The following is a 72,089-nucleotide window of genomic DNA, read 5'->3' as shown; positions in this document are numbered from 1 at the left end:
TTTTTTTTATATGTTGAAAAGAGATACACTTATATAAATAATATATATGTGTACTACATATTTAGATAAGTTATAACTAGTGTATTTCAATTTATTTCGAATTCAGAATTAGAATTTGACCCATTTTTTCAAAAAATACTCGAAATTTGACTAAATGACATTCCCGTAAATACTAGGGTTGAGTATAAATTAGCCTAACCGATCGAAACTGCCCAATCCAAACCGACCAAACCGAATTTTACGGTTTACTAAGACTACGATATATAAATAATTGTAATTTATTTATTAGATAATTATAAATTTTGAATAATCATAAATACATGTTATTTGAGTAATTTACTAAATAACAATTAGATATATATATATATATATTAACAAGATATCTAGCATATAAATAAACAAGACCAACATAATTTACTCAAAAATATAATAATTAATAATTTACATACATACACACGCATGTGACTTTATCTTTACCAATATTAAAAGATTCAACTTTGATGGTGTATTTCAGAGTTATTGATATATATACCACAAGAAAATAACAAAAGTCTTTTATGTTCTGAAAATAAAAATGATCAATTAAATTTAAGTTTTTTTCCAATGTGTTAAAAATTAAATAGATTATGTCAATTTTAATTTATGAATTGCTAATAATTTGACATCTTAAAAAATTAACTTTGTATAATAGAGAGGATTAAAAGCTAAATACACGGCTGAGATCAACTTTGGTTAATGAATTAAGACATTAGCAATGATATTAAATCAACATAATGGTTGAATTAAAGAAATAACATTTTTCTTAAAAAATAACCTTATGTTAATTGAAGTGTAAATTCTACTTTGTTGAATATTACGATTGCAGGTCTTGACCACTTTAATTATGCATTACTAATACTTTTAAATTAAGCAAGATAATTGTAAATTAGTAATGACTTTAGTAATAAAATATCTCATTACTCCGGGTTTATTTGACCAAAACTCAAAAAATTTACTCGACTCTGTTATATATATATATATATTTATTTATTTATTTATATATTTATATATATATATATATTAATTTTTAGTTTCTTTTTATAAACATATTGACAAAATTTAATGGATTAACTGCAATCTTTTTTTTTACACGTATAGTAACTACCCTGCTTGTATTTATTTAGTAAATAAAAATTACACGACACAAATAAGAAAATATGTATTATGATTAATGAGATATATTAAAAACGTTATGAACGTTATTAATGTTTTACATGAAAATCATACACATTGATAGATACTCAACTTGTATTTGATATGTTTTAGACGTTATACAATATTTTTCAATAAGAAAACGATCAAGAATTTTACTAATATAATTGTATGATGTATAAAAAAAATCTAGAAAATGACCCGTGCCTCGCACGGGTTATTATGCTAGTTTTGTTATAAAACGACAACACATAATCACCTTGAATAAGTGTGTCATGTCGTTTAACGTGATATAAAACTTAATTTATGATACTCCTTTTTCTATTCATCTTCTTACTTTATATGATTATATGATAAAAGATAATTTTCGACTAATTTATACTTTTACAAGTTTTGTTATGACATAGAATTGAAGAAAGTCCTTGATCCTTCGAAAAATATCATTCATTTGTACTTGACTTTAATATATAAATAATTCTCGACAAACGATTTTAAACTATTGTGCAGTGTTCTAAAAATCTTCGATTAATCCCCGATTAATCCCCTACAAAATATTCGACCGATTCGATCTTTAAAATCCGATTTATTTTTTACAAATTTTTCTTTATTGCAGTATATATAATTATTTATTAAAAATAAAATACTATATTAATTTAAAAATAAATAATTATATAAATTATGATATAATAAATATATATTTGTTAATAAATAACTAATATAATCATAATAATATATTAAATATAATTTAATATTATAATACATCCGATTTTTACTCCGATTAATCCCCGATTTTCGATTAATCCGAAATCGGTAGCTCGGCCGATCTTCCCCGATTCCCGATTTTTACAACATTGCTATTGTGATATATGTATCAAGTTTCATGAAATCTAACCAGAATTCATGTCTAAAAGAGTTGTAAGATATTCTATAAACCATATTGTCACAAATATTTACATGATTTTTTATAATATAACAAGTGTATGACAGGATTAATAATGTGCTCAAATTATATTGATATCACAATATCACCAATATTAAATTTGCTAGTGCGCTGAAATTTCATTTTGAATTTATTTCAAGTAGAAACATTTAATTTAACCTTTATTATTGTGTATCACATATATTACTTTTAAATTTCTTGGTAAAAATATGGAAACTCGTTTGTGAACATATGCATACAATAATCAATATTTTCCTTGAACCATACTGGAAGACTCACCTGCATTTTCCTTGAGCCCATACTGGGTAGCATGTCTGACTCCTCCTGGATCCATTTTGGAGCCCGTCTAAGATTATTACGAACCGTTATAACCTGGATCTGATACCACTTGTTGGGTTTGCAGAGCAGACATAACTCCACATTAGTATGATATTGTCCGCTCCACCAGATATTAGTATGATATTCATGTGGAAGCAGGTATAGTGGAATTGGTATTTTTTTCCCAACAGATCATCAAGTAGCAGATATATTCACCAAGCCTCTCTGTGAAGCTACTTTCACAAGATTGGTGAATGAATTGGGAATGATATTAGGACAATTCTCAAACTCTGATAATTAAGACTCCTGATATTTTGAAGCATGGTATCTTATTATGTGTCAGTACTTGTTAGATATTGATTATTGTGCTAAATATTGATGTCATGATAACATGCAATTATCTTCCATGAATCCTATATGAAAACTGCATGTTGAACTACTGATTATGCGTATATGTTATGTTATTAGCTAAACTTGCTTTGACTAATAGATCTTATCAGTAGTTGATAAATCATGATAGTTGTGATTAAAATACCGATAATGGTCAAACTTTGATTGACTGTTATATTTCATTGATTATTTTGAATTTATTAGAAATAAATGGTTACACGGTATTTTTATTTAAACTGTGAGTTAGTGGAATATATTTTATTTGCTTAAATGGGTTAGCTACTGATGTACGTATCTAATAACACTTAAGTGCTTACATTGGAAATATGAATCTGAAGAGAGAGATTACTTTTTGTTTACCTAGATACGCGTAATCGTGTATGCGTATTATGATTAATTATTACATGATTAATCAAAGAGTCTTTTTTGTTTCCATCTCTTATGCTATAAATTCACACCCTCCACTTCCAAAACTTCTCACTGTATTTTCATACACAACTCCTTATCTTCTCAAATCTTTTGCCCAAAACTTCACAAACACTTAGTCACTTCATCTTTTTAGAATGGACGCCCACTTTGAAGAGATGAGAAGAGCTGAGGAGGCTGAGCAACGACACCTCGAGGAAGAATAATGTCGCATCGAATGGTTGACATTGTGAGAGAATATAATTTCTCTTGCAGGTTCTATGTCACGCATCTTCCATCGTAATTCGATGAAGAAGCTGAAAAATGAGAAGAAGAAGAAGTCCGAGTAGTTGGATTGTTTTAGGGTTTTATGCTTAAAATTCTATAAAATCTTGTACTCTGCTTCTTAATTATTAATAGAAATATTTTTGCCTTCTTTGACTCTTTAAGTGAATAAATGATTATTGTCTTATTTGTGCTTGAATGCTTTTGATTGTTCATATCCAAACCAGTACTGCATACTTAATTTTAGATATTTTTCATAGTGCATGTGATAAACTAATCTCTGTTTTAAGTTCATATGTTCACTACAGTACAGATTGAGCACAATACAGGAAGTAACTGTTGTTAAAGAAGAAATTTATGAAAGATTTATTTCCTAGCCAATGAGAATTATAATTTTTGAGTGTTCCATTCTATCCAAATTCTTTGAAATTTTCTTTTTCTCACCAAGAAAGTTGTCCACACTCAATCTCAAAATCATAAATCTTATATCTTAAATTTCTTCTTACAACTGAAACACTTGAATTTATTTCTCAAATATTGTCAAAAATCAAGAGACATAATTCTTGAATTATGCTCACCACTCAGAAACAACATTTAGTTGGTTAGAGACTACTTGTTGAGGTAGATCTTAATGATACTTACAGAAATACAGAGGTTTCATCAGTTTCTACTGAAGACTCTGTGAGAGCTTTCAATAAACACGTTCAAGTGTTAGTTCTTTGCAAGAAGAACAAGGTTTGAGATCATGGTACATGATAGTAACCTGATCAAATCCTCTCCAATTCAAATGAAGGTTCTCATTATTGGTGAACAACAACTGTCATAACCACAATGTTAACTATGAGTTTAATTGTGACTTTAGATTCCCAAGGTATAAATACTGTTATTACTTTATCAACATTTATTCTAAATACTGATTTGGTCTTTTCAGCATTTATTTTTCACGATATAAATCCTGTTGAAATGATTATTTCTAGACCTTATTTAAGGACTAAATACTGATAATGTCTTGTCAACATTTACTGTTTAATTAAATCCTTATGGTATGATCATGTCTAGTCCTCTAAAAGAGGGTGCCTCTAGTCATGTGACCACAAACATCTCTTCTCATCCACCTCTTATTTCTACAGGTCAAAATTTTATGAGCCTTTCATGTGAGACTTAGGGAAAGATTTAGAGAAAACCAGAAATAAAGAGAGGCATGATCCTTACCTGACAAAAGAAGAGGTAGTTGAGAGACATGATTTAGCATATCATTGAAGAAACTCTGACTATTAAAAGTCATGAGATAGGTGGTGTGAGAAGTAGTGGGACTACTTTAAAAGAAAATATATATTTAAGTGGTTTTTTGTTTCATCTTGCATGTGCTTAGAGTCCTAAAGAAACAGTTGATGATCCTCATCCTGTAGTCCCTCAATTATACTCTGATACACCAAGTGCGGATATTTTCATTGCAGGTCTAAGTATTGATACTTTCTTGCAGTCCATTCGAATTTCCCATTCACATACTATTGTAATCCATGTTGCTGTTATTGATCCAAAAGGTAGTACAGTCCACTCATGATGCAGCTATAGTTCCTGAGTCTCCACACCATTCAACTGGAACTAAAATTTTAGTAATAGATATTGATGCTCACACACATCTGTCAAAAATTCTGAGGGCATGTAATTAAATACTGAAGTTATGGAAGTTTCTGAAGCAGCTGGATCACATACTGCTCCAAATCCTGACTCTATCTTAAACTCCGATGCTGATTATGAAGTGGCACAGAAGGTCAAGAAACCAGTTGTTGATGACGATTCTAGTCATGGTAGTGATTTTGATGATGAAGATGATGTTAATTTCTCTAAGATTAATGTTGATTTAGATTCTGATGAAGATTTAGACGAAATCATATTTCCTGAAGATATGCCTGAAAATGAGAGGCCAAAGCTGATAAATGCAATGATAACTGAAGTGTCTAAATCTTATGAAGTTGAGGAATATAACTCCAAATGGAAAGATCACACTTATCCTATGACTTTTCATAATGCTTCCAAGCACTTGGAGACAACTGAGAAACAGATCAAGAATTCATCTTTGCTTGTTCATCTTAAAGCTTCAACCATAATCATTAAATTTGTCCATTCCACACAGGCTATAGCTCAAACTCAATTGGATGCTTTCAAAGATGCTTTCCATGAGGTTAAATTCAAACCAGATCATGATCTTCGGAAGCAATTGAAGCCCATCATTTTCATATAGGACAAAATTGAAGCCACTCAAGCTAAGTTGGAAGCAACACAGGAAAAGATGTTTGGGAAAATTGATGAGGTACAATAATTCATGGAGCTAATTTTCTCTCTCATGCTTGGTGATGATGTCAAAAAGGGGGAGATAATTTCAAAGTCTAAATACAAACATCTACAATTAAAAACTAATGATAAGGATGATGCTCATGATGGTGGGAATAAATGTGGAAAATCACTTGGGAGGTACAAGGGTGGAGAAATTGTTGGCTCTAGTGGTACTTCTAAATCCACTATCCAAAGAAGAAGTGAAGGAGTTGGAAGGAAGAAATCTACATTTTTTACCAAAGAATTGACTATTGTGACAACAACTGAAATACAAACTCTGACAGTCACAAATGCTGATGATGACAGGCTAAAAGGGTTGTGGAAGCTGGTATTGAAACTAGTCAATTCATGCAAATACTGAAGGTGAAGGGAAGAAAAACGATTTTATTCTAAATGATCCTAAAATTATAACTTTGATTATGAGGTGAGTAGAAGGATTTTTGAAAAAGAAAATCCTAGAGTTGATCTTGAGCAGCTGAAGTTGATGGAGGAAGAAGTCAAATCTTTGAAACCAGTAAATACTGATGTTGTCTCACCATATGTTGATATTTCTGGACAAAGACCAACCAAAGGAGTAGTGATCAAAGAAATCAGCCAAACTGAAGATGAAAGACTTGTTATAAGGTCTCAAGCTATTTTAAATAATGATAGGAGGTATAAGGGAAATAAGAAGGTTGGTGAATCATCAAAGTTTGCACTAGAGACGCAAAATCTGATTCTGACAATTTCAACCCCTGACAAATCTCATGTTGAAGAAACTACAGTAAAAGCTGGTGAAGTTGCAAGATTAACCTCTAACACTGCTCAAGTTAAGGAAATGGAAATTTAACCAGTCACAACTTCTGATATTACTCATGTTGTTGAGAGCACTACTCAAGGAACAATAGCTAATCATGCTATTCTTGAAGGAGACTCAAACTCTGATTGAGAAAGCTTAAACTCTGATAAACCAGAATTGACCTTAAAAGAAAAAGCTGTTATGGGGAAGCAGGACACTAGCACCAAAGAGAGATTCTTCTGAGACCATTAACAAAACCTACAGTGGTAATTCACAGGCTAGAATGGCTGGCAGAAGAGCTGGCTTGGGATTTCCAAATGCTAAAAACTTCGTAGGAAATGCTTTACTTCTGAGGGAGCCTGGGAATTTGACAGGGATAGGAGAAAATGTGAAGCTTGAAGATCTATAGAAGATTCTTTCAGTTTAGATAATGCTTGATTTGTTTGATACAAATAAGCCTAAATAAAAGATGTTGTATTTTTTTTGAGTCTGGGAAAAGGTTGAAGATTTCACAAGAACGAATAAGAGACAAACCATGGTAGGAGTTGGAATATGTCATAAATTTACTAAAGGTAATCAACTCTGCAACTGCTAGGTGATCTGTTTATTTGAAAGACTTGGTATTCAGGAAGCAGGGAGCAATGACTTACAAATCAAAATACTTTCCAAAGTACATTGATGAAAATGAAAATAATGTTGATATGCTTAAAGGAGGAGTCATAGTGACTTCATCTATTGGTATAAAAGTTCTTACTTTTAATCCAAGTGGCAAGAAAGTTGGCTTTTAGAGCTGGATGATTTGTCACTTGCAAGATCAAATATTCATGACCTCGGAGCTGCTATCTATCAGAATGATGAATTTACAGAATAATTCAAGGATATCAAACAGATAATGGAGATGTATTTCAATGTTCTTGAAGAAATTTACTCAATAAATTCTTGGATGATGCTACTGGATTTGCCAAGATTGAAGACTGAAGATAAAACTCGATACAGTGATAGTAAGATTGTACATATGTTTTTATTTCTGTATTTAGATAATTTTGACATCATCAATTAGAAACTTGTACATATTTATATAATGCACAACTTATTGGGGGTTGTTAGATGAAATTGATGATATCAGTATTTAGGTATCAGAGTTTGCCATCAGCACTTGATATCAGAGTTTGAAAAAGATGATATCATTAACATTTAGCGTCAATATTTGTTCATCAGTATTTGTTCATATCGGTATTTGTCAAGCTGGAAATCATGACATATCACATGAAGATATATTTGTAGAGATATGTCGGTGCATGACTTTAATTATTGTAGCAATCAATAGATGAATATGTATTAGGATTCTTTAATCAATTGTAACATATCTTCTAGATTAATTGTGAAACTGTGCAGTATATAAGCGGAGGTTAGGTTAACACTATAAGTGTTCGAGCTTTGATATATTATCCATATAACCTAGCAGCACTCAAGGATATCTGTTCATTCTTTGAGAGAGTATTGTAATCAATTTTTATTCATCAATATAAAAATTGTCCATTCAGTTGAGTTCTTTAATTCAATTTGATTGTTTAACTGTATTCATCCCCACTCTACAATTGATTTAAGGCCTAACAGTAAATAGCCTCTTCATTTTTTTGAATGAGGGTAAGGTTACGTAAATCTTAACCTTATCAGAACCTGCGAGGTTTGGTATGACTAAAAGAGTATTGGTTTTGTGTGTATATATATATATAGATGGACTTCGATGACTCCAATTAAAAGTTTGACTACATAGAACTTTACTATATATATATATATATCAATCAGTAATTATATGTACACGCACGTTAGCTTCATTTAAACCTAGTTCAATTTTCTAGTTAAACATTAATTATATTGTCAACCTGAATAAGAGTGAAATTAAGGTTTTTTTTATCAATTATATCCTAAATAAATTCTTAAATTGTTAAACTAAATAGAAATTAAAATTATTGTTAAATTGTACATTTCAATATAAAAATTGTCGGTAAGGTTTGAAGATACAGTATAATAAAGTTAGAATAAAGTTAGAGTGAAAAAATGTAAATATGTATTAATTTTAAAATTAGAAAACATGAAATTTTATGCAAAAAATGTAAAAATAAATAAATAAATAGTATTAATAGAAATGAAATTAGTACCATCTCCAGCAGCCAAGATAAAAAAATAAGTATTATCACTGAATTAGTTGGAAAAACAATTAAAAAAAAATTATAATAATATATATAAAACATCCTGTACATCACACGGATTTAATAACCTAATAATTAAATCGGATTAAATCATCAATTTATAATTTAATCTATTATATAAGGAAATTATTACCATTCACATCTGAAAAAAAAACCAAGCACCCAGACAAGGGACATGTTGGGTTTGAGGCTTTGAGCATTCATAAACAAGGTACAGACAAAAAAGCCTATGTAGTGACTGAGAAGCCCAATTACTCTGAACATTATGTACCCAACATAGGGACTGTGCTCTGTGTTGCTCAAATCCGGATACTCATTTTTAGTTTTTCGAATAAATTTTCGACTGAACTCGGTTGCTCGTTATCCAAATCTCGAATACTTTTCCTGTCAGTACTTGTGTTTTAAACATCGCGAAAATAATGTATAGATAATTATTTAAGTATAAGACGCACTTTGATATGACACTTTCGTGTTACAACATTCCTCTAACATTAGGGCTGTAATTTGAGTCGGGTGGCTCGCGAGCTCGTCCGGTCAAACTCGTTTAAGTGGGCGCGACTCGGCTCAATTCGTGAAATTAAACGAGCTGAGTTCGGGTAGAGATTTAGGCTCGATTAAGTATAAAACTAAACGAGCCGGCTCGCCAGACTTGTTAAAACCGGCTCGTTTAACTAAATGAGTCGAGTTCGGATAAAGGTTTAAACTCGTTTATCTAAACGAGTCGGCTCGGCTCCGGCTTGACTCGATTAATTTCGACTCGAATTATGTCCGGCTCGTAACTCGACTCGCTCGACCCGAATTGCAACCGTATCTAATATATAAAGATTTTTGATAAACTGATTTCTTAACATGATAGTCGTTATTAGATCGCCGCTCTTTAGTCGATATGTTATGCAATCGCAAGCGGCCAAGTGCAGTAGCTAAGGTGGTTGAAATTTTCAAAGTGATTAGCAACCACTAATCCACTATGCACTACTGTTAATCCTAAACAAAACAAATGCTAACAACGCGACTGACAATTATAACCACTCCATTTGCTTAATGAAAAAGTGCTTCACTTAATTAACACTTTTCATTTTGTCACGTCTTGAAAACAGGGACGTAGCCGGAAATTAAAATTACCGAGATCAAAATTTAAAAGATTTCGATAATTTTTAAAAATTTAGAATATTAATTTCATTTTAAAATTACGTGTAAATTATCAAATTTACACGTAATTTTAATGTAAATTTCATTTTAAAAATTTAATTTTGAACGACTCAATTTTACGCATATTCTGCACTTTAATTTTGCAGTCCTAGAGAGGACAATTGTTTAAAAATAAGAGATTCGAGTTCTTTTGCTCAAGTTGTTGAAATGTTACATAAAACGAGATACTTTACACTTTTTATAAAGTCCAAAAGCAAACAAAAAAAAGAATATGTTACGAGTTTATAGTGACAAAACGAAATTTTGATAATAATAGGAATACCAGGGTTCAAAAAATGATTTATAATATTGTTGCTAAATGTCAAGTGTCATTTTTTCTCCATTTAAAAACACTTATAAATATACAGTAAATATCCCCTATATCTAATATGCGGTGGTCTAAAAATCGGTATATGCGACCGTGAAGGTGGTTACGTTAGTAAAACGCCTCAAATTGGGAAAGCGGTTAAATACGCGTTTTCATAAAATTGATCAGAATTAGCAAAAAAATGGTATATGCGGACAAAATTGGGATTAATCAGTCAGTAATTAGGCGAAATTATTTGATAACATTTTCTGATAATGATAAATATATGCACCTTCATATTAAAATGTGACAAATATCACTCATTTCAATATATTTCTTAAAACGGATTCGGAGACCTAACAATTACCTTTAAACAGTAGTGCTACGTATCCTAAATTCATTCCCAAAATTTGTCACGAATGACATGACATGATAGTTGTTATATTTTAATTTTTGAACGCTATAAATGCATGCATGATCCATCTTATTATCAAAAAACTTATCAAATACATTCCTTACACATCAATATTTGAGAACAATTTTGAAAACCGTTTAGAAAAACCCTTGCATTTTTCATCATTCGGTTTGTCAGTGTGTGCTCATAGACTTGCTAAGAAAATGTGATTAATTAGTTGTAAAAATTTTATTGATGAACATTTTTTGTGCATGCAGGGGGTCTATCATTATTAATTAGTTTCCATCAATATTTTGTGGACAACTCATCCAGCACTAACTCTTAGCAGATACCCGTAGACTTTTCATTAAATCCATCAACTTTTTTCTTTAAATAAAAAAAGAGGGGGTAATGAATGCAGGGCTTGATGCATGTGTTAAAACTTAAAGTATTGCCGACTAATGAATATTGTAGGATGAAATCACGTGTTATTGTTTTATGGGTTCGATGAATGAACAATACTCCATCCGTCCCTAAAAACGTTTCCTCTTTGTGTTAAACACGTTTGCCAATGCACACTTTTGATCGTTAATATCTTTAAATTCGTATTAGTATTAAATATAAAAATTTCACTGTATTAAAATACTGATAAATACGAATTCAACGAGATCACTCGTGACTATGTTTGATATTATAAATTAGACGTAAATTAGTAGTCAATCGGTTACCGTGAACAGTACCGAAAGTCAATATAGAAACATCATTTTGGGACGGAGGGAGTAACAGACAATGCATCAACTTTACGAAATTACGAGAGTATACAGTTTGTCACTCCTGGCCTCCGGGGGCATCAAGGGATGGATAGATAAATCAATTATTATTCACATTATCCGATTCCGATCTATTTTATAACCACAAAACTAATTACTCCCTTTATTATAATTTATTTATTAGTAGAGTGAATTATAAAGTGCCCGAACTTGATCCTATTCATTTTAGCATTTTGGCGATAGAATACTTAATATACAACGGACTTAAAGATTCTAAAGTTAACTTTAAATAATCAGTTAAAGTTAAATTAACATTTAATAATTAATTAAAGTTAAGTAAGTTTTTAATACAAAATTAAAGTTAATACCTTTATAAATACATGTGTTAATTTTGTTATTACAAAAAAGTCATTCAACTTTTATATGAAAAATTCTAGTAACTTTATACTCCCTCCGTCCCAATTTATCTGTCTTATTTGACTTTTAATGATCAAATTGACTCAATTTTGATCGTAAATAAAAACTCATTATTTCATTATTTTGAAAAATTAAAATATACATATAAAAGTAGATTAAACATACTTTCTAATGATATAAATTTTATAAGTATTTTCGACATTATACGATATGGAATTTTCGGTCAAAGTTGGGTCAATTTGACCGTAAAAAGTCAAACAAGATAGATAAATTGAGACAGAGGGAGTATAATTTTTATAAAATTAGCTTTAGAAATCTTTTTCTCATGTACGAATTTGGTCAAATATTTTCGTTAAAGAGATTTTTTCAAAAATACGTTTTTTGATTTTTTTTTGGTAAAATACGACTTTTGAAAGTTTTAAATGTGCAAAAATACTATATTTCAATTTTTTTTACAAAATTACAATTTTTCAATCCGCCGCAACCAAAACCGAATGTAACTCGATGCAATCTCAAATGTAATCATAAATAATTTCAGTATTTTTTCAGAAAACGTAAAACCAGTTGCAAATATGGTTTATTTTGGCCGTAAATAGTAATTTTGCAAAAAAAATCAAAATAGAGAAAAATCGCAAACAAACTTAAAAAATATAGTATTTTTGATGATTTTTCTAAAAATAATGTCCGAACAATATATTAAATTTTTTAAATTTCGAGCTCCAAAATATAAAAATAGAATAAATTTTATCATAATCCTATAATTAACTATTTTAAATATATCCTTTTGACTTTTGCACACGATCAAAACATAAAGATCTAAAATTTGATAAATGAAAAATTCACAATCGCATCAGGCGAAGCGGACAAAAAATTCTAGTTGAAATATTGTCGTCACTTTTCTCGAGCACCACCCATACTCAGTTTAATGAATTGTGGTATTAAAAAAAATAAAATCTCGAATGGAATACATGTGAACGGATTTAAGGAAAGGAATAAAGATATAAATACAAGAAAAAAAAGAATCTCAAAGAAATGCGTACTAAAAAGGCTATCGTTATGCACCACTCTTTGTTTTATTATAATAAATAATTTTTTATTAATTTTATTGTACTATATTATTATTATAAAGGTCTCAACTGACACACACAAACAACAGCTTTTCTTATTTATTGTCATCCTCTTGTATGCTTCTTCTCCTCACCACACATTCAATACCCCTTCACTACACTCCAACCATACCTTTTCTACCCTAATAAATATCTATGCACTCCAATTTACATTTATGCCCTTCTCTTAGATTCCAATTCATTTCATTGCATAATTTATAGTTATTTACTTAACATAGTGGCATAAAATTTTATATGCAATTCATTGCATAATTTACATTTAGCTATTTACTTATTCATGATATAGAATAGATGTTTTGACTTGCGGATTAAATTTAGATTTTTCGAATAAAACTGTTTGATAAATAAAAGTTTCAAATAACTTTTTTATTGTAAACTTAAAAAAGCTTCACATATACATTACAAAAAAGGGTAAAATTGTTATAATCATTCTTAACCATATTATATATGTAATCTGTGATCAAAATTCAGTCAATTTGATCGCCAAAAATATGTGACGAAGACTTTTGCTCAAATAAGAGATTTTTAAAATGAGAAATAATTTTGATAGTTAAAATTGGTGATTTTATAAAATTTAAAATTTTAGTTTGCACAAAATCACAAATTTACTGAATTCAAAATTTTAACTTTTGAAAAAAAATACCATTTTTTAATTATAGAGATCACCAATTCTCACGATTCTCATTTTAAAAAATTCTCGATACGACCCAGAAACTATAAATAAGCTGAAAAGTTCCCGCATGCCCTCGAGTCGTCTCGACCTCATCATGAATATCCAAATCTTACAGTTAAAGCAAAGAAACGTAGGAAGAAGCTAAATCAATTATGAAGAAGCCACATATAAGCAAACCATTTACTTTTCCCTAGGGGTGAGTATCGGGTGAAATGGGCGGGTTTAGAGCTCATAACCATCCAAACCAAATTTAGCGGTTTTACATTTTACTTAACTATTACCGTAACCATAACCGTTACTGATATAACCAAACCACCCAAACTATAACGGTTCGGGTTTGGCGGTTTTCGTTTAAACCGTTAAGAAAAATATGTGCATATATTTACTAGGTAAAAAATTTAATAAGTTAATAAATTATCAACTAAACAAATTCATTATGTAATAATTTGGATCTTTTAACTTCAATATGTAACATTCAAGTGCATTTAACATAGCATGGATTCAACTACTTATAAATATTAATAATTTATCTAATATATGTATCCTTAAAATATATAAATAAAATATTTTAATAGATTCGGGTGGTTTGGATATAACGAGCGGTATAAAAGACAAATCCAAACCAAACCGTTATTTTTCGGGTTTTGGAAAAATGAAACCATAACCGATTCAAACCGTTACAAAACCATTAAATTTCGGTTTGGACGGTTTGAAACGGTTGGTTTGGACGGTTATGAAATTTTTTGCTCACCCTACTTTTCCCTATCAAAGAAAACTGGTATAAAGTGGTCTTTGTATTTAAGAAAAACTTGTTTATAAAGCTTGTTTTATAAAGAAAACATGGATAACTTGTTTCTACTTTTGTGACAAGAATGACCAAATATTTGAATTAAAAACAAGGGGTAGTGGCAGGTAAAATAAATAAGTACCGAAAGTGGGGGCAGTTAAATAATTCATTATCTCTATTCCCTCTGTCCAACTTTTGCCTTTTATACACCATGATCTGGCACATATCTAATCACTAGTCAATTCCCTCCACCAAATATGACTTCTTCCATCTCAAGTTCTCAACTCCTACGCACACAACAAACACTTTAAAATTACTCCCAAGTACCTATGTTCTTTTAAAAATTAAAGACTCCAGTGTTGCGACGGTTTGTCCGGTGTGTGCTCATATATACATGTTAAGTATCGAAATTTATAATTTTGATATATTTAAATTGACGTCATTGTTGTGAATGCAGGGGAATATATCATTATTAAGAAGTCTAATCTAATCAAAATAATTTAAATTTATAGAATTTTATGCTTAACATGTGGACATTGGCATTTCACAAAAAAAAATCGTTATTATAAACACATGTTATAACATATTATCGCATGTATTCATGGTTATAAATTTTGGAAATCAAAATTATTCAATTTAGTTATCAGTTTGTAATTTATCAGGCAATTTCTGAAAAATTAGATAATTTATCGATGTTTATTGAAAATTCAATGAATCGGTCTTTTAACAAATTCATCAGTGATCTTTTAACAAATTTATTAGTAATTTATCTGAAATTCTTAAAAAAATACTTTTATAACAAAATATATAGTCAAAAATTATCTTCATTATAATTAAAAATTAAAATAATCATAAACTTGAATAATAATTAATGTTAAAATATAAAAAATAAATATCATTTATCCAAATATAATCCAAATATAACAATCACTTGTCGGGAACCCGAAACCCGAAAATATTAAACAAATACCTTTACAGTGACATTTTTGCATAACCGTCCCGAAAAGATAATCCAACTCCAACCACTCTCCTTTCCTCCATATTAATGTATCTCTATTTTTTTCAACTCTCACATTTTCAAATTCAATGGCAAATACAATCACTCCCGCCGGAAAGAAACCAAAGCTCCATCACCGCCGCCGCCGATTGCCGCCGCTAATACCAGGACTACCGGACCACATCGCCGAGAAATGTCTCTCCAAAGTTCGACCGGAGATTCTATACTCCGTTTGTAAATTATGGAGAAATTTAATTTATTCGCCGTCTTTTTCGCCGTTTTTATCGATTTACGTGCTGTTTGTTTCGAATCAAAGTGTAGATCTGAGTGATTCGCTTGTTTTAAAGGCGTTTGATCCGTTGTCGGAGAAGTGGAGGTCGGCGCCGGCGCCGCCGGACGATCCGCCGGTGAGATTACTTGTACAACATCCATTTTTTATATCGAGGAAGCTTCCGGTGCAATCGGTGAGTGTTTCCGGTAAGTTAGTGATTTTAGCGGCGACGACGGAGAATTTCGCGCCGGCGCTTTCGTCGCCGATTGTTTTTAATCCGGTGACGAGGAGTTGGAGTTGTGCGCCGCCGTTAGAGGCGGCGCGGCGGTGGTGCGTGGCCGGCGCGTGTGGGAGCTCGGTGTTTGTAGCGAGCGGCGTTGGATCGCAATATAATACCGAAGTTGCGAGATCGGTAGAGAAATTGGAGGTGTTCGAGCCGAAATGCGAGAGTTTCGAGAAAAATTGTGAGAAATATTGGAAGTGGAGGAAGTTAGGGTTACTGAAAGATGGAAAGTTTAGTAGAGAAGCAATTGAAGCGGTTAGTTATAGAGGGAAATTGTGTATGGTGAATGTGAAAGGCGATTATCGAAAAGAAGGACTAGTTTACGATGTCGAAAACGACACGTGGCACGACATGCCTGAGGGAATGCTGACAGGATGGAGAGGTCCTGCAGCGTCAATGCAAGAGGAGACTTTATATGTCGTCGATGAATCGAAAGGCGTGTTGAAGAAGTACAATTCGGATGATGATTCTTGGGCGGATGTTATAGAATGCGAGAAATTACAAGGAGCGGAGTACATTGCTGCAGAAGGAGGGAGAGTGTGTGTTGTTTGCAGTGGCGGTGTTGATATTGTCGTGGTGGATGTTGTTGCAAATCCGTTGAAATTGTTTGTGGTGGAGACTCCGGAGGGGTTGCAGGCGATGTCGATCCATGTTTTGCCGCGGATGAGTTGCTCGGACTATTCTAGTTCGAGTTTGTCACAGGTCCTGGATTCGATGGATGAATTTTCAATGAACGTAAAAATGGATTAGAATTCGAGTTTTTTTGTTTGCACATCATAATTTTACTTGTTCTGAATCTGCAAATATACAGGATACACTATACACAGACAAATATGTACATTAAATTCATTTGATCACTTTATGAAATTGAGTTATTGAGTTTGATTATGGGATTACATCAATTTATATGCAAACTATTCTTAATACATGCAGCAGAAGTACTGCACAAATGCGTTCTACTAAGACTCGAACCTTCAATCTTCCGTCGGGAGATAGCGTTTTACCGAGACTCGAACTCCCGTCGGAAGATGGCGTTCTACCAAAACCCGAACCTTCAATCTCTCGTCGGAAGACAACGTTCTACTACCATCGAAGAATCGACACAATTCCAACAGTTTCCGCAACTAATCTGAGTAATTTTTTTTTACTACGAGCTTTATCAAATGACATAGGGACCGAAATATTTTACATAAGAGATAATGAAACATTATCTAACGTGTCCGTTTTCATACGTTATAGAAAGACATCTGAATCGAACCCAAAACTGTCACCAATCATTAAGTCAATAAGAGCTGTTGCAACTGTGCAAGAGTTGCATGTAGAAGCGACAAGTACAAAGAGAAAGTACAAATTGTCTGAACAAAAAACTTGCGGCTTGCCGCAGATTATAGAATGCAAAGGACTAAAAAGGTAGCTGTAGTGGTTTTGAGTTTTTTGACTTGTAAATTTGTACAACAAACCGACCAAAATGATTTTCAACCATTGAAACTAGAGGTTCTCAATATACCCTGGCCTATCAACTCTATCAACTCTTGGAGACTTCTTACTACTTATTCCCTCCGTCCCTAAAAATGTTTCCTATTTGTTTTTGACACGTTTGTCAATGTACACTTTTAATTGTTAATATCTTTAAATTCGTATTAGTATTAAACATAAAAATTTCGCTATATTAAAGTAATGATAAATACGAATCCAACGAGATCACTCATGACTATATGTAATATTATAGATTAGAAATTAGTAGTCAATCGCTTACCGTAAACAGTACCGAAAGTCAAAAGAGAAAACGTATATCGGGACGGAGGGAGTACTACTTACGGTACTATCGACACACATTTCGAGGCTTGTATAAAGTATACTTTCATAATATTTTTTTAATTTTTTTTGAATAAAAGTTTAAACATAAAACTTTTATCCAAATTTTTTTTAAAAAAAATATTATGAAACTATAATTTAAACGAGCATTGAAAACCGTACCGAAAAGTAACGTAAATAATCCAGTGGAACGGAGGGAGTACTTGTTTGTACTTGTTATCACTTGGAGATTCTGAAAAATCTAAGTACCAGTCAACCACCTACACTTATGACTTAACCTACGTTCTGGAGACAAAAAAATTGTGTTTGCATGCATAATACATGGTCCCATGTTGCACCGCGGCGTATCAAATGAGTACGAGTCAACTCATCTTACCCCGGCAATGGACATGTGCGTTGAGTCAACTCATTTTACATCTTATCCCGTCGATGAACGAGGAGCGTTGAGTCGACTCATCTTATTCCGTAGATTTGTGATATCAATCGTTCAAAGTTCTAATGTTTTCCAAAAGACTTGAAATTGTTGTCTGGTGATTGATTTCTATAAATGTGGTACCATATAAACTCTATGGAACTCATAACTTGGGTTCTGGTTACAAAAAATCTGCCTTCTCAAGCAGACAAATTTTCAATAGTATTATAAAATACAAAGGTTAAGTGCGTACAGATATATCTTCTGCAATAAGCTATTTTCATGACATCAAAGACCACAGAGGAACTTCATAAAAGTGAGTTGTAATGAATCGAATCGAACCTTTGGCAGACCTGTGCTTCCACTCGTATACATTATGACTGCAATGTCTGTCTTTATTGGTAGCTGAGATGATACAGCACTGTTCTTACAGTTTAGAATCAACTGCAGCCTCACCATCATCAAAATATATTACATTCTTTACAGTTTGTAGCTTTAAACGAACAGCGGACAACTTTTTCAATAGCTTGTAATCACATATCAATGTTGATACTTCAGTCTGTTGCCAAATTAAAAGCAATCAGTGATGTGCAAGATCCAGATAGAAAATTAATAGAATAAAACAAAGAGATATTTTTCATAAGATTGTATGCAAACCTCATTAAGTGAGTGAATTAGCGCCTCTTCACCCAAAGAAGCATAGATGGTGACGCTGTCTTCCTACCGACCAAGGTCATAAACACCAACATAAAACAAATGGCTACCTGCAGTGATATGAGACACTCCGGACGACTATCAGAGAAGATAGCAGCACGAGTTTTAACATCATGATTAAGTTTAACAAGTCCAGAAATAAAGTTACACACGGGATCATATATTTGCCCATAGGTTTCCCATTGATACTCCCCTAGATGAAGCTTCTCAAACTTTCTTCCCCTACCATCTTCAATAAATTCCTTACTGATTACCTTTCTTGTTCCAAGACACGGCAATTCTGAATGTTTATCAAGACTGCTCAAATAGAGCTGCCATAGTTGTTGCTCCTTCTGAAGGAGCTTCTATTCATTCGGCTGATCGAGCATTGCGCAGAGCATAACCTGGCTCACCACCAACTTGAGCTTCAACCCCTCTTCTATTTGTGTTTATTTTCATCACATATATAGTTGACATTAGGGTTAGAAGTACAACGCAACAAGCATCAATAATTCCATAATATGTGTTGACGGAGGAATTTGGGAGCAACAAAGTTTGAGGTTTGTAGCCGGAAACAAGATCTGTGATGACGATTCTCCGTCAGAAACGTGAACAGTAATCGGTGGATTCGATGAACAGTTTGGTGGTGGTGATTATTGGGGGCTGAGATTGCTTAGGGTTAGTGGTGGCTCCTTTGGGCTCTCGCTTCTGACCCCCACAATTTGCCTACGTATCCCTATTTATAGGGAATCAAGCCCATGTAGTTCTTGGGGAACAAGAAACCTAATGGGCTTAGATTTTTTATCCCGAGGCCCAGTAGGAAACCCACTGGAAACCGTCTTCTACTAGCTTTAGGAATGTCCGCCGATGAGGCCCAACCACAAAGGCCCAAGGCTCGTCCGCGGCTTCGAGACTTCACAGATAAGGCATCTCCCTGGCCAAGGATAACCCTCCGCTACCAGCTGTTTCTCTAGTCCGCGGACGCAGGCATAGCCGTGGTTCACCCCAAATGTTAGACGCATCTTTGTCCCCCGATAAGGAGCCCCTACCAGATTGCAGGACAAGTGATCCCAAGCTTTCCTTTCCTTAGTAACTGGGCGCGCCTTCTCCCTATGCTGAGGACGCTCCCCTTTATGTATGGGGTCAAGCAACAGCAAATCCATCAACCATCAAAACAGAGGGCGCGCCTTTCACCAAACAGGGCGCGCCTACTTTCCTTCCGCAAGGCAAGTTACCTTATCTGTTCCGTAATTTTAGGAATTTCTTCCACAATTTTAACTGTTTTATTAATCTTATTCTGAATATTGTTTATACTAATTTTTGGGCATAACAACTACCCCCCAAATTCCATATGCCATTGAAAATGGGATTGGAATTTTTCTTCATCTTTACCAAAATATGTATAAACAAAACTTCCAACACATTTACAGGGCGCGCCCTGAACAGGGCGTTCCTCCCAATTTTTCCTTAAAGTTTCAATGATGCCATAATAACCAAATAAGGCGCGCCTTCAGGATGTCGTGTCCTAGAAGTTCAAACGGTTTAGAAGCAGTTCCCCTTATTATTAGGGATTCGCGATCGATGTGACTGATTTGACAGCTGTCATCTTCAACTATAAATACCAGTCACACCCTTTCTTTTTACTTTTCACTTTTACTCTCTCTCCTACTTTACCCTTCTTCAAACTTATCTTACCGGCGAAAAGAAGCTTTGCCCGGAATCAGTTTTCTCCGCTGCCATTTCTCAAATTTGTTCCAGGCAACTTCTTCTCCATTCGAAAAGGTACAAAAAACTTTTTGCATCTCTGAATTCCGTTAAGTAAATCACATTGCATGTCATATTACCCTTTCATCTCCCATTTCTGTTCTTGATGATGTGCATAAAATGACGTATGTATCTGTGTATGTTTATATGTAATTCCGACTTTTTGCTATTTTAGATCAAAAATCATTGAGTCTAACTCTTAATTTTATGTTTTTAGGAAACCCAACCGTTTATCCTTAAAACTAAAAACATATATCTTATAATAAGGCGCGCCAACTCATTCATACAAGGCGCGTCCTTTTTTATTTTCAGCAACACCATTGTTATTTAACTTTCATATTTTATAGCAGCCTTAATAGAGTCTATAATTGATAGGACGCGCCTTCTTAGTGTATGTCCCGTCTTGGAATTTGGCTAACATAGATCATAGGAAATATCATTCCCTTAACCCTACCCTACTTTTTCTGTTTCCTTCCTACTTTCGTATCTCATTCTTTCGAGTTGGGCGCACCCTCAACATTTTTTTTGGTTTTCTTGACAGCTGGAAGACGAGGGCGCGTCCTCTCCTTTTCACCCTTTCAAGGATTTCCTTATAAATTTGGGAATCTATTCGCCTCCAAAAACCTACTTCGATCCTCACCCTCCAAACGCTCATCATACCCCTGAATTTCTGAATCGGATGGCGCGCCTTGTTCAAGACTCCAAAAAGGGTATCTTGATGGCAAACTCTCCGGACAGTTCTTCCACGGACTACATCCCTTTATCTCGTAGACATGGAAAGCAGAAACTGGTCCAAAAGGATAGATCCCCAGCCCCAATTAATACAGAACTGGACGATGATGGCTGGTTCGAGAGTTTGAATGCCGACAGGTATAGGGGTGTTGAGAGGGGTGTCAATGTAGGTGCCGGACCTTCCAAAGTTTCCTACAGGGCTGTTTCTCCAAGCCTATCTCCTCAACAAACATATGGCGCGCCTACTTCTCCTATTTCTGAGGGCGCGCCTGAAGGAAATGTATCGCCGCTTCGTGATGAAGCAAATTTCTTTGATGAGGATTCCTTCCAGTTCTCTACCTCTCCTGAACCTTCTCCAATTCCCTTCCGACACTAGGAAGTTTCTGACTGTGAATTAGACTTTGATTGGGATGAATTCGAGCCATGCAATGAAGGTGTGAAGAAACGTTTCAGGAAGGAGCATGGGAAGCTTTTCTGCGTGGGCCTGTCCTCAGCTTATTCAGATGAACAATTAGGATGGCTTATGGAGTTCTATGATATGGAGGGCATATGGGCGCGCCCTTTAAACATGATGCGGCCCCATATCTTCAATGATGGGAGGAACTTCAAAATCCCTAGGATGGTAACCAGCCCCAAGCTGGTATCTTTGGGTATAGGCGCGCCCTTACATCCCTATCTTAGGGAAGTGATAGAACTCTATGACGTGGCTCCACTCCAACTCTCTCCCAATAGTTAAAAATTTATTCTGGCCCTGTTCATTCTCTACACAGACCTGGGTTTTTCTCAACCTTCAATGGCTGAAGTTACTAATTTCTTTAACCTGAGAAAATCTGACCACGGGTACTACTACTTGGTTGTAGACAAGTAACATAATAAGAAAGGTTTCTCCTCTGGAAAGCTTAGCCATGAAAAAGGCTGGAGGGAAAACTTCTTTTACTTGTATGATGTTCCCAGATTAAGGATAAGATTCAACAAGTCACCAAGTAAGGGCGCGCCCTTTCTTTCTTTTCCTTACATTATTTATATGTTCTTTCTTCCTTTTCACATCTTTATACTTTTTCAGACAGACCAGTGGCAAAACCACTTAAGGGCGAGCCCAAGAAACGAGCTGAAGCCCTTCTTAGAGTGGCTGCTGACAGGTGGAACTTAAAAACCTTAGTTACCTGGACCAATTTGATGCGGGTAGGAATCCTTTCTGACCAAGTACGAGCAAAGTGTAAATATGTAAAATTTAGGAAAAGTGCTTCTGTTTCCCGCGTCATTGACCTAGATAGTGAAGAAGAGGCTGAAGAAGAAGAAGAAGAAGAAGAAGCATAAGACAGCTTTTTTCAAGGCCAAGATCCTTCAGGTTCAACAATTGCAGAGTCTAAAGGCGCGCCCTTCTATAATTGGCGTGTCCTAGCTTTTTTTTTTCTTTTTTTCATTAGCTTTTGTGTTAGCATACTAGATATAAATTCCTGTCCATGTGGTTAATCTTTCCGCCCCTTAGGGCGCGCCCTTTCACTTTAGGCATAGTACTTTATACATGTTTATCAATGTTATCTTTATCAATTTCCTTTATTTATTGCTCTGTTCAACACACCTAACTGTCACGTTCAATTAATATTTTCTATGTTTTATGCAGAAATGGCTCCTCCAAGAATCCCCAAATCCTTTGGGGCGCGCCCTGGTGACAAACCCAAGCCTAAGCCGAAGAAAGATGCTCCTGCAGCACAGACATCCGTCCCCACTCCAACTCCTATTCCTCAAACAACTCCTGTCTTGAAAAGGCCCGTGATCGACCTTATAGATAAACAGGGCGCGCCTAAGAGGCATAGAGCAGAGGGTGCGCCTTCTGGCTCATCTGCTGCTTTGAACGCTCTTGGCCCCATGGGTTCCCTTCATATTTCAGATGAAGAAGTGGAACAGTGGCTAGCCATGGACTTGGGAGATGCCGCTCGTGCCTCTATAAAGGCATCTTGCCAATTGTTCATCCACTCCACCCGAGTGGTGGACAAGCTTCTTGAAGAGGGGGCGCGCCTAGAGAGGCTGCAGGGTGACAATAACATTCGGAGGAACACCCTCAAAGACAAGGACTTTTTGCATGCTAAGGATATCAAGGCTAAGGACTCTGAAATCTCCTTTCTCAAGGATGATGTGGGCAATCTTACTTCTCAGCTAGAGATTGCTAACAAAAAGGCTACCTCTCTCCACACTGAGCTTGGTGCAGCCAACTTGAGGATTGAGTATCTAGAGGAGCAGCAGAAAATGGGCTGGCCTGATGAGAAGAGGGAAATGACTGATGAAGCATTTGCCAATGGTTTCCACTTCTACATGATTGGTTTCATGGCCAATGATCCTGAATACACTTTTGAGAAGTTTGGAGAGGAAACGGTTGCTGAGATGGTAGAATTGAAGAGGGAGCATGCTGATGAGATCAAGGTGAGGAGGGTAGAGCTTGGATTAAAGGAAGGAGATGAGGGCGCGCCAAGTGAGGAACCCTCTAAGGACGCGCCAGAAGTTGATCCCACTGTTCATCTTCAAGCCATTCCTCTAACAGACCAGTCTCAGGGCGCGCCCTGATTTATTTTAATTCTGCATCCGTACTAAAGTCTCAAATACTTTTGAGGAGCCATCCCTCTTTTGATGCTGTGCAAAATTGTATGACTTATTTCTTGCTACTTTTTTACCTTTGCATCATGACATTTCGTATGGCTTAATATGATTTTATCTTTTTCAGTATGCACAAAATTTGTTAAGGCACTTCAATTTTTTCTTGGCCACTTCATGTTTCCAATATCATGACTCATACTTCCATGACGGCGCACCTTTATATCACGTTTCCATGAATTTGCAGTTAGTTCGTCATGACTTATGTTACTATAGGGCGCGCCCTTTGATATTTAGGGAATATTTATTAGCACATTCGCCATTGTTTTTCTTTTTATGTGATCTCAAAGTTGTCCCCATATCATTAAGATTTATAGACTCCTTTCTCGTAACATTTTAGCAATGAGGGCGCACCTTATTTCTTTTACAAATAACACGTACTTTTTCTTACCAGTAATACCTTTGCGATACTTCACTTAAGTGTCAGTCCAAGGGCACACCTTAATGCTGCAGGACTTTTACCTTAGCTTATTTGGCTAGCCATATGCTTTTGCTCCTTCGTCATCAATTTTTTAGGCGCGTCTTTTCATGTATGCATACTGTGTTATCTTGATTATGAAGCAACAACTATTAGATAGGGCGCGCCTCAACATAGGGCGCGCCTCTGGCGTTTTTCAAATGAATTTTTCATGTCAAGTAGATAAAGCAATTTGAAGTAACTTTTCCCTTTTATTGATAATGCGCTCTAGTGCATAAATTACACCAGTCCCACGGCTACTATGCTCTATGGGGAAATTATTTTGAAAATTTTCTTCCTTCTGCTAGTTCAAGGTTCGCAGTCACATGTACTACCCTAGGCTAGGAGGAATTTATTTGCTACTATTCTATTAAATAGGAATAAAATAAGAAAATAAGGGGGACACAGCCACACCCTACTGATAATACTTCCGTAAATGTTCCGCATTCCACGCTCGAGGAATAAGTTTACTATCCAGATCTTCCAAGCGATAGAATCCCTTCCAGAGTATAGCTTTAACCTTGTACGGTCCTTCCCAATTGGCTCCAAGCACCCCGTGCTTAGCTATCTTAGTGTTAGGCATAACCTTTCGCAACACAAGATCTTCAACCTTGAATGGCACGGATTTTACCTTTTTATTGAAATATCTTGTGATTCTCTGCTGATATGCAGCAAGCTTTAATTGAGAGTTTGTTCGGGCTTCGTCTAACAAATCCAATTGAAACCTCTGGTTAACTTCTGCATCTTCCTCAACAAACACGTCTCTCCGGAGGGATCCGACTCCTACCTCCACGGGAACCATGGCCTCATACCCATAAGTCAGCAGAAAGGGGGTTTCTCCTGTGGTCGATCTAGGGGTCGTATTGTAGGACCAAAGGACCATGTGCATCTCCTCTGTTCAATCTCCTTTTTTCTCTTCTAACTTTGCCTTCAAGGTATGTTTTATAATTTTGTTTATAGCCTCCGTCTGACCATTACTCTGCGGATGATAAACTGCGGCAAAGTCCTTTTTGATTTGCAAGCCCTCACAAAGCTTCCTTAACTCTTTACTGTCAAACTGCTTCCCATTGTCCGAGATGAGTTTGTAGGGGATACCGAACCTGCATACTATGGAATTGAAAACAAAATCCCTTATCTTCTTTGCCGTGATCGTGGCTAGTGGCATAGCCTCTGCCCATTTGGTAAAGTAGTTTACAGCTACCACAACATATTTCACACCCCCTTTTGCTTTGGGCAACTCTCCATTGAGATCAATTCCCCACATGGAAAAAGGCCAAGGACTTGCCAATGAGGTAATGGTAGATGCCGGGGCGTTGAAATAGTTGGTGAATCGCTGGCAACGATCGCAAACCCGGACAAAATTGAAGGCATCTTCTCTCATAGTTGGCCAGTAATATCCTTGTCTGAGTACTTTTAATGCCAAGGAACCACCCCCTAGTGATTGCCACAAATCCCTTCGTGCACCTCTCTGAGAATATAATTTCCTTCTTCTATATCCACACAACGTAATAGTGGTTGGTTAAATCCTTTCTTGTATAATATCCCGTCATATTCAACATACTTTGCAGCCTAGTACCGAAGGCGTCGAGCCTGTAGTTTGTCTTCTGGTACATCTCCTGTTTGAATATAGTTATGAATGAGGGTCATCCAGCTTTCTCGCGGGACTTCTTGTGTCTGAAACACCTCTACCTCCGGAATACTTGGGATTTCCTGGATTCCCAAAGGGATTTGTCCAAGTTGGACGCTGTCCATCTGTGACCCCATCTTGGCCAAAGCATCCGCATTACTATTTTCTTCTCGCGGAACACTTTCTAGCCTGACATTTATTTTTTTTTCAATAGGCGTTGTGCACATCTCATATATAACTCCGTCTGCGGTCCCCGGGCCTGGAAACCTCTGTTGACATGGTTCACAACTAATTCGGAATCGCTCCGGACTATCAGATTCATGGCCCCCACCTCCAGAGCTAATTTCAGACCGTTGATCAAAGCTTCATACTCAGCATAATTGTTAGTAGCATAAAACTTGAAATGGATAGCACTCATCAAACGATGCCCTTCTGGAGTGACGAAGACTATCCTGACGCCTGATCCATTGTTGTTCACGGCCCCATCGACATGTAATATCCACCAAGGGTGCGGTAGTTCCTGCCTCTTTTCATCATGAGAACTTTCTTGCGAGGTAGGTTCCGCCAACACTGTGGCCTTGTCATCAACTTCTGCATAGAACTCCAGTATGAAATCAGCCAGCGCTTGTCCCTTAATTGCCGTGCGAGGACAATACTCCAAGTCAAATTGTCCTAGCTCTACTGCCCATTTTAACATTTTCCCTGACGATTCGGGTTTATGTAGAATGTGCCGAAGCAGATAAGCGGTGCGAACTTCTATTCGGTGAGCCTGAAAGTATGGTCTTAACTTTCGTGCCGCAAGAATAAGAGTGTACACCAGTTTTTCCATGTTGGTATACCTGGTTTCCGCATCCAACAACCTTTTGCTCACATAGTATACGGGCCACTGGTGGCTTGCTTCTTCCTTTACCAACACCGCGCTGATGGAGTATTCAGATACCGCCAAGTAAAGAATCAATGTTTCTCCGTCTTCTGGCTTGGCCAACATCGAAGGATTTCCCAACTGCTCTTTGATTTTCAGAAAAGCCTCTTCACAATCAGGGGTCCACAGAAAATCCTTCCCCCTTCCTTTGATTGCCTTGAAGAATTCTTTGCATCTATCTGTTGAATTTGAGACAAATCGATTTAGGGCCGCGATCCTTCCTGTCAGGCTCTGTATAAGTCAGCGATGTGGTCTTCCGCCCTTTTAGACTTTACGAGCATATCATCCACATATACTTCCATCGTCTTCCCAATCTGCTTTTTGAACATTTTGTTTACCAATCTTTGATAAGTGGCACCGGCGTTGATCAGACCAAATGACATTCCGATATAGCAATAGAGCCCTCTATTAGTAATAAAAGAGGTGTGTTCCTGGTCGGGCTCATACATAAGAATTTGGTTATACTCGGAGTATGCATCCATGAAGCTGAGCAAGGCATGTCCTGCCGTGGCGTCGACCAACTGATCGATTCTTGGTAGGGGAAAACTATCTTTCGGACACGCCTTATTCAGATCAGTGAAATCCACGCATGTTCTCCATTTACCGTTGGGCTTTTTTTACCAACACCGGGTTTGCTAGCCACTCTGGGTCAAAGGATTTTTGGATTAATCCGACGTCCAGGAGTCTCTCTACTTCCTCTGCTAGGGCTATAGCTCTCTCTCCCCTTACGACCCTGCATTTTTGTCGAACCCCTTTATGCTTGGGGTCGATATTCAATCGGTGGCACATTACCTCTTGATCAATTCCCACCATATCAGAATGGCTCCATGCAAATACATCAAGGTTCGCCAAGAGAAATATTGAAAGACCCTCCTTCAACCTTGGTGCCAACTAGGATCCTATTCTCAAAACTTTGCTTGGATCTTTTTCATCGACATGGATTTCAATTGTATCTTCTGCTGGCCCCATCTTCTCCATTGGCATCGGTATCTGGGGATCTAGGTCAGGCGAATCATGGATTTCATTGTCTTGTAGAGAAGGCGCATCCCCTTTAGGAGGAGCGTCGACTTCTTTAGAAGGCGCGCCCTGCATAGCAGGGGCATCAACTTCCTTGGTATGTTTTGAGGGTAAGGGCGCTCCTTCAGGAAGAAAGGCATCTACCACACACTCATCCTGTTCGAGGCTTTGCAAGACGTCGAATCTTTCTTCTAATCGTTCCCCATTAAAATCTACTTGGACTATGGTGTTCGATGCCTCTTCTTCTTCCAGCATCTCAATTCTGATTGCATCTTCCAAGAACAACGTTGTTGGGGGCAACTCAGAAGGACATTCATGCTCTTGGTCGACATAATAATGGACTAGGATTTCCGTAATTGGTTGCTCAATGCTCTTATCTTGAACGTCGTCCGATGTATCTTCGGCGTGGGAGTCCTTTCTAAAGCCTCTCATAGCTTTCCTGTAGCACTCCCGAGAGTCATACTGAGAACCCTTTATACTCCCCACCCCATTTGGCGTTGGAAATTTGATGGTTAAGTGATGGATTGAAGAAATAACCCTCATCTCTCGCAGAAAGGGTCGTCCCAGCAACACGTTGTGGGATGATTCCTGATTCAGGACCTTAAACTCGAGCATCTTTGTTACCGACAACGGACTTTCCTCCAAAGTACATGGCAGCCGAATCGATCCCATGACTCTAACTCCTGCACCAGAAAAGCCATAGACGCATGAATCTTCCCCCGACATATCCCGATCAGGTAGCCCCATCTTCTTGAAGGTGCTGTAGTAGAGGATATTTGCCGAGCTTCCATTATCCACGAAGGCCCTATGGACATTTTTGGTTCCAATCTGGATGGAAATAACCAGTGCATCATTATGGGGGTGATGTACCCATCGAGCATCTGCTTCTCTGAAGGTAATATCAACGGACTCGCCCTAAAACACTTTGGGCGGTCGAGTTTCCACCCTATGAATGTCCGTGAGAGGCCTGAATCGAGCTTCCCTAGCGTATCTTGCCAAGGCTCGATTACTACATTTCATCCCGGGATCTCCCCAGTAGATTGTTCGGATGCTGCCATCCCTGACGAATTTATTTTCCTTTAGAGTATCATTATTTGACCCGCGCGGGGCTCGCCTTTCTTCTTCCTTTGCTCTGTCATCCTTATGCTTCCTTACTTCCTTGACTACCCATTCTCCGAGGTATCCTTCCTTGATAAGCGCTTCGATTTCATCTTTTAAATATCGACACTCATGCGTGTTATGTCCAGAGGACTCATGGTATTCACAATACTTTTTATTGTCTTTGCTTTGCCATGATGATAAAGCTTCAGGTATTCTAAATAGCCTTCTATTTTTGTTTAATTCGAAGATATGCTCGATAGATGCGACCAAAGGCGTGTACCGGCTTGCTCTGTAGTCATAGTTTGAGGGAGGACTCCATCCCCTCCTCGTGCTTGCGGTATTCACCCGGTCTGGGCTTCGACTACTCCTTGTGTACCTTGGGCTTGGAGACCTATCTCTCTTCCTTGCTTTGTTTCTCTGACTCACCTGTAAAGTCGGTTGCACATCTACCAGAGATTGTTCTATAGCTTTGAATGATTCTGCCAAAGCAAAGACATCTGCTAAAGTAGCCGGGTCTTTCCCTTGTAAGTGCTTCCAAAAATCCGAGCCAACCCTTAATCCTGCGATCAAGAAGCTTTTCAGGGCTTCGTCCGATGCTCTCCTCACGCTGGTAGATTCAGCGTTGAACCTTTTGAAGTACGATGTCAAGCTTTCATTTTCCCTTTGGCTAACATTGGCAAGAGTTGTGACAGAGGGCGCGTATCTTACCGCGGCTTGGAACTTGGTTAAGAACAGAGTTTTCATCTGATCCCAGGAAGTGATCACTCCTAGCCCGAGCTTTTGAAACCACTGCTGGGTACTTTCTCTAAAGATTGCCACCAAGAGACGGCATCGAGCCAAGTCCGGGACTTGGTACACATCCATCTCTATATTAAAACGACCCAGGAATTCCACCGGATCTAAGTTTCCGTGGAAACGGAGATCGCTAGTAGTGTTGCGATACACGGCCGACAACTGTGCCTCTCTTACCGCCACCGAGAATGGGGAAGGGATTTCAGCTGTGGCCGTCACTCTGCCTTCCAGGTGGTTAATTAGCCTTTTTAGATCTCCCACATTGAAAGTTCACACGCCTGGAATGGTCTGCATTTGAGGCTACAGACCTTGGGGTTGTAATGGAGGTACCTCCACTTGATTCCCCCTGGAGGGGCCTGCTGCTGATTCGTGTTCTGGGCGTCTTCAGGTATCACAATTACTTCAGGATTCCGACCTTGATTTCTTCCTTGATTTTATTCTTGACCCTGGCCGCGGCCTCGAGCCGTACCGCGATCATAGTTTTCCACATATCTATGATCATCATGTTCTGCATAGTCATAGCTGTCTGCTCGGTTATTCCAGCGGGAATCAAGGTGACCATGGTAATTGTCGCGACGGTATCCCTCTAAGTATCTACCTCGGCCTCCACCTCTTCCCCTCCATTGAGGCCTTCTCCAACGATCGTTTTCATACCCACGACCATATCGATCCAGCGATCCGTGTGGAGGAGCTCTCTAATGATCGTGGTACCGCTCCGGATTTTCCTGGGAATTCAGGGGCACACGCGTTGGATCGCGATGCCGCTCCCGATTTTCCTGGGAATTCAGGGGCACACGCGTTGTATCATGGGGCGTCACATCTCCACGATCAGCTTCTTTCTGCCATTCAAGTAACAACATTCTTAAATCATCATCGCCCAAGCGGGTCCCCAAGCGATTTTTCAAAGCTGCGAAACCCCGTTGCTGATTCTCTGGCATCGACTCCGCCTGTCGGCGTTCCTCGAGACTACGTCCAGACCGGTGCAGATGGGTGGCTCCCTGGTTATCCGCCCGCAGAATTTCCCGGCCATCAACATCTTCTTCCACTAGCTCGATGATTGGGGACGTGTCATTGGAATAGTCCAGGCGCCTCGGGGTTATCGGCACACGCCCTCCTCCGGTGCGGTCGTGGCCGGATGAGGCATCCATATCAGTCATGGGTGCTTTTCCAGGTGCATGAGTTGCACGGCCACGACGAAGACCCCTCCTAGCCTTGCGTCACTCCACAATGCTCAACCTTGAATCGAAACCATTCAAGGCATCGCCCATGCGATACAATTGTTCCAAAAAGTCGGTGTTGCTGATGAGCACAGGCGACTGTCCCCCAACGTCCGGCGTAGGACGATTAGTCATTGGCGGAACGTAGGGTTCATGTTCATAGCCATGATCAGAATCTTCTTCAGAACTTTCATTATAAAAACTTCCATCACGATACTGAGACATCCTTCCTCCTAGATGCAGATCTTGATTAGCCCCTCCTTCTAGCGCCAATTTGTTGACGGAGGAATTTGGGAGCAACAAAGTTTGAGGTTTGTAGCCGGAAACAAGATCTGTGATGGCGGTTCTCCGTCGGAAACGTGAACAGTAATCAGTGGATTCGATGAACAGTTTGGTGGTGGTGATTATTGGGGGCTGAGATTGCTTAGGGTTAGTGGTGGCTCATTTGGGCTCTCGCTTCTGACCCCCACAATTTGCCTACGTATCCCTATTTATAGGAAATCAAGCCCATGTAGTTCTTGGGGAACAAGAAACCTAATGGGCTTAGATTTCTTATCCCGAGGCCCAGTAGGAAACCCACTGGAAACCGTCTTCTACTAGCTTTAGGAATGTCCGCCGATGAGGCCCAACCACAAAGGCCCAAGGCTCGTCCGCGGCTTCGAGACTTCACAGATAAGGCATCTCCCTGACCAAGGATAACCCTCCGCTACCAGCTGTTTTTCTAGTCCGCGGACGCAGGTATAGCCGTGGTTCACCCCAAATGTTGGACGCATCCTTGTCCCCCGATAAGGAGCCCCTACCAGATTGCAGGACAAGTGATCCCAAACTTTTGGGTGCAAAGTGCAGGATGCTCCGAAGTCTCCCAACGAGGACACCCGTTGACTACAGAGACAGAGCTCCCAAAGCACACACCAGATTTCACCCCACATCCCCAATGAGGACACCCATTGACTATAGGAGGAGGCCTTCAGTCCAGGCATACCCCTGGAGGTCTCTGACCACGGACACCGCCTTTCCTGTAGATGTGCTACAGGAAGGAGTTCTTCAATAGAGTACCTGCATCAAATAGGTTAGTGATAATAATCTCCATCTTCCTTGAATCTTCCAAAGAGCCCGTCCAAGTAATCATGTTGAAGTCTTCACAAGGCCTTTTGATCCTTTAGGGCGCGCCCTAAAGCTCATCATGGGAGGAGATTCGATTAGGAAATTCCCCACCTTTCCTTAGTAACTGGGCGCGCTTTCTCCCTATGCTGAGGGCGCTCCCCTTTATGTATGGGGTCAAGCAACAGCAAATCCATCAACCATCAAAACAGAGGGCGCGCCTTTCACCACACAGGGCGCGCCTACTTTCCTTCTGCAAGGCAAGTTACCTTATCTGTTCCGTAATTTTAGGCATTTCTTCCTCAATTTTAACTGTTTTATCAATCTTAATCTGAATATTATTTATACTACTTTTTGGGCATAACAATATGTATTCCCTTCGAAAGCTGATAACAACTCCATCAAAAGGCGAGTTTAAACAACTTTGTAAAAAGTAGGCGTTTGGATGCACCATGAGAATGAGAATCGAGAATGAGAATGAAGGGTATGGGAATGAGAATGAAATGGAAACCCAAGGGGTATGGTGGGTTTGATTTACCTACCAAGAGTTAATGGAGTCTCATTCCCCACCATTAAATTGATAATCCAAACACTATCACTTGGGTTTAAGTTTCTGATTCCCGTTAATCGGGCACATTAACCATACACCAAATACCCCCAAAGTCTCTCGCTATGTACTCTTCTTATATGTTCACAAGTAGTATTCCTGCGTGACATGACAAATCAGACACCTAGCACGCATCATTATGTGATTTCGAGCAGCTGATGATAACTTATCACCAATTAACTAAATAATTATTAGTAGTACTAACTGAAAAAACAAAATCCTCCTTGTTCAATTTACACATACCCAGCCGCCAAGCATAGAAAAGATATTTTATGAAGTTGGTAAACTTGTTAAAACGCTAAAACTGAACTGTACTATAAATGGTTTGAGAAAAGTCTTCAATAACATAGGAACAGAACCATAATATCATATATTGTAATTAACAAAACATATTTACATTTCCATATTAAACATATGCAATCTATCTTCCTCGTACATAGGGTGTGGAAGAGTATCTATATATAGACCAATCCCTTCTCCTAAAGATCCTGATGCTGTGAACAGGGTGTGGAAGGATCTGCCTTCTACTAATCGAGGTTTAAGGCTAACATGTTCTACATCAATTGTCCACCCTATGTTCTCCACCCTCCTCAAACACATTCAACATGACTACATAGTATGCATATTTAATCCCTTACCTAATTTTATTACCAATAAAGAAAAGCAAATTGAAACACCAACGTGAAAAATTTGTAAGCGGTTTTTTTTGCGCCTAAAGGCCTGTCAATTTTGTCTGATGCTAACCCACCCCGTAAATTATTAATCCATTGAATATTGACACTAACCCGACTCATTTGTTTAATGAATTACTCAATCCGATCCGATCTGATCCAGTAACTCTTTTATTTATAAAATATTTTATCTACTAATTACATTATTATTTATATAATTTAGTAAATTTACTTGTATATTATTATTATTAAATTATTATACTCAATCATTTTTTAATTTACGCAGTATGTTGTACAGAAAAATATTTAAGTTTCAAATCCTAGATTTGTGAAAATATTTAGTTACTCCTCAGACTGTAAGAGATGCTTTATAGTTGCTTACTCATAACTCCTACACTACCTTTGTGGGAGATGCTGAAATGAGGAGATTCTTTACTGAGATAGGGTATGACAAGGATTTGAAGAACCTTGGTCAGTTGAAAAGAAATGGGCTTAGAAATATCCGTGTCCAGTAAATCAGACCTCAGAGTCTCCATTTCAAAATGACCAATACCTCCTCTAGTACGAGTTTTGATAAGCTTTAGCTTTTCATTATGTTCCACCCAAGAAAGTTTCTTGATGAACTTATCAATATCCTCCTGTCCTGTAATAGAATCCCTAAGTCCTGCTGACACAAATTCAATATACTTGAATTCTTTGGGATAACTAAATGTATAAACATCTTTCCATGTTTTATCCTTCTTGCTGAGAGGAGCATACCCTCTAGATAAATCATGAATCTTCCCTTTTGATTTCTGCCATAGCTCTTTCCTTGAATTTAGAATTCTTTGCACATAGTCACTGCATGCTTGATCAGCTCTCCTTCTGTCAGTTCTTTCTTGTTTATCAACCTCTGAATTATGAGAAACAACTGTTGTATTAAGAACTGATTCATCCAATGCTTTGATCACCTTCTCATCAGTATCAAAGTCAGCTTTCAGATTCAGAGCATCAGGATCTGCCTTCTACTAATCGAGGTTTAAGGATAACATGTTCTACATCAATTGTCCCTGCTATGTTCTCCACCCTCCTCAAACACATTCAACATGACTACATAATATGCATATTTAATCCCTTACCTAATTTTATTACCAATAAAGAAAAGCAAATTGAAACACCGACGTGAAGAAATTTGTAAGCAGTTTTTTTGCGCCTAAAGGCCTGTCAATTTCGTCTTACGCTAACCCACCCCGTAAATTATTAATCCATTGAATATTGACACTAACCTGACTCATTTGTTTAATGAATTACTCGATCTGATCCGATCCGATCCGATCCGATCCATTAACTGTTTTTTATAAAATATTTTATCTACTAATTACATTATTATTTATATAATTTAGTAAATTTACTTGTATAATATTATTATTAAATTATTATACTCAATCATTTTTTAATTTATACAGCATGTTCTACAAAAAAATATTTAAGTTTCAAATCCTAAATTTGTGAACACTATTTACTAACTAATACAAATATATTTATATATAAATTCATGTGAAGTATAAATAACTAACCAAAAAGGAAATTCAACCATTTTATGTTAAGAATTAAATAGTCAATTATATTATTATACTATATATGTCAAAATACTTTTTTTTTCAAAATGCTATTATAAAGGTTATATATGTCCGGTACGGATTAAGCGGGTTGACCCGTAATCCACCTTTTTATTCAGATCAATTTCAAGTCCGACCCATTTTCGACTCGACCCATTTAGTGATAATCCTAACCTGTACGTTGAGTTTTTTTTTGTCGGAGAGATATACAATCTCGAAACAAAGAATGTACCGAGATACAACATAAGAAAAGAAGTTTCCTTCATACAATAAAGTTTATCATCTAATCAAAGGTCATGCATGATTGCCCCAGAAGTTTAGACAATAACAACTTAAGGTCTGAAGAGATAACACTTATATAAATAACATAAAGCAAGAACTTATCTGAATGTTCCACTAAAATACTTGTTGAAAAGATCCATTCTTTGATTTTTGTAAACGGTCCATTCACCCTATTCAAATACCACACCTGAATAAGATAACAAAAGATTCAGTCATTTAACTGTTATCGGTAAGAAATTAAATTCAATTAATAAAATTTCAATTTAATAACATAATTATAAGTTAGAAAGTAAGATTAACATTATGTAAAATCTAACTAAAGGGAATTCCTTGGGTTAGATACATGAACTTTTGAATTTATTTAAAGTGAGCGAAAAATTATACATAGAGATTTTAATTGCAATTTAAGATTGAATATTTATTACTGCATAGTCACTGTTATCATCAAGTAGGTCATAAAAATGAAATATTATTTTGGGAACTTAGACACTCCTAATTTATACTGATGTATATTTGTAATTCTAATATTTCTAGACATATTTTTCTTCCCGTAAGCTTATTAACATTAGCCCTCTAGTAAAATATATATTACATTGAGAACGGAGCAAAATATGAGACTAATCGTTCCCGCCAAGGAAATTTAGTCTAAACTTTGAATTTTTTATTTCTAATTTTTCAATAATTCATCTTTAAACAAAACAAAACATGGTAAAAATATTATTTATAAATATCAATTCCCGTACGTTGAGTTGATTACATTCTCTTAAGTCCAAAGTATAGAGGGGAAATTAAAAATTACATTATAACATTGAAAAGTAAGAAAGAAGTTCTACGGAGACCGCATTAAATTGGAGACGGGGAGACCATTCATCTTTACCGTTTATTCAATATTTGATCGTATGGTTACTTTCACTTGTATACATTTTTTTGTTTTCTTTTCTTAAAAGACTGGACCGATAAACACCCCTTTCTACTATCTTAATATAGCATGACTTCTTCATGGTATCAGTTTTTTAGTTTCATTTTTGTCATCTTTTGTGTAGTTAAATTGAAATTGTTTGTAATATTCAATGGAGAATAACAATTATATCACGATGTAATATGCACCGTTATAATAGAAATCAAATAGCTAAACTTTTATACAAGATAAATAAGTAGGGTTATTTATATATTATAATTTATTTGAAAGTTTTTATTTTTTAAAATATTTTTTAATGTTATTGTTAAAAAATTTATTGTTATATGTGAAAGGGTTGAATACTATTTTTTTTACGTTTTTACTATATTATTTAGCATCCGGGCAATTAATAATCAAATTATTTAAAATTATTTTTATTTTTTTAATAGTAACTTGATTTTAGTGTAATAAAATTATGAATCACTTTTTCCTCTTTTATGTTCAATTTTGATAAATATATCAAAAATAATTTATGTGATTTATGCATAAAACTTTTTTTATCATATACCCTACATCAAACATATTGATAAATTGCAAAATAATTTGTTATTAATTCATGTTATGCGGTACATGTACATACATATACAAGATACCGCATTATATTTACAAGATAATTTATGCAGGTTTTTGTGATAAAAAAATTGTATTTGTGAATTTATTAAATATTTTTTTTGCCACACTCTATTCTACGACATACTTAATAATATATAATTTAAGGATGCTATACTATATGTTCTGCACTGTTCTTATAAATATAAATTTAATGTTTTACATGTAAAGTTATATTTAAAATTAATTTAAAAGTATTGCACTTGAAAAAAAAAATTATTGTCCCTCACCCCTTGTGTAGGTGTCCCTTATTTTCGATCAATTTGGACAATACTGGTCTCCAGAGAACCTGAAAAGTTTGTTTAACGGTTATGGTCAAACACGGTAATAAATGAGATAACAAAGGTAACAGAATCCCTTTACTGGTATGTATTAATGGTCCAAATCACAATTATAATCTGATAACGTAAACTTGAAATCAATCCTATAAAAGCTAGACATATCTCAAGAATTAGTTTAGGACAGTGCACAATAAAATTAATCATCTACAACACGATGTCTTGGTGTGATCTCCCCAACGATCTACTCTCTGCCATCTTCAAAATCTTGACAAACAATGTCTGCTACTCGCCTGATCTTTACCAATGTCTCCACGTCTGTACCTCCTGGCGTTGTATGGCTAACAAGCTGTTGCACACCACCGCTGTCCCTACTCCATGGCTGTTGATCCCTCGACAAAAACCCGATAAACTTGTTTTCGATACTAGTTTATACAATTCCCATAACAAAACAACTGGCATTGCTTTCGATGATAGTAGCACTAGTATATTGTCACTCGAGTTACCTATACAAAAACACCAGAGTTGTTTTACTCAGCACAATATTATCGCGTTTGCTTCTCATCGGGGATGGCTGCTTTTAGGGACCAGATTTGAACATCCCGTGTTTCTTTATAATCCCTTGTCAAGAGTTGTTATCAAACTTCCTCCCCTGCCTTTGCATCTACACCTTGATGAATGTGCACAATTTGTCATGTCTGAGACTTCTCCTCGTGATCCCAGGTGCATTGTTTCCGTCTTGTTAAATACACGAGTCCTTGCCTTCTGTAAACCTTCTGAGGGATGCTCCTCATCGTCGTTATGGGTGTTGTCAGAGAAACCTGATTCTTCAAAATTTTATGTTGTATCCATGATTTTTCACAAAGGAATTTTTTATACCATGGACGATGATTGTGCTCTTTATGTCCACCACGGCATTACTGACTTGATTATTAATGACAGCAGCGGCATGAGCAGCAGGACTTGGCCCTGGCCAGTATTAGAAAACAAGGTTGCGTTAAGTACTTATAGCAATAAAGAATATCTCCTTGATTACTTGATCCAACTGGTAGAATCCAAACACGGAGAATTGTTGATGATTGAAAGGATATTTGAGGATTCTCAGACAAAATCTTTTAACGTTTACATGTTGACCATCCGGGGTAGCTACAAGAAGAAGAACTGGGGAAGCGACAAGAACAATTGCGAGTACTATTGGAAAGATGTGAATAGACTCGAAGAAAATGAAGCCCTGTACGTTGGTTGGAACGACTGTGTCTCAATATCTGTTAATAACTCTGACGGTAATACCTACAAGCCCAATTGCATTCATTACTTCCATGAAGTAGATGATCAACTTTGCGGTTATGGTGTGTATAACTTGGAAAGTAGAAGCATCCAGCACTGGGTGGATGATGATATTGATTCAGAAGAATATGACTCAGAGACTGATGCAGGACCTAGCTGTTGCAGGCTGTTTGCTCCATCTATTCCATGATACTATTGGTTGTACCTGAAAGATACTACGTATTTTTCAAGGTGCTCCATATATCTATTGTTCCCTTTCTAATATTGGACTGCTTGTAATATTCCCTTATACCAATGTGATCGTTGTTCTGGTCTTAAGATTTTTCACAGCTATGTGTTGATTGACCGCTATGTGACATAACTGTTAAGCACTTCTTTTGTCAGAACCGCAGGAAGTACTCTGTCAGACACCATATGACTAGAGACACATACAACCATCTCCGGGAGAAGACTGTACTTAAAGAAATTATTAACAAATGTGAAAAGGGGTAGTAAGATCTGTAAGTTTGAGTGTGTTTGCATAGGGGAAGAGAAGATAGTAAGTTATGTACTAAATAGGAATATCAAGAAAACAAAGAAGTAACACTGTAGAACAGATAAAGGTGTATGGGGTTATAAAGATAAGAAGGTTTATATAGCTTAGCCAAAAACAAAAAAAAAGGTTTATATAAACAACTCAGCATGGACAAAAAACAGACCTCAGCAACATATGCATCCTGGCAGCTGGAATGTTGCCCCCAGGGCCTTCCATTAACATTCCAAACAAACTGTCAATGCCATCATCGTTGAAAAGATGTTGGGGATCGTTATGGCCAACACCAAAGAGTTCTTCATATTTCTCAATATTCAATTCAAGCTCATCCATATCGAAGTCCTCATAGTAATCATCATCTTCACGTAGATTAAGCTCTTTCGCTCCAGAAAATCCCATCTGCAAATTCAATAGACAAAGTGTCAGGGAAATCATTAGGTAGAGGAAGCACTGACAATCATTAACTTTAAACAAGTAATACAATTCCTTGTGGAAGACAGGGTCACTTGTTATCAGCTAGAGGTAAGAGGGTGACATACTTATCTTGACATTAAAATACTTTCATGTGCCAAAGTATGAAGGAGATTTATACATTGCTTGTCGGATGATATACATTAATTAGTACTCAACAACAAAGATGAAACAAGCAATAAAGCTGCAGGATAATGTGAAGATAACACAAGCCTTTGTTCTTGCCTGTCATTCCAGACTTGCATAAAAACTCAACTGATGATACATCATTCTAGGACAGTGCTGTACCCAGGAGATTAAAAAAATGAAAGTTTGAGATGCCAGGAACTATAATCACATGGTGCAAAAGGCTAAGCAAATATTAGGGTGCTAGAGAATAGAGATACAAAAGTAAGCATTACATGGTGCTAAAGAATGTCGATACAATTAATATTAGTGTGCTGAAGTGCTAGAGGTAATTAGCCGACATAATATACATGCTAGATTACCATCAACTGCACACCAAGTAATTCTACAAATCAATGTACTCTTCCCCAAAGAAATTATCATTGTACCTTTGTAGGTGCAGCTTAAGCAGATTCAGTTTGCTGGTTACCGTCAGCCCTCTTCTTGTCAGCTTTGGTCACTGCAGAACCTTTCCATAAATTTGGCTTATTTCCGTGTTTTAAGGTGCTCGCATCAATAGATAGATCTTGTTGATTGTTGCATCCCTTAGTAGTTCCAAAGTTTGCTTGACTTTTATCAGCAATGCTCATTGAACCAATACCTTGTTCACAAGCTGAATCAACAACCGAAGGAAGATCCAAGATAAAAGACCAGATATTAGAGAGTTCATCAGCAGATGGGCATCCAGAGTAGTAGTTTTCATCAGCATATTGGCAGCCAGAGTAGCAGTTGACAGCAAGTGTCTTATGTGCAGAGCCTGAATTAAAGCTACCAAGCACCATCCAATCACAATTCTGACACAGAGATAACTTTTCCTCGATACATCTAACAAATGCAGGCTGCAAGTTGCATCTTTCACACACAAGTGTCCTGGAATGGCGCCGTGAAAGTGCTTTTGCAGAATGCACACTGCAGTCACAGGACAAACATAAGCAGGCTATTATTTTAGTTCATTTTCATGAGATTATAATACCTTGTGAGTGAAAATATTATAATCTCTTAAAAAAGATAAAAAAAAATGATTTGCAATATAATATCATGGAATTGTAATCCTCCAAATACAGAAAAAACAATGTAGTAGTCCAAAGATTATAATCCTCTTAAACAAAATGACCTTAGTGATAAACTAGCTTAACATTGGAACTGTGCAGTTATGTACTATCCGAGTCAAGGATAACAAGAGAAACAACAGCACACTTCAATTTTTCTGGTTATAAGCAACATAATTGTAATAATACTGTGAAGCAACTCCTGAAACCATTAACTAGTTTAAAACTATATGGATGAAAGAGATTACAAAGTAGAGTAAAATATGTCTTTTTTAATCTTAGAAGCATTCATCCATTGTTATTGATCTATCCTTTCTGCAGTAGTATTGTTTTACCTTTTAAACTCATACATATTCAACATACACAAAGCATTTACTGAGAATTATGACACAGGTTACTCAGACATATGATGTTTAAGACATGCTTTCCTTCACAAATTCGAAAAAAGGAGGGAAGTAAGAATACTGAATAACCGTGTACCTAAACTAAATCCTTAAAAATGTGCAATCTGCAAGAGTGGGATCGTATAATTCCTTCCTATACCTGTCGGCATCACAAAACAAAGTATCTCTAGGATATCGTATGCTTGATCTTCTAATCACCTTGCATCGAGTTTTGATACTTAATTACACTTCCATGCTAATGACCTTCTGTACAATTATTAAAAGCTTAAAACAGAGAAATCTGCCAACTAATGTACATTGTGATGGTAATCGAAAGGCATGTTTGGAACATAGAAAACGACAACTGAAACACCATATTCACATAGATCCCTTGGTTCTAGCATCAATATGTTAATCTTGAAAGGAATAACTTAAAAAATGAAGAAAGACTGTAAGAGGCAAATCCAACAGAAGCACTATACCGAGCAAACAATGAGTAATCTTTGATAGAAAGAATACGAATTAGCAGGAGTCACTCACCTTAAAATAAACAAGTCATCTTCTTCAGAACTTCTTTCGCGCCTGCAGAACAATCTTGCATCTATCAGATAGAGCACCAACACTTTCCCAAGCATGTTGTGCGTACAACTGAGACAGAAAAGGCCGTGAAATGTGAAACAAAATTAATGTTTCTCTTAAATAACAAGATCTATTACATTCCTCTGACGTAAATCATTTCATTATGCACTGTACTGATAACAAATAAAACAGCCTAACATATGCATTCAGATTCAGACAAACCTAGATAGAACACAGAAACCAAGAAACGAAAAACTATTTCCATGTTAAAAAAAAGTCTAAACTGATTGAAGGATAAGTTACAGTAAGATTTTTGATCACCAACATCTGCAGGTGCCTGCAGTTCACAAATTGAACTATATCGACTATAATTTCTAATTTCTCAGGTACCTATAGCACCAATACTGATAAAGGTTCCCAAGGCACCATAATCACCTCAATCCATGAACTACAAGATCTTACGAGTTCCTGCAAGCTGCAATTGCATCCCTGCAAGTGCACCCTCCCGCATAGACCCTTGAACACAAACCTACACAAAGACAAGATGGTAACTCGATAGATTATACATGTACACCGCTTTGCCACAAGACACACACACACAAAAACATTCTTCTCAACTATCTGTTAGAAAATTAGGATTTTAGAGCTTAATTTAATTATGTTCTTGATGTTAATCCTAAAATCTAATGATTGGAAATTGTTCAATGATATTTGAACTTAAATTTTCATGTATGGTTTTAAGAATTTTCTTAATGAAATCCATATGAAATGAGAGTTGAAAGTAGCTTGGAAAAGCTTGGAAAAATTTGAGAATGTTTGTCCCACATTGAAATAAATAAAGGAGGGTGTGTGCTTTATATGGTATTACCCACATGAGTAGTATACAACTACTAAGGTGTGTGATGGTCCATTGTGTTGTTGTGTGCTTCACGCGCGCACACACACACACGCGCGCGCCCCGCCACCGGACCGGACCGGGTCGAAGGGCGATTTGGGCGAATGTCTCGGCGTCTCGCGTACGCGAGGCGACCTGGGCGAGGATTTTATTTATTTGAGAATTATTTTAATTCGAATTTATTTATCGGTGATTGGATTATTGGGCTGGGTACTGGAATAGGCTAAGTCCTGCAAATAATCTGATCTGTAACAAGTTCTGAAATAAGAATCAGAACTTAAGAACTGATGAATAAAATCAGAACTTAACAAGTTCTGATATCAGAATCAGAACTTAAGAACTGATGAATAAAATCAGAACTTAACAAGTTCTGATATCAGAATCAGAACTTAAGTACTGATGAGTCAAATCAGAACTTAACTTAATTTCTGATTATAATGTGGGTGTTTAATGTGAAAAACTGTTACAAATAATTTAAATTCAAAAGCTGTTCAGTTTTGATTTTTTCATTAATGAATTCAAAATCTGATCAGTTTTTATTTTTTCATTAATGGAGCAGTTTAATTCAGACATTAAGTGTGTGGACAGTTTCATTTTTCCTCTCCTATAAATAGAGGCTAAACTGAATGAATGAGATATAACATACACTACATTCTCATCTCTTCTCTTCAACCTCTCTGCATTTCTCTCCCATAAGTCCTGAAGTGCTGATATTTTCCGGCGACTGAGGTGCTGGTCGAAGTGGAGGTTTTGTTGCTGCTGTTAACATAAACTCCGAGCTGTTTTATCCTGGTGGAGATATTGCGCACATCCCAAACGCAGCAGGTAGGGGGCAATAATCTCTTCAAGAGCAGCCAGGACTTCGAGCAAGGCCTGGTGACTCAGCTGTGATCATTTTCTTGGCATTTTGTATCTGTAAACCTTTGTTTCAGTCACGGTTGAAAGCTATGGTTTCGGGTACATCTCTCTTTCTCTCTTCGTTAGTTCAGTTACTGATTTTGTTTACCTGCATGTTTTGTTTTGTTAACTGTGGTCTTGGCCTAAACTTGTTAAATTCTTTATACACTTGCCTCTATGTTGCTATACTTGTTAGTGAGATATCCAACATTCTTGAAGAGATTATTAGTTATTTAGAATTTAACATAATGGTTAACGAAAGTGAGGGTATCGTTGGTGGTGGTAGCAGTTCGGGTGTAACTGCTGGGGCCATTGATTGGACCACCTATAGTTTCCCACAAGCTGTTGAACTAACCGGTTTACCGGAGAAATTCAACGGTGGCATTGGCTTTTCTCGCTGGCAGAAAAGGATGAAGTTGTGGTTGACTATAAAGGGTCTGTGGCCGGTTGTGGAATATGAGAAACCAGTAGTGGATCAAGAGAAGGCTGAAACAGTTAAGGCTTTTGCGAAGTGGGCTGAGAAGGATGGAGTGGCTAGGGCGGCCATTCTGGCGGCACTAACAAACACTTTGTTTGATGTCTATTCTTCTGATGCCTACTCTGCAAAACTCTTATGGGAGAAGCTGGACCAGACACATAATACTGACTCACAAGGTCTAGAAAAGTATTCTGTGGCAAGGTTCCTCGAGTTCAAGCTGGTGGACAATAAGTCCATGACTGAGCAGGTGCATGAGTTCGAGATGATAGTGCATGCTTTGAAGGAGTCTGGAATGAATCTCCCGGAGAAGTTCAAGGTGATGAGTGTGATTGAAAAACTCCCGAAGTCTTGGGAAGAGTTCTCTCTCTCCCTGAAAAGACAGAAAGGAGAGATCACCTGGACCAACCTTATGCTGGACATCTCGGTACAAGAACAACACAAGTCCAAACAGGGACATGTGATGCCAACTGAACACGGTACCTCGAAGGTAAACATAGCAACTGTAGGACAAAAGAGGAAGGCTTTTGCTAAGAAAGCTAATAGTAATAAACCTAAGAGTGACAAGGACAAGGCCAAGAAACCCAAGGCAAACAAACCATGCTGGTCTTGTGGGCAGGTTGGGCACTGGAGTAAGGACTGCCCTACGAAGAAAGCGAAGAAAACCGAGGTAGCGCAAGCGAATGTTGTGCTTGGAACCGCAAGTGGGCCTGTAGTGAACATGGTTGTTGGTGAGGCTACGGCTTCTGAAACCAACGTTGACCGGTATGTATCCTACAACCCTGTGATATTTTCTACCTATCTGTCAAATGAATGGTTGATAGATACTGGAGCTAATGTACATATTTGTGCTGATATTAGTTTATTTGTATCTTATCAACAGAGTCATAGCTTGACTGTGAAGATGGGGAATGCTAGTGCTGCTCAAGTACATGGAGTTGGAAACGTGGATCTGAAGTTCCCTTCAGGACGTATTCTATCTCTGACGAGAGTGCATCATGTTCCCAACATGCGTAGAAATATAATAAGTGGAAGCTGTTTAGTTTCTAGTGGTTTTGAAATTTCGTTTAAGTGTAATAAAGTAGTTCTTATTCACACTGGTACATTCTTTGGCAAGGGTTACTTGTCAAATGGTTTATTTGTTATTAATGTGGATCCCGTTTTGGGAAGTTTGAATAATAATGTTATTCCTACTGTTAATTGTATTGAATCCTCAAATATATGGCATGCTAGACTAGGTCATTTAAACTTTGGTGCTCTTAAGAACATGATGAACTTAGAGTTGATTCCAAAATATACCATAGAAAAGAATTCTAAATGTCAAGTATGCGTGTCTGCTAAACAGATAAGGAAACCTTTTCATAACGTTGTTAGGGATTCAGACTTGTTAGATTTAGTACACACTGATATTTGTGAATTTGGTGGTGTGTTGACCAAGGACCAGTTTAGATACTTCATTACTTTTATAGATGATAGTAGTAGATATTGTTATGTTTATTTACTTAGACATAAGGATGAAGCACTTACTAAATTCATTATATATAAAACTGAAGTAGAAAAACAAACTAGTAAGCTACTTAAAAGATTGAGATCTGATAGAGGTGGTGAGTATACGAGTAATGCTTTTAATGAATTTTGTGCAAACAATGGTATAGTTCATGAAGTTACTCCACCATACACACCTGAGTCTAATGGGGTTGCTGAGCGAAAGAACAGAACATTTAAAGATATGATTAATAGTATGCTTATTAACTCTGGGTTGCCTAAATACATGTGGGGAGAGGCTCTAAATACGGCTTGCCATATTTTGAATAGAGTCCCTCTGAAACACATGGATAAAACACCCTTGGAGTTATGGAAAGGCAGGATGACTAGTCTTAAGTATCTTCGTGTGTGGGGGTGCCTTGCTAAGGTGCTTGTTCCTGAACACAAGAGAAAGAAACTAGGTCCAAAGACTGTTGACTGTATCTTTCTGGGCTATCTTGAAACCACTACAGCTATGAGATTTTTAGTGTTAAAATCTGACATAGATGGTATAGTGGCAAACACGATAGTTGAATTTCGAGATGCGACATTCTTTGAGGATGTCTACCCTATGAAGACTGGAATACCTGAAACGACTTCTGAGGAAGATCTTACTCACACATCAAGTTCTATTCCTGATCATGTGGAAAAGATGACAAATGTGGGGGCGGAACCTAGTAGTAGCTCTATTCCTAAGGAATTAGAGGAACCAAGGAGAAGTAAACGTGCTAAAGTAGTCAAGGATTTTGGAGGTGATTTCATCACTTACAATATCGAGGACGAACCTTTAACTTTCCGGCAAGCTATGGATTCTTCTGAGTCAAGGCACTGGAAGGGCGCTGTCAAGAGTGAAATTGACTCTATTGTTTCCAATGGAACATGGGAGTTGGTTGATCTCCCTCCTGGGTGTTCTACTATTGGGTGCAAATGGGTCGTCTTTAAAAGGAAGTTGAACCCTGACGGCTCAATAGATAAGTACAAAGCTAGACTGGTAGCTAAGGGTTTTAAGCAAAAGGAAGGAATTGATTATTTTGATACATACTCTCCGGTTGCAAGAATGGTAACAATCAGAATGCTTATAGCATTGGCTTCAGTCCATGGTCTTATCATCCATCAGATGGATGTAAAGACGGCTTTTCTTCATGGTGAACTTGAAGAAGAGATTTATATGGATCAGCCTGATGGATTTGTTGCAACAGGCAATGAAAGGAAAGTATGTAAGTTGATCAAGTCCATCTATGGCTTGAAACAAGCTCCCAGAGATTGGCATAAAAAGTTTGATGAAACTATATTGCCTTTCAGTTATAAGATTAATGAAAGTGATAAGTGTGTCTACACTAAAGTTAAAGGTAATGAGTGTGTTATTTTGTGCCTATATGTGGATGACATTTTACTGTTTGGAACCAATATTGAGATTATTAACGAGACTAAAAAATTCTTGAAAAGGCATTTTGAAATGAAGGATATGGGTGAGGCAAGTGTGATTCTTGGAATCAAATTGATTCAGTCCACTGAAGGAATAACCTTGACTCAATCTCATTATATAGAGAAATCTATACTTGAGAAATATGGTTATTCACAGTGTAGAATCGCTAGTACACCTTATGATTCGAAAGTTGCCCTTGTCAAGAATACTTCAGGAGTGCCTGTGTCTCAGTTAAGGTATTCTCAGATTATTGGGAGCTTGCAGTATCTTGCTAACTGTACTAGACCAGATATTTCATATTCTGTGTCTAAATTGGCGAGATATACAAGCTGTCCAAACAGAACTCATTGGGATGCTCTTGATAGAGTACTTAGATATCTAAAAGGCACAATGTACCTTAGTTTACACTACAGGAGATTTCCTGGTGTGCTTGAAGGGTACAGTGATGCAAGTTGGATAGCTAAGAAGTCTGGTTCCAATGGAGTGACTGGATACGTGTTCACCTTGGCTGGTGGAGCAATATCCTGGAAGTCAAGTAGACAGACTATTGTTACTCGGTCTACTTTTGAGGCTGAGTTGTGTGCACTTGATGCCACAGGGACGGAGGCTGAATGGTTACACGGACTTTTGTCTGCAATACCTGTAGTAAGCAGACCGCTTCCTGCTATTGCTATTCACTGTGATAGTCGAACAACTATCGACAAGATTAGCAGTAAAAAGCATAATGCTAAAACTAAGAGACACATCCAAGTTAGACTCAAGTCTATAAGGGGTTTAGTGATTGATAGGATCATAGCTATAGAGTTCATAGGAACTCAGAATAATATAGCTGATCCTCTTACTAAAGGACTGGAACCTGCAGTGGTCCTTAAGTCAAGGTTGGGGATGGGATTGTCAACCCATCATAATTCATCAACAGTGGGAACCCAATACACATGAGAGGAGATCCCTCGAAGTGTATTCAATGGGTAATAACAAGCTGTAAGGATGAGTTGGTAGTACCTTTGCTACATAGATGATACTATAGTATCTGAGTCTATCCCCTGTAAACCTAGAAGGTACTGACACTGCCAGAAAAGCAAGAGTGGTAAAACTCTGAATGGGATCAAGTCATTTGACGAGATAGAGGCAGTATATCTCTGGAGATGCCCAGCTAAGCGAATGTAATTGTGTGGTCGCAATTAGAGGATTGGGTTAATCCTTGAAGCATTCGACGAACAGGATCGAGACATGACCATTAATGTCTCAAAGCCGTAGATTGGCACCATAACCTTTGACTTGTCGTCGTCTATGGAATATGGTTATACTAAACGGATTAAGATTCAAGGTGAAACATTCCATCTAAGTCCGATAGCCATTGAAGTAGAGGAATTAGGAGGGTTCAAACCTGGAAGGGTACCGACTCTGAAAAACAAGTCATGATGGGAAATTGATCACATTTCTGTATGGATTTGTGGGGGATTGTTAGAAAATTAGGATTTTAGAGCTTAATTTAATTATGTTCTTGATGTTAATCCTAAAATCTAATGATTGGAAATTGTTCAATGATATTTGAACTTAAATTTTCATGTATGGTTTTAAGAATTTTCTTAATGAAATCCATATGAAATGAGAGTTGAAAGTAGCTTGGAAAAGCTTGGAAAAATTTGAGAATGTTTGTCCCACATTGAAATAAATAAAGGAGGGTGTGTGCTTTATATGGTATTACCCACATGAGTAGTATACAACTACTAAGGTGTGTGATGGTCCATTGTGTTGTTGTGTGCTTCACGCGCGCGCCCTGCCCCGCCACCGCACCGGACCGGACCGGGTCGGGTCGAAGGGCGATTTGGGCGAATGTCTCGGCGTCTCGCGTACGCGAGGCGACCTGGGCGAGGATTTTATTTATTTGAGAATTATTTTAATTCGAATTTATTTATCGGTGATTGGATTATTGGGCTGGGTACTGGAATAGGCTAAGTCCTGCAAATAATCTGATCTGTAACAAGTTCTGAAATAAGAATCAGAACTTAAGAACTGATGAATAAAATCAGAACTTAACAAGTTCTGATATCAGAATCAGAACTTAAGAACTGATGAATAAAATCAGAACTTAACAAGTTCTGATATCAGAATCAGAACTTAAGTACTGATGAGTCAAATCAGAACTTAACTTAATTTCTGATTATAATGTGGGTGTTTAATGTGAAAAACTGTTACAAATAATTTAAATTCAAAAGCTGTTCAGTTTTGATTTTTTCATTAATGAATTCAAAATCTGATCAGTTTTTATTTTTTCATTAATGGAGCAGTTTAATTCAGACATTAAGTGTGTGGACAGTTTCATTTTTCCTCTCCTATAAATAGAGGCTAAACTGAATGAATGAGATATAACATACACTACATTCTCATCTCTTCTCTTCAACCTCTCTGCATTTCTCTCCCATAAGTCCTGAAGTGCTGATATTTTCCGGCGACTGAGGTGCTGGTCGAAGTGGAGGTTTTGTTGCTGCTGTTAACATAAACTCCGAGCTGTTTTATCCTGGTGGAGATATTGCGCACATCCCAAACGCAGCAGGTAGGGGGCAATAATCTCTTCAAGAGCAGCCAGGACTTCGAGCAAGGCCTGGTGACTCAGCTGTGATCATTTTCTTGGCATTTTGTATCTGTAAACCTTTGTTTCAGTCACGGTTGAAAGCTATGGTTTCGGGTACATCTCTCTTTCTCTCTTCGTTAGTTCAGTTACTGATTTTGTTTACCTGCATGTTTTGTTTTGTTAACTGTGGTCTTGGCCTAAACTTGTTAAATTCTTTATACACTTGCCTCTATGTTGCTATACTTGTTAGTGAGATATCCAACACTATCAATATGAATTAACATGCATGTTGAGTAGGATCGTTCTAGAGGCTTTCATACTGATACACATTTACCAGAGTTTCATAAATATGAATTCTTAATACCAAGTCTACAGCTATTCACATCCTCATATCATATATGAGACACGCCAAGACGCACCTTCCAGGTCTCGGAATGCTGTTGATGGCTCAGGGATACAGGTACATAATACCTTGAGAAACATTAACTATATACATTGAGAAACTTAATGTTGGGCAGTTGGAATATGACTACTAAACTAAATGTGGACAAATAGAAAACTGTGTCATCTGTTCAATCAAAAGCCACTGAAGGTTTAGAGAATTGCTGATATTGTAGATTCTTGATTGCTTTACAAACACCTAAAGCTATAAAAGGTTCGTTTTTGCGTCTCATTTGTCTTGGATTTCAAGTTCTGAATATATCTTATTTGCATATTATGATCAAAAGTAAAAGCTCACCAATGGTACCAACAGTGTCAACTAAACCAGATTCAAGTACATGCTTCTCCACACCTAATGCCAACTCCGCAGCAGCCAATTCTGTGCATCATATCTGCTTCAACTATACAAGCGAGGAGACAGATGTATGGGGATAATCTAAGCAATACTATAAACAAGAAAGGAAATACTCAAAATTTTCTACATGATTATATATCACTCTGTAAGGCTCTTAAAAGCGAAATAAGCAAGATATATTCCAAGCAAAAGTAAGGTCCCCTAACATGGAAACCATATTGGTCGAAATATACAGGATGGAGATATAACATGTAGTGATGTGTAGAAAATCCAGAAAAATCTCATACAACTTACGAATCATTGTAACCACATAACACACTAACAGAAAAATCAACACAACCCAAGAAAAATCCAAGCACAACCATCAAACTAACATAAAAATATTCCAAGCCTAAATCAAAAATCCAGATTCTAAATCAACAAAAGATCAAATCTCGATTAATCTCATTCTCATTTTCATTACTAGACGACAACAACTAATCATCTGTCATTGCTCCTAGAACCCTCCTCGATTTATTGCTTACCGCCACATTATGCATATCATATGCTTTGGCCTTCCACGGACCAATCATTTCAGCTTTCTCATGTCATCTGTGGAAAAAGAACTGCCTGAGTCACATCAATGCCTGGTCTGAATATATTAGTCTGAGACATTGCCGTCACTTCTTGTTGCACCTCTAAATCAGATGCTGGAGCTCCGGGGTTATCCAAGGCATTCATCACTTCCTTATCTTTGTGAGTGATCATGACAGAATACTCTGATCCCAACGCTGAATTTTAAAGCCATCAAATCCTGCCAAAGTATGTCGGCTCTCAGATTTGCACCCCTTTTCCAAATTTTGTAGGTGTCTGAAGGAGCAATTCTTAGAATTAAAGGGATAACAGAGCTTTCAAACTGAGACGTAAGTTCCACGTAGAAATCTCTCATCCTTCTCATTGTCGAGACCAACCTAGGCAACCTTCTACAATATGTTGCCCCGTGTTATTGGCTGGTAATGCTTAACTACAATCCTAGCCTATGTTACTCGGACTCGGCTAGAAGTGTCCGACGCGGACACGTGTCCAAGTATCGGACTCGGCAACATTTTGGAAAATATGCATGTTTTTGGCTTAAAATAAGTGTCCGAGTCCGAATGTCCATGTCCAAGTGGCGAGTGTCCGACACGGGTACTCGAACGTAAAATGAAGAGTCCGAGTAACATAGATCCTAACAATTCTTTCTCCTCCCTTACATATCTTTTAGGGAGATATAAAGTTTAGGACTCCTCGCTACTGTAGCACACAACACCACATATTTTTAAAACATTATTGGATCATCCTTCTTCTAATGTTGAGAGAATGAACAAGTCAAAGAAACAAAATTTCTGTCAAACATATCACCAACCAAATTATGAGCCCTCTCATAACACATCATCTTGTCACCATTTGTAGGATTTTGTCAACTTCAACTCTTTTACAAAGCCATCTTGCTCTGTTCTTGAGAATTATTCAGATGTCTCCTTCTTCAACTACCCAATTCGAGTAGTTCGAATTGAGTAGTTGGAATAATATCATCATAATACACTTGCATTCTTGATTGTTTATTATCATTCGAGTCCTTGATTCATTCTTATCTCGATTTCTCAGCTATTATCTTTACATACAAACACAATTCACCTGAAAACCCTTTTTTTTTCCAAGAAACCCTCATGTCATACTTGTCTTGATACCTCCTAATTCTTGTGTTCATTCTGTTTACAATTTCATAACTCTTATCAAACACATTAATACTCCTGAATTCTTTTTGTCAATTGTCAAGAAACCCTTTCTTATCAAGCACACATTAATAACCCATTCTTGTTCATATTTTTTCACAAATTTTGGTATTATGCCTAGATTTTCTTGTACTGGGGTTGGTATCATGTTTTCTCACGGATTGGAAGTAGCGCTGGAGGTGTCCCCCGTATGTCGTGCTCTAAATTTGCCCAAAACTTGTGCTAAACTGTATGAAGATTGTGAGGTGGAATCTCATAGAATTCTGAAGATCGTTGATATTGATGGGGAGGAATTTGATGAAATTGTGGATGATATTCGTAATGTTGTTTATGGAAAGATGTGTGATTCGTCGCGGTAAATTCATCATCACAATGGAGGATATGTGTCGTACTGTTCATGACTTGTTAAAGTCTGAGAGGAAAATGTCCGGGGACGGAATGCGGGCTAAGATGGTCTGTTTTGTATTGATAGAAGTGCTAAAAGGTCTTAAATATGTTCATGGTGAAGGTTTGTTGATCGAGACACGTGGGGCGATATTTTACTCGACCAAGAAGTCTCCAGCAATCAAAATCAATTGCTGGGCTTCTGATTTCGACATGAATATACGAAAGTCTCCATCAATCAAAATCAATTGCTGGGCTTCTGATTTCGACATGAACATACGATGTTTCTGTTGTAAAAACTTAGACAAAAAAGACATCTACATTTTTTTTGCAGAAAACTTGTACCGCTATTTTTCTTGTTTTTCTTTTCCTCTTGTAAAACTCAAGGTAAACTAATCATTATATAGACTTTACAAATATATTAAAACTAACTACTACTAAAACTAATCACTACTAATTAATGGCTAAATTACATGTCCATAATTTACTCCACTACCCCACCAGTAAACAATTCTAAAATAATATTTTTCTCTAATAATTAATCTATTGCTAAATATCTAAAATATCTAATAATTAAATAAACAAATAATTAATAACTAAATTTAAGATTATTCCAACAGTTTCCACCCGTGGGACTCAATATGGCTGGAAGTTCTATGATGTTTCCGAACATGCAAGTTAGGGGCAGGCTCATGAAGAAAAGTATGTGGATCACTCTATTGGGTCATAGCCTATCTCCTATGTTGGTTGATTTTGTTGTCCAATGCACTCGAGATTTGCCCCGATGAAGCTGATATCCAGATGTATTTGTCTGAAGCATCCAAGAGGCTGTGGTAAAACTCTGAACATAAGATCTTCAACTCTCTCAACTCTCTCTATCTCTCAACTCTCTCATTTTCATGTTGCTCTCTCTATCTCTCAACTCTCTCATTTTCATGTTGCACTCTCTATCTCTCAACTCTCTCATTCATGTTGCTCTCTCTATCTCTCAACTCTAACACCACTCTACCACTGCTACCATTATTTACTAGTATCTTTCTCTATCAATTCTTTAGTCATATGACTGTTTTACATCTGTGTAAGAATTGCCAATTGTACTTTGTTTTAGACTAACTGTTGCAATTTCTTATTTGGGTTGGTATACATTTACTCTGCTATAAACTTACAATTCAAGTTAGCAATATAATCATGAATGTCTCAATCTCCTAAATGCGTGCGTGCTTGATTGAGTTTTTTTACTATTAAGGTTTGTTGAGATATGATTTGCTTTGGATTGGATTACTTCCAAATGGTGTAATTTAATTATTATGGAATTTTGGGATTGGTAAGTTCATAGGATAGAATATTGGGGTTGACTAATAGTTTTACTCAGTCTTCAATTTCTGAACAAGTCTAAGCTTGATAGGTTTAACAAGTGAGTGTATAGGTATATTGATGAAGTGAAGATTGTTAAGATGTTTAGGAGTACTGATGGATGGAGTTCAGCCAGTAAACTGTATCCATTCAACGTGACAATTTCTGTGGCATACTCCATCAAACCTTATTGTCTTCGTTTTCGGTTCCGGTTTCAAGTCCTAGCAGAGCTAAAAAATTGAACCGAACTAATTATCGGATTATTTAAATAGATATTTTCTTTTTATGATTCTATAAATATTTAAGTAGATTAAACTTGGGTCAGCGTTTCAAAGTAGTAATGTTCATGTATTGATACTTGATATTAGATGGTTAGATGTGTAATATTCGAGTGGATGTGACAGAACATCTCCAATGGGGTTGGCTATAATGGTTGACTATAATAATATAAAATAGTGGTTGACTAAAATTTGCTGAACCTGTAAGACATTGTGTTCCAATGAGGTTAGATATAATGGTTGGCTATTTTTCGAAATAGTATATTTAATTTTAAACAATAGGTTTTCAATAAAATTATAATTTAATAAAATACTATTAATGCTAATTAACTTGATATTGTGGTTAAATGATTTTAGAAAATTAAATTAAAAATTTATTAAATGTGAAGACATTTAATATTAATAATAATTTATTGTGGTTAATTGATTTTTAAATATGGTCATATATTTTGTAAAATTTTAAGTAATAAGTTATTATAAAGTAAAAGATAATGAAAGTGACAACTCAATTCAAAAATCTCAGATTTAGCAGCTTTACTTTGTTGGCCAGTTGATGTGAAAATACACTGGCAAGATTCATCTTTGTAAATGGTCCACAACAAGGGCAATAATTTTAAAATATCAGTATCACACTTCATTCCTATAAATTATATAGATCAAGAACGAGGTGAAACACAAACTTAATATATTTCAACATACCGTACTCAATTTCAATGGATAACACCACACAAATGATTTTTGATATTATTCAAGCAGAAGAAGAAGAACATGATGCAAGAATGAGAATGACTGTTGTACACCTTCATTATCAACATCAGAGAGTAAATTCTATCCCACATCATGGCGTTTCTATTATAAATTATCGTGTGATTAATCGAAACAGGGAAGAAGGTCATACTAGACTGTATCATGATTATTTTTCTGATACACCTACGTACACGGAAACACAATTCCATCGAAGATTTCAAATGCGTAGATCATTATTTCTTCGAATTGAGGATGTTACAACTCACGATTACTATTTTACTCAACGAACTGATGTTGTAGGAGTTCGTGGACTGTCATCTCTTTAGAAAATGACAGCTGCACTGAGGATGCTTGCATATGGAACGACAGCTGATGCTGTTGATGATTACGTACGTATTGGTGAGAGTACAATAATACAGAGTCTAAGAAGATTTGTTAAAGCAATTGTGAAAATATTTGGAGCAGAATACCTGAGACGACCAAATGAACAAGATGTCTCTAGATTACTGGCAGAGAACGAACAACGAGACTTTCTTGGAATGTTGGGTAGTATCGACTATATGCACTGGAAGTGGAAAAATTGTCCTGCTTGGCAAGGTATGTATACAGGTCATGTTCATGAACCAACTATAATATTAAGAATTTCTAAGCTTTCTCCATCTGCATCGATTTAAGAATTTCCAAGCTTTCTCCATCTGATGCTTCATATGCAGTTTTTTTAACTTTCTTTGCAGCTTTTCTTCCTATTGGATGCTCCATTCCTTCTTCAGATTCCATATAGGCAGATTCTGGACTATCAACTGATGGAGAAGATGGCTGATTCTCCTTCATGTTTGACTTGTTTTTTTGCCAATGTAGCTGCATATTGGTGAATGGCGCAACTCATTCCAATGCTGCATGAAAGGAAATTTCTCCTTCTGTATATCCTCGTACATCGTCACTGTCTCTGCAATCTGCCAAAGATTAAGTGAAATTTCATAATATTGCACTAAAGATATTACGAATGATCATAAAATAGAAACTGATATACTGGGTACTTGGCTAATAGCCCTTCTGCATTTGATGGAACAACACAAACTGTTATTACAAGACTCTTGCATAAAAGTAAGTTTACAGACATTCACTTTGAAGAGACATCAATAAAGGTAGCACTGAAAATTGTTCACTAATTGCTATATTATATCGGATCACAGCCTTTGTACCGTTTAGCTCAAATAGTATAGGACTAGAGTTAATCCTTGTCAAAGGCAAAAGTGGGTGTGGATGTTCATTAACAGACAAAGGAAAAAAACTCCATTTCTTCATCTCATATCATTTTTCGATAAGAAGCCTAGATAGAAGAATGCACTAAAAAGAATTTTATCAAACTGAGAGTCCAACAGTCAAATGTGCTGGCACATTTCTATTAAGTAATCTATGTAATTCACTTGATTTGAAATATTATCATTTCCCCTTCTCTTTCACCAAATATATACAATCAATAAACATAAAAGACATGCGTACTAAGTTACTAATCTGTTTCCTTGTAATCCTACCATTAGGAGATGGAAATTTACGGATATACCTTTCCTCCCAGCAATCTTCTGTAGCCTCCTTCATTTAAGGATTGACAAGGATCACAGTCAATATTATGGTACTTAATTAGCTCATATGTTAGGGTAAATGTAAAGGTAATATATTATTGTTTGAGGTCGAGCATTGGCACACTACAATTTCAAGGAAGAACAACAATCAAGTAACTCTAATTATTATAAATAAGAGTGGTAAGTATGTACGTTATTTTGCTCGGTAACACCGCTTTGATTCCTTGAACTAATTTTATTGTAATAACCAATAAACTTGCTTACAGAGGTGTTGATTGCGGACCAGCGATTACACAACGAGGTATGCGTCTGATCACTTTCAAATGTTTTATTTTCATGAAAATATTTCCAAATCCTAGTCCAGTAAGTCGCTTGTGTCTGGTTATTTCCTTGAACAGGATCCATGCTTATGTTTAACCAAGCGGACAAGAGTAACATATCTTCCTCAATTAAAAAGTTCTTTGATCTTCCCCGTTTTGATTTGCTAGGTGCTTGTTGACTATTTTTCTCGCGATAAAGGGGACGGTGGAGAGTAAGAAAACTCTCCAGCTTCATTGTATGAACCTTCATTTAGTAAAGAAACAAAAGTGTGTTTCATTTCTAATTTATCGAGATAGCCTGCAACAAACTACATCTAATTAAATTACAAGTTCCAAACTTAAACTATCACCCTTGTCACAATGTAACATCAACATATAACCGCAACAAAAACAATACGTAAAAGATAGTACAAATATATAATGCCCCAATTTATACAGCAAGTAAATCCTATTGAAATTCTTTCGGACAATTAATGAAACAGCTGTTGTGCTACCTCCTACTTTAGTTTCATACAAAGAAAATCACCTTGATAAATTCGACTATAGGAGGTTTCAACAAATCATAGCACATACCGAGTCACAAATGAATTCCGAATTTGATACAAATTAAACAAAAAGAAGAGATTGAAAATACATACCTGTGCTTGCAAACTATGTGGCGGGAGAAGAAAGAAAACAGCGAGAGAAAAAAAAAAGCAGCGTGAGATGATGTGGATAATTGGCTACAGATCTGGAGTCCTTCAACAAATATAGCCAAACATATCAGAGTGGCTATAATTTATGCTAAGGGGTTTAGGCGGTTGGAGAAGAAAAAAAATGGAGATATTGGCTATAAGTGATACTGTAGAGTGACGGCTGGAACTTTTTAGCTAAGGGGAAGAAGGGTTGGAGATGCTCTAATGTTACTGAATCTGATAGGTTCAGTTCAGTGCTTCAGCTTGTAAGATATGGGGAACTGCTGGGGCTGGGCCTACTTAAGGCCTTGCTCCCGAGTTTTTTAAAGGGAAGGAAGTAATGATCAGGAGGTAAAGTACTTTCATCTCATTTTTGGAGTGAAAGTTTTGGAGTGAAAGTTTGTTAAATTTACATTAAGTACCACTTGCTTTCGCTCATTTTAAAAACTCGGGAGCACAATTATGGGTGCAAGTGAAACTACTTTACTTACCATATACTTGATTTCCTTCCTTTTTTAAACTCGGGAGCATGGGATAAATAACTAAAGATTTATTCTGGTGTCCTCTTTCTACTTTCCCACTTTTAGAGTTGTGTTGTTTTAATAATTTTGGACTCATGTGAACTTGGGGGATGAATCTATTTTTATTTTTTTATAAATTCATAACGACCTTTTATTTTATTATGATTCGATTGTGATTTTTGATTTTTAAAAATCAAATACTTTCACTTCCAATTTAGATTTTAACCCAACCAAGTTAAAGTTCGCTCACCTATAAACTAATTTCCAATATTGATACGTAATGGCCTTCTTATTTTTTTTTTCAAAATATATTAACGCATCATACGTAGTAATTGTCAATAAAATATTTTCTTTAAATGCATATTTAAAATATTTGTTAGTTCCTAATGATCATACAAATCTAAATGTAAACTAGCTTTGTCTAACTTACATTTAACAAAAACTATAATTTCCCCCGCAAGGGTTGGCTCAGTTGGTTAAAGAGGGGATAACTATCCTCTTACTTACATATTCGAATCCCCACAGGAGAGGAAAATTTATAATTATGCCTCCTAAGTCTGATCCTGTCGCTTAATTGCGGTTTACCTTGATCCACGTGATTTGCAGGCTATTGCATGAGCCCGTAGAGTTTACCCGGTGCGCCCAATGCGCACCCGAAGGGTAGCGGCTGCGGGTTATCTACGATAAAAAAAACTATAATTTCAAAATAAAATACGCTTGTCCCGAGAAAATGTGATTATTAATTATATAACCGTGAACATTTTATAAAATAAGAGTCAATGATCAAGCTAAAAATAATTTTTAATTTAGTTATATACTTTTAAAAAGGCTTGGGGTTAAATTTATATTGAGTACTATTTTTGCTTTCGACCAATCCAACACAATACACATATTAGACAATACTACCGATTAATTTGCTGAATTTATGTAGCAATATATTTATATATGTCACATATGCTCGTTCAATGTCCTGAATGTATGTATGTCCGCAATTAATTTCCCCACGTACAACTGTACAAGACACCATTTGCGATCTGCTTGATAATTATTAAAAAATTATATTCTCTTCGTCCGTTTTATTTTTTACTTTTTTATTTATTTACATATTTTTCATTCTCGACATTTAGGCTTTTATGCAGTATTATTTTATTAAATAATTTTAATTTTTTTCTTCTAAATAAAAATTTAACGTCCAAAATTTTACAGAAAAAAGTTATATAAGTACATTTTGTCTTAAAATTGCTTTTATGTTTGATTTTTGACATTTCAATATAAATACTCAAAATGTGGGGTCAAACTATTGTTATTTTTAAAAAAGAGTAAAACGTAAGAAATTTATGTACTCTACTTTCTTTGTAATGAAGGTTGTACGTTATCCATGCTTATAACATTATTAAATAGATCCACCCCGGGGGATTTAGTTGAGATTTTGAGGATCTTCTTTGGATTTGAAACTTTAAGAATAGTTAATGTAATTTTTTTAATTTATTATAAATTTAAATTTAAATCTATCATTTAAAAATTTAGAAAATCTTTAAACTGTGGTTAAATCAACTTCAAGCTTAAAGAAACAATAAAAAAAAAATTAATTGTATTTAAAGTGAATGAACTTTTTGAATACATTAACACTCTGAAATTTCATGCATTAACTGGTGTGTATTTTATAAATATTAAAATACGATTAACATTAATGAGATTTAAAAAAATTGTGAGAAATGTTTTAAAAATAAGTAACGGTCAACTTTACAAGATTCGGTATCGACTCGGCGAGAATTCATTTATATTAAAGTCACTAATAACTTTTTAAAATCTGAGTTATTATTAATTTATCATAATCTATTAAATAATATTCAATAAAGTAATAATTGCGCTTAAATAAAAAATGGTACATAAGGTAATATTTTTGTTAAAAATATAACATAATAAAAAATTAAAAAAAGTCACTAAAGGTCCAATTGAAATGTAAAATAATATTTCATAATTTTGCCTATAATATATAAATAAGTTATAATATTCATTTCTTTTTGAAATATGCGTATATACTATAGTCACTCGACATTCATTTAAGAAAAAATAATATTAGAAAATAGGTTCCAGCTCCGACATAGATAAAAATTAGTATCTTTTTATGTGATAGTAGATATTATCCCATTTATTATAAATGAATATTTATTTAATATATACTAAAGATAAGAGAGAATCGACTACAAATTTAGTAATAAAGTAGGGGGAGAATAAATTTTATAGTGATGAATTTATTGTCAATTTTTTTCGATAACCGAATTTGTTCTCAATTGAAATATCGAAGAAATTTAGAGACGAACTTCAAATTCGATTCCTCTATCTATATTTGTTTATTTTAAAATTTTATTAATTTTAGACTGACTTAACAAAATATTGTTATTCAGGTTAAGAATCGTGAATCGGTAAATTCATCATCGCAATGGAGGATATGTGTGGTACTGTTCATGACTTGTTAAAGTCTAAGAGGAATGTGTTCATGGTGAAGGTTTGTTGATCGAGAAGCTAGACACGTGGGGCGATATTTTACTCGACCAAAAAGTCTCCGACAATCAAAATTAATTGTTGGGCTTCTGATTTCGACATGAAGATTCTCCACACGGCTGATAAAAGACTGACTCACAATCGTCGAACAGGTTCACTGTCCCGAGATAGGTGTGATGCCATACCCGTCGAAGAGTGATGTGTGGAGTTTGGGTGTGATGGCTATGGAGCTCTCGTTAGGTTTACTGCCGAAAGAATAAGATGTTGATGAATACATCAGCGGATATCCAGATGTGTTTGTGTGAAACATCCAAGAGGCTGTGGTAAAACTCTGAACATAAGACCTTCAACTCTCTCATTTTCATGTTACTCTCTCTATCTTTCAACTCTAACACCACTTTACCACTGCTACCATTGTTCATTAGTAGTATCTTTCTCTATCAAATCTTTGGTCAAATGACTGTTTTTACACTGTATAAGAATTGCCAATTGTCAATTCTTTATGGAAAGAATCTGCAGTGACCAAAGCTGACAAGAAGAGGGCTGACGGTAACCGGCAAACTGAATCTGCAAAAGCTGCACCTACAAAGGTACAATGATAATTTCTTTGGGGAAGGGTACATTGATTTGTAGAATTACTTGATGTGCAGTTGATGGTAATCTAACATGTATATTATGTCGACTAATTACCTCTAGCACTTCAGCACACTAATATTAATTGTAGCGACATTCTTTAGCATCATGTAATATTTACTTTTGTATCTCTATTCTCTAGCACCCTAATATTTACTTATTTGTATCTATCACCTTTTATGTCTTAATCACATGTTTTTGTTAGTTGTTTGTATAATTGGAAGAAGGATATAAATAATTGTACACTATAAAAAATTATTGAAGACATGTGCGATAATTCAGTACATTCAGATAGAGAAGGTGTTAGAGGTGCAAATTAATTAGCAAACATCAAAGTGCTAGATATACCAAAAATTAGGTGCCAAACTACCAAGGGTGCTAGAGGTATCTTAGCCTTTTCGCCATGTGATTATAGTTCCGGGCATCTCAAACTTTCATTTTTCTAATCTCCTTGGTACAACACTAAGGTCCTAGAATGATGTATCATCAATTGAGTTTTTATGCAAGTCTGGAATGACAGGCAAGAACAAAGGCTTGTGTTATCTTCACATTATCCTGCAGCTTTATTGCTTGTTTCATCTTTGTTGTTAAGTACTAGTTGTTTGGTAATGAATAACACACAAGGGGGGGGGGGGTGAATGTGTTTTTGTGTTTTTATGCTTTTCTTGAACTATTTTGGTTGTGAACAAAGTAAATCAATTGTTGTAGTGAAATGTGTTCATGCAGAAATTAAACATGCAATGATAAAGAACACAGATCTTTTCAAAACTCACTTAATTTTATATTAAAATTAAGAATGTTTTGCTACAAAATTTCTAGGCTCTTTGTTGATAAAGAGCTTAGCTTCAATCTTGAGCGAATACAAGAGTTCCTTATCTAAAAATTGTTAGAACTAACAAAGGACCAGTGTTAACTTTATAATTTAGTTAACTGCTGGTTTACACAGTGTATAATAAGACATGCTATTAACTTTAGTAAACTATCACTTGTCATTTCCATTTAAGGAAAAGTATATCTTCCATTTCTGGCTTAGCATATCTTTGCATACTGTGTTAACTTTGATCTTCCTTTGTCAGTTAATCTTCACCCTTGATCTTGCACACTCTTCAAGCTGCTTTTTGTAGACTTGTCAATCCAGATGGTTGGATTGTTTGTTGATTGTAAATCTTGGATATTGAACTGGTCTGCAATTTTGTACTTTTGAGATTTTACCTCGAGATCTCCATTTTGGTCTATAGAGAACTTGACATCTCGATAAGTATATTGGCTTATCGAGATCTCTAATACTCTATTGTAAGTTTGACTTGTAGAAGTCTCTGAGTTCTCTATAAGAGAATTTGGCTTGTCGAGATCTCTAGTCTTCATATCTTCACTTAGACTTATCGATATCTCTGAGTTCTCCAGTGGCTTATTGACTTATCGATAACTCAGAGTTTCTTAGTCAAATTTGATTTGTCGATAACTCAGAGTTCTCTAGTGATTTTGGCTTATCGATATCTCTGAGTACTCTAGTGGAATTTGACTTATCAATAACTCAGAGTTCTCTAATGAATGTTGACTTGTCGATAACTCTGAGTTCTCTAATGAAGAAGTGACTTGTCGATATCGCCAATCTTCATGTCTTCAATTTGGCTTGTCGATGTCTCTGAGTTCTCTAATAGCTTTCCTGACTTCTCGATAAGTCATTTGGAGTTCTCGAAAGACTTCTCTATAAAACTAAATCTGTGACTTGTAGAGATTTTGACTTAAAACATTTTTCCCAAAACAGATTTATTCAACTCCAAGCTTCTTCATAATTCTTCTGAGGCATGATCTTCTTGATCTTCTTCCAGATAGAATTTTTAGCCTTGATACTTTTTACAGAAAAATACTTCAGTCTGCTCTTTTGACATTTTTACAGACTTTAAATGTTACATGTACAAAATACAAATTAAGATTACAATACAACTTACTTAGGGTTGTCAATTTGACTTAGTATTGTTAAAATACAGGCATGTCTTGCACAACACTAGTTAATATATATCATCCAACAAGCAATGTATAAATCTCCTTCATACTTTGGCACAAGAAAGTATTTTAATGTCAAGATAAGTATGTCACCCTCTAACCTCTAGCTGATAACAAGTGACCCTGTCTTCCACAAGGAATTGTATTACTTGTTTAAAGTTAATGATTGTCAGTGCTTCCTCTATCTAATGATTTCCCTGATACTTTGTCTATTGAATTTGCAGATGGGATTTTCTGGAGCGAAAGAGCTTAATCTACGTGAAGATGATGATTACTATGAGGAATTCGATATGGATGAGCTTGACTTGAATATTGAGAAATATGAAGAACTCTTTGGTGTTGGCCATAACGATCCCCAACATCTTTTCAACGATGATGGAATTGACAATTTGTTTAGAATGGAAAGCCCTGGGGGCAAAATTCCAGCTGCTAGGATGCATATGTTGTTGAGGTCTGTTTTTTGCCCATGTTGAGTTGTTTATATAAACCTTTTTTTTTGTTTTTGGCTAAGCTATATAAACCTTCTTATCTTTATAAACCCATACACCTTTTTCTGTTCTACCATGTTACTTCTTTGTTTTCTTGATATTCCCATTTAGTACATAACTTACTATCTTCTTTTCCCCTATGCAAACACACTCAAACTTACATATCCTACTACCCCTTTTCACATTTGTTAATAATTTTTTTGTGTACAGTCTTCTCCCGGAGATGGTTGTATGTTCCTCTATTCATATGGTGTCTGACAGAGTACTTCCTATGGTTCTGACAAAAGAAGTGCTTAACAGTTATGTCACATAGTGGTCAATCAAAACTTAGAAATAATTCATGTAATCTGTTAAAAAACATGGTGACGGGTTTTTGTAGAACATTTTCTTTTGTACATGTCTGTTGTCAGACTAAGAGACACATATAGCCATCACCATGTACAAAATAAAATATTCTACTGTTGTGCAAGACATGCATGTACAATAACAAGACTAAGTCAAATTGACAACCCTAAGTAAGTTATATTGTAATCTTAGTTTGCATTTTGTATTGTAACATTTAAAGTCTGTAAAAATGTCAAAGAGTAGACTGGAGTCTTTTTCTGTAAACAGTATCAAGCCTAAGAATTCTATCTGGAAGAAGATCAAGAAGATCATGTCTCAGAAGAATTATGAAGAAGCTTGGAGTTGGATATATATGTTTTGAGAAAAATATTCTAAGTCAAGATCTCTACAAGTCACAAATTTAGTGTTATAGAGAAGTCATTTGAGAACTCCAGAATGACTTATACAGAAGCCAGGAAAGCTACTAGAGAACTCAGAGATATCGACAAGCCAAATTGAAGACATGAAGATTGGAGATATCTACAAGTCATTTCTTCACTAGAGAACTCAGAGATATCGACAAGTCAAATTTTACTAGAGAACTCAGAGATATCGACAAGTAAAATTCCACTACAGAACTCTGAGATATCGACAAGTCAAATATCACTAGAGAACTCTGAGTTATCGACAAGTCAATAAGTCACTAGAGAACTCAGAGATATCAATAAGCCAAAGTTAAGATATGAAGATGAGAGACCTTGACAAGCTGAATTCTCTTATAGAGAAGTAAAAGACCTCTATAAGTCAAAACAATTATAGAGTAATGAGAGATCTCGATAAGCCATTACACTTATCGAGATATCAAGTTCTCTATATTCCAAACTGGAGATCTCGAGGTAAAACTTAAAGTACAAAGTGCAGACCAGTTCAATATCCAAGATTAACAATCAACAAACAATCCAATCAGTTGGATTGACAAGTCTACAAAAAGCAGCTTGAAGAGTTCAAGATCAAAGGCCAAGATTAACTGACAGAGTAAAGTCACAGGCATGCAAGATTAGCAAAGATACACTAAGCCAGAAATAGAAAGATTTGATTATCTAAAAATAGGGTTTAGTACATGATGTTGCATGCTGTGTAATAACCAGTGTTTACTGGTCTATAAAGTAAACACTGGATGCTTTGTTAGATGTAACAATTTAGATTAGAAAAATCTTGTATTCTTTCAAGGAAGAAGCTAAGCTCTTTATCAATAAAGAGCCTAGAAATTTTGTAGCGAAACATTCTTAATTTTAATATAAAATTAAGTGAGTTTTGAAAGATCTGTGTTCCTTACTGTTACATGCTTAATTTCAGTGTTAACACATTTCACTACAAGGTTTAATTTACTTTGTTCACCACCATAAACAAATCAAAAAAAGAGGAAAAACACTAAAACACATTCAACCCCCCCCCCCTCTGTGTGTTATTCATCACCTAACATCTACAAAAACTCGCGTCACCATGTTTTTTAACAGATTTAATTATTTCTAAGTTTTAATTGACCGTTATGTGACATAACTGTTAAGCACTTCTTTTGTCAGAACCATATGAAGTACTCTGTCAGACACCATACGAATAAAGACACATACAACCATCTTCGAGAGAAGAATATACACAAAGAAATTATTAACAAATGTGAAAAGGGGTAGTAAGATCTGTAAGTTTGAGTGTGTTTGCATAGGGGAAGAGAAGATAGTAAGTTATGTACTAAATGGGAATATCAAGAAAACAAAGAAGTAACACTGTAGAACAGATAAAGATGTATGGGGTTATAAAGATAAGAAGGTTTATATAGCTTAGCCAAAAAAAAGGTTTATATAAACAACTCAGCATGAACAAAAAACATACCTCAACAACATATGCATCATGGCAGCAGGAATTTTGCCCCCAGGGCCTTCCATTCCAAACAAACTGTCAATTCCATCATCGTTGAAAAGATGTTGGGGATCGTTATGGCCAACACCAAAGAGTTCTTCATATTTCTCAATATTCAAGTCAAGCTCATCCATATCGAAGTCCTCATAGTAATCATCATCTTCACGTAGATTAAGCTCTTTCGCTCCAGAAAATCCCATCTGCAAATTCAATAGAAAAAGTGTCAGGGAAATCATTAGGTAGATGAAGCACTGACAATTATTAACTTTAAACAAGTAATACAATTCCTTGTGGAAGACAAGGTCACTTGTTATCAGCTAGGGGTAAAAGGGTGACATACTTATCTTGACATTAAGATACTTTCTTGTGCCAAAGTATGAAGGAGATTTATACATTGCTTCTTGGATGATATACATTAATTAGTACTCAACAACAAAGATGAAACAAGCAATAAAGCTGCAGGATAATGTGAAGATAACACAAACCTTTGTTCTTGTCTGTCATTCCAGACTTGCATAAAAACTCAATTAATGATACATCATTCTAGGACCTTAGTGTTGTACCCAGGAGATTAAAAAAATGAAAGTTTGAGATGTCAGGAACTATAATTACATGGCGCAAAATGCTAAGATACCTCTAGCACCCTTGGTAGTTTGGCACCTAATTTTGGTATATATAGCAATTTGATGTTTGCTAATTAATTTGTACCTCTAGCACCTTCTCTATCTGAATGTACTGAATTATCGCACATGTCTTCAGTAATTTTCCAAAGTGTACAATTATTTATATCCTTCTTCCAATTATACAAACAACTAACAAAAATGTGTGATTAAGAAATAAAAGGTGCTAGATACAAATACGTAAATATTAGGGTGCTAGAGAATAGAGATACAAAAGTAAGAATTACATGGTGCTAAAGAATGTCGATACAATTAATATTAGTGTGCTGAAGTACTAGAGGTAATTAGCCGACATAATATACATGCTAGATTACCATCAACTGCACACCAAGTAATACTACAAATCAATGTACCCTTCCCCAAAGAAATTATCATTGTACCTTTGTAGGTGCAACTTTTACAGATTCATTTCTTGAAGCACAACTATAAATGAACAAGGACATTATTATTTAATGTCGAATAATAGACATATGACAAAATAACTCACTTCCTCATGTATAAGTTTGAAATTTTAAAAGGGAACTGGAGAGCAATTTAGCAACAAAAAAAATGGAGAGTGGAGCCTGGTCAAAGAATCCCAATTGCAAATATTTTTTTTCTGCTCTAACAAAAGTAGTTAATGCAATAATAATTATCTTAAAGAGATTATTTAACTGCGATACATGAACATATTTGTTGTTCTATTACACGACGATCAAGGACTAGATCTCATTTTATCAATAATTTGATGAAAGAAGGTCTACATAATTTTCCTGAATTACATCGAATGTATCTGAATGTCATTCTCAATCTATGTAGTATAATAAAAGAGGGAACTTTTTTGGAAGATACAATATATGTGTCTGTTGAAGAAATGGTAGCTACCTTTGTAGTCATTTTAGTACACAACGATTGCTATTGTAATATTTGGCAGAGAATTAATCGTTCTCACTTCACTACTAGTACAAAATTTAACAAGGTTCTGAAGATTTTAAACACTATAGCACCATAAATGATGGTAAAGCCCGGAGGTGTCCCCCCTAAAATATTCGGAAGTACTAGATTTTATCCTTATTTTAAGGTACTTTCTTAGAATTAAGATCCATTAGTGTAATAATAATATGATTTAATTTAGAAACTCTAAATGTTAAACATATTTTATAAATGAATTCAATTGTATTTTTGTTTAGGATTGTGTTGGTGTCATTAATAGAACTCATATTTCAGCTATGGTACCAGGTCGAGAAGTAAGTAGCTACAGTAATCGAATTAACTCTCAAAACGTCTTAGCCGCTTGCAACTTTGATTTGGAATTCATATATGTGCTTAGCGGGTGGGAAGGTTTCACACATGACTCAAAATTATTGAATGATGCATTATCAAGGAGAAATGAGCTTGAAGTTCCCCTAGGTATATGTCATTTATTATCCTAATTGTTGGAGGCCCAGCCCAAGCCACATGGTTCGAATAGACTGGCTCATAATCGAAAGGAGCTCATTTGGAAGCCATTATCCAGGTTCGTCCCAATGTCCAGGTTCATTCGTAACAGCCATCATTTATTAAGAAAATAAGTGGCTAAACCGTTACCGCAATCCACTCCTCCTCATCAATGCAGCCTCAAGAGAGGCCTATAAATAGAGATATCCAGGTTCAATCCGAGGTTAATACTTTTTTACACACTCAAACACTTTTACATTTACCCTTATTTTATTTAAGAACCTATTAGTGATTCTCAGACCGGAGGTGAATCGGGGGATAAATTCCTCGCATTCTTCTCTATTGCAGGCCCGACCGAAACCTGTTGGTTGCCGATCGAAAAGACGAAATCAGAACATTGGCTTCCTTCTCCTTAGAATACATCAGACCATACTGTAAAGTACCTTTAATGTACCTTAAAATACGTTTGACAACATTCATATGAACCTTTATTGGTCGCTCCATGTACTGACGTACGATTCCTACCGAGTATGCAATGTCAGGGCGTGTGTGTACCAAGTAACGTAGTCCACCAATCAAGCTCTTATTTTGAGTTGCATCTACCATTGTTCCCCTTCATCTTTAGTCAACATCTCTTTTGGTTCCATTGGATATTTGGTGGGATTGCAGTTTCCCATTCCTGCTCTTTCAAGAATCTTACTAGCATACCCGGTCTACTTTAGCTCAATATACTCTTCGTTTTGGTTCACCTCAATACCAAGGTAATAGCTTAGCATGCACAAGTTACTCATTTCAAAGTTGCAGCTCATCTGTTCTTTGAATCTTTCGATTAGAGCTTTATCAGAACCAGCAACCAAAAGATCATCTACGTATACCGCTATAATCAAACTCTCCCTACCTTTTCTCGCGTATACAGCATGCTCGTACGAGCATTTGATAAATTCAAGATTCTTCAAAAATGCATTTAGTTTAGCATACCACGCTCTGGGAGCTTGGCGTAGTCCGTACAAGGCTTTTACAAGCTTGTACACCATTTATTCCTGTCCTAACTTCTCGAAACCCTCTGGTTGCTTTACATACACATCTTCATTTAAATCACCGTTGATGAAGGTTGTTTTGACGTCTAACTTATGAACCTCTTAGTTATTCTTCACCGACAATGCCAGAAGAAAACGTACGATTTCAAGTCTAGTAACTGGAGCGAAAATCTCATCAAAATTCATACCATATTCTTGAGCATACCCTTTAGCGACAAGTCTCACTTTGTATTTTACAATATTTCCATCTGCATCCTTTTTCAATTTAAAAATCCATTTCAAGCCTATGGCATTTTGTCCCGCTGGTAGTGTGGGCAGGTTCCATGTGCCATTTTTCTCGATTGATTCAATTTCCCTTTACATAGCCATATTCCATTCTTTTTCCTTAGCAGCCTGCTTGTAATTATAAGGTTCCTCCACTCCCATCAGATAGAGTTCTTCGTCAAGCTTCACCTGTTCAGTGTCATCATATATGTCTGCCAGATTTTTGATACGTCTAGGTTCCACACTGTCATCATAGTCTGCAACATTCAATCTAGAGTGGTGTGTCACAGATTCAGGTGTCACATCTCCTTGTATTGTTTCATTGTCAATAAATTTCTCGTCTGCTCTAGTCCGATTCTCCTCATCCATTTCTTCACGCCCCTCAATTTCAAACGCTGAAACCCCAATTTCTATTTCTCCTTTGGATTCATTCCAAGGCCAAGACTTTGTTTCCTCAAACATGACATCTCGGCTAACATAGACAGTATTTGTGCTTGGATCCAGAAGTCTGTAGATCTTCGTTCCCGGTTCTTTGCCCAAATTGACCACCTGCCTATTTCGATAATCCAATTTAGTGAGTTGATTGCTAGGTATTTTCATATGAGACAAACAGCCAAACACCCGTATGTGATCCACATGAGGTTTGTCTCCAGTCCATACTTCGTACGGAGTCTGTCCAGATAGTGCACGAGTTGGCAGCTTGTTCAAGACGTACACTGAATGTCTGACAGCTTCACCCCACAATACTGACGGCAAACCCGTCTCTTTTAAGCAGCTTCTTGTCATAGCAACTACGGTACGATTTCGACGTTCAACAACACCATTTTGTTGCGGTGTGTATGGGGCCGTGTAGTGCTTTTAAATGCCCGACTCTTCACAAAATAATTTGAATTCATTCGAGGTAAATTCTCCTCCACGATCAGTTCTAAATACTTTGATCTTTCTTGTCATAAGCTCGTGGTTTACACACGAGCTTATCTTTTCTACATTATTGGGGGCATATTGTTTCCTTCATCGAGTCGATATACCATGCATCCAAGGTATTTACTTGTATTTGTTACATTTTAATTTTTAAATTGTAGTTTATAGCATCTTAGTTCTAATTTGACATGAATGCCACATTGTTTTTGCATATCATGCCATGTATTCTAATTTACTCTGTATTTCCTGTGTCACAGGTACTTATAGCTCATCCAGGATTCACCTCAGATTACATCGTATGCATGGGGAGCTGCTGTATTGAGCTATTTGTTTAGAGGTTTGACCAAGGCTGCTCATAAGAGTGCAACACTTAATGGATGCACGATGCTATTGATGTTGTGGGCACACGAGAGGTTGTTACATGGTGCTCCTAAGATTGCACCCGGGGTGGAGCTTGTTTGGCCGAGGGCTTTGGCATGAGTTGTGCCGAACCCTGATCGGAGGGAGAACCCTCACCACCATACATGTATTGTTCTTTTTTGCATGTGTACTATTTTAACTCTCTTTCGGAAGACGACACCTTTCAATCAATAAACAATTTTAGAAATACTCTATTCATACATTTCAATTACTATCTTCAGTTTTTTTATTTTTTGCATTAAAACTAATATTTTAATTATTTTTCCGATTATCTATCTAATTTATTTTTAATTTTTTAACTCATTATACAATTGATAATAAATGGGAAGTAGTAATAAAATTAAAAAATATAGAACAAATGACTGTTAAAATTAATTATATATTTTCTAACTCCGTTATTATCGAAAAAATAATTAATCCATTAAAATATGATTTTTTTTGTTATTTTAGTAAATAAATCAAAATAGGTCGCCTGCCTCGTTGGTTCATTGCGGCAGGTACCTGCCGCATTGGTTCATGGCGGGAGGTGTGCCGCAATAAAACAATGCGGGGCACCCCGTGGTTACTACAACCACTCGTGGTTGTGGACCAAAACCCATATATATAACTTAAATGTATTAAATACTTAATTCAGTTAATTCTATTCTGGACTGAATTTTTTTGATAAAAATTCGACTAAACCAAAATTTTTTTCGATCTATTCAGTCTACATCGAATAGACCGAATTTCTGAAAATTTAGGACTGAATCGAATTAACATATTTCGGTTCAGTTTTGTTCAGTCCTAACAAAAACGCTGTCTGTTTTTAAATATTTTGTAAAACTACAGTTTTTTTTTAATTTTTTTTGTAAATATATCATTTTTCTTTAAAAAAATTACAAAAATACGATGTGCAACTTTACAAATATATATGCAACTTTATATTTTTGGTTGCATAATAAATTAGTTTTATCGTATTCTACAAGTTACACTGATTAAATCAAATGCAACTTCAAATGCAAATTTAAATTCAACTTCAAATCTAATCATATCGAAAGATAATAAACTCATAAATAAAATTTGAAAAAACCGTTATTTTTTATAATATCTCAATTTTATTAGCATTAACATTTTGCAAAATGAAATTATAAATCCACTAATGAAATATTTGTAATTGAACATAAAATTTTGAATTTTTTCAATATACTTGTTACAAATTTATCCCGTCACAAATAGGTATTCAACCATTGAATCTAGAGGTTCTCGGTTTACCCTGGCCTATCAACACTGTTTGTTTGTACTTTTTTTTTTTGACTAATTTGGCTTAAATGCTTTACAATTGAGTATCTGTTTTAATAAATCTCGGGGGTGAGCGAGAATCGAACCCATGATAAGCCCTTAGCCACTTGAGTTATCTCATCGCGCTCTGCTTGTTTGTACCTGTTATCACGGAGATT

General features: G+C 36.0%; 3 protein-coding genes across 3 annotated transcripts; 1 reads left to right on the top strand and 2 right to left on the bottom strand.

The window, feature by feature from the left end:
* The first annotated feature begins 15,505 nt into the window (after positions 1 to 15,505).
* LOC141687318 (F-box/kelch-repeat protein SKIP25) lies at positions 15,506 to 16,959 on the top strand. The gene has a single exon (XM_074492553.1). The coding sequence runs from the start codon at positions 15,607 to 15,609 to the stop codon at positions 16,819 to 16,821; it is 1,215 nt and encodes a 404-aa protein (XP_074348654.1). The 5' UTR covers positions 15,506 to 15,606; the 3' UTR covers positions 16,822 to 16,959.
* An 8,049-nt stretch (positions 16,960 to 25,008) lies between these two features.
* Positions 25,009 to 25,395, bottom strand: LOC141686517 (uncharacterized). Its single transcript, XM_074491550.1, has one exon. It carries the CDS (start codon positions 25,393 to 25,395, stop codon positions 25,009 to 25,011), a length of 387 nt encoding a protein of 128 aa, XP_074347651.1.
* A 767-nt stretch (positions 25,396 to 26,162) lies between these two features.
* Positions 26,163 to 27,208, bottom strand: LOC141686516 (uncharacterized). The gene is made up of 2 exons (XM_074491549.1): positions 26,460 to 27,208; positions 26,163 to 26,409 (listed from the first exon to the last, which is right to left on the bottom strand). The coding sequence occupies exons 1-2, from the start codon at positions 27,206 to 27,208 to the stop codon at positions 26,163 to 26,165; spliced, it is 996 nt and encodes a 331-aa protein (XP_074347650.1).
* Between the last annotated feature and the right edge of the window lie 44,881 nt (positions 27,209 to 72,089).

Source organism: Apium graveolens, chromosome 9 (assembly GCF_009905375.1).
Source record: "Apium graveolens cultivar Ventura chromosome 9, ASM990537v1, whole genome shotgun sequence".
NCBI lineage: Eukaryota > Viridiplantae > Streptophyta > Magnoliopsida > Apiales > Apiaceae > Apium > Apium graveolens.
The sequence above is the reverse complement of the archived record's forward strand: the minus strand, read 5'-3'. Positions and strand labels throughout refer to the sequence as shown.

Coding starts and splice junctions, on each gene's coding strand:
- LOC141687318 (XM_074492553.1), top strand. CDS start 15,607: ATGGCAAATACAATCACTCCCGCCGGAAAGAAACCAAAGCTCCATCAC.
- LOC141686517 (XM_074491550.1), bottom strand. CDS start 25,395: ATGGTTCCCGTGGAGGTAGGAGTCGGATCCCTCCGGAGAGACGTGTTT.
- LOC141686516 (XM_074491549.1), bottom strand. CDS start 27,208: ATGTTGGCCAAGCCAGAAGACGGAGAAACATTGATTCTTTACTTGGCG. Junction 26,410..26,459: donor GCCCGGGGACCGCAGACGGA/GTTATATATGAG, acceptor AATAAATGTCAG/GCTAGAAAGTGTTCCGCGAG.